General features: G+C 42.1%; 2 protein-coding genes across 2 annotated transcripts in view; both read left to right on the forward strand.

Annotated features, from left to right (window-relative positions):
- Positions 1-7,428, forward strand: part of LOC311524323 (hyaluronidase-1-like) — a gene marked incomplete at its 3' end in the record, with an annotated part of 21,897 nt that extends 14,469 nt beyond the window's left edge. The window contains exons 4-5 of the mRNA XM_084635324.1: positions 5,668-5,757; positions 7,000-7,428. Of these exons, the coding sequence (XP_084491450.1) occupies positions 5,668-5,757; positions 7,000-7,428 (519 nt within the window). The remainder of the gene's footprint in view (positions 1-5,667; positions 5,758-6,999) is intronic.
- Positions 7,429-25,540: 18,112 nt separating this feature from the next.
- Positions 25,541-36,048, forward strand: HYAL4 (hyaluronidase 4; the record flags this gene model as incomplete). Its single annotated transcript, XM_084635455.1, has 4 exons — positions 25,541-25,603; positions 27,131-28,111; positions 33,319-33,408; positions 35,638-36,048. 4 exons carry the CDS (start codon positions 25,541-25,543, stop codon positions 36,046-36,048), a joined length of 1,545 nt encoding a protein of 514 aa, XP_084491581.1.
- Between the last annotated feature and the right edge of the window lie 31,484 nt (positions 36,049-67,532).

A 67,532-nucleotide genomic window follows, 5' to 3' on the forward strand; every position in this document is an offset into this window, starting at 1 on the left:
GCTCCCTCCCGACAGAACAAATAGCCCTCTTTGGATACTGATGCCCCCCGCCCCGCCTCACAGCCCCACTCTTGGGTCATGGAGAGCTGTGGTGTTCCCCATACAAAAATGGTATCATGGTTGGTGGCTTGGAGTGTCAGGGGCTCAATATCAGGGCTGTATCCGTCTACTTTCGGTTGCCATGGGTGTATGTGCGTATTCAGTCCCACAGGTTCCAGAGTGCTCCCATCTGACTGCTCCAGTTTGGAGCTATGAGTGGGGGATTCCTGTTGGAGCTGTGCAGACCCAGGCAGTCTCTCTGGCTGCTTAGTGAGGAAATGCAAGGTATACAGCCACCTTTTCAGAAGCTTTCACTAACTTTGTGTGCCTCAGCTTGTTAGTTCTCAGCTGGAGACTCCTCCATGAGGCATCGGAGTTTCAGAGATACCAAGGATTTTTTTCCATGGGAACTACCTGTCCTCAGCACCTCTGACAAAATCAGGCACCCAGGGGTGAAATCCTGGCCCCACTGAAGCCAATGGGAGTTTTTCTATTGACTTCAGCAGAGTTAGGATTCCACCCATGGTGTCTCCATCTGAGAACTCAAAATAGAGGCACACAAAGTTAGTGAATACTTCAGCAAGCATTGGCTCTAATAGCTATGTTCATCATAAACATAGATCTCGGGATTAAAATGAAAATACCATTACCACTAGCTAAACATCCTATAATATGAAATCTAGCACAATTATATATTATGCAAACCTTCGAACATACGAGGCTGTACAAAGTTAATTGTTTACCTGGACCTAGCTTCCACATTCGATAATAGTAACTGAAAATGATATTGCCCATAAGTTACCCTTTTATCCACTGGGCTGTATTTTAGTTGCATATCACCTTTTCCAATCTGGATGTTTCAGAGATCTTTTCTAAAACATTCAGCACCTGTGTGCACAGCCCATTCACAGCAGGGGGAAGCCCCTGTGAGGAATATTCAAATATATACTTTGTAGTGAAAACAAAATATACATCTTCAAAGACTGATCATGGGTGCCAGGCTTGTAGCTTCTCCGGACTACATATTTGGCAGCATGAGCTCTATGAGTGCAGCTTGGGGACTGGCAGGCTTTTTATAGATAGAGCACCGGAAAGAGCTCCAAATGCCAATGATCAGGAAAACAATGTTCATGGTTTTATTGTTTTAAATCTATTGTTTCACAGCCCTGATGTCCTCAAATGATTTTATATCAGCTCTTGTGAAACATAGTTGGACACTGTTACCTACTGTAACCTCACACTCTGCACTGCTCCAGTAGCAGACAGGACAACCAACTGTAGCTCAGAGAGTCAGAGATTCCTTCCCAGCACCCTGAACGCTGGGGAAAGTTGCACTTCTTTTTCTGGAGCACTTTACATCTCCCTATAACCCCCATCAGCTACTCTGGGCAGCAAATATAGGAGGAACAGAAACAAATCTACTCACACTCTCCACTCCGCCTTGCTAACAATGCAGAGTAGCTCCCTGTTCTCTTCCCTGTAGTCATAATGTGAGCAAGGCTGAGCAAGGGGGGAGGGTAATAGGGACTTTACTCCCCCTTATGCCCTACCATGGCTGAGCAAGAGTGGGGCAATCTAGCCCTATGGAAATTTAGCTTTTGTTTGGTTGCTGACAGAATAAGATGTGGTGCACAAGTACAGTAACATGTACAGTGCTAAAGATACAGCAAGTGCCACAATGAAAAAAATTAAGTTGAAGCAACAGTTGTGGGAACCACCAGAAAGAGCTGCAGGTATAAGAGCCCCACGAAAGACAAAAATTCCGAGGCCAGAAATATCCCTGCAATTGGGTCCCCCCTGCCTCATTTCTCTTTGCAAATCATTTGCCAACAGATCCTAACTTCTATGAATGGCTTTCCTATCTCTAAGTATTCACCACATAATTTATGCAAATGATTCTCTATATTGATGCTCTAGGGTGTTCAGAAACTGTCCCCCTAGACTACTTGCTATTAATAATGTGTGATCAGTGATTGAAGTTACATGGCATTGTTTCTGCTCCCTGACTGGAAGAACAAATCTTTTCATAAAGCAGAATGACAAATAAATGATGAATAATGAATAACAGCGACTCTCGTTCATGTAGAAATACCTGTGTCCTCATGTCACGGTGTGTATTTGTACAAAGGCCATTCCCCATGAACAAAGCCACCTTTGCACAAATATTCTCCTATATAGAATAAGATGGGATATGACTAGATTGAAACAAAGAGCCATTCAGAATTTGAAGTAAAGATCACAAACATTTTTCAATACAAAATGAAATCACCCAGCGAATCAAACTGTGGAAGGAGCCCTGGTGAGACAGGAGTTCCCTTTTTGTTTATACTCTACCCCAGGGGGCTAGTCCAGAACACCAGCTCAGGAGCAGAATCTTGAGGGTCTTTGGTTGCTGGGAACAGCATCCAAAACTTGGAATAGTACCTTGAGCATCAGCAGAGAGAGGAGGAAACCAGGGTATTGTGGGGAAATGTTGGTATGCTAAGCAGCTGTTGAGTCACAGGTAGGGGATGAGGGAAGATAAACAAACATCTTATAAAATGGAGCCTTTAAGTATTTTAAGTCCCTCTCTTTCCTCCGTATGGCTCCTCTAGGGGTGGGGAGAGCAAGGAGAAGAGCATCTAACTACCTAAGCTATCTACTTATCTATGTACTTATGTGGCCACTGTCACCATAGGATCTGAGCACCTCACAGTCTTTTAATGTATTTGGCCTCACAGCATCCCTATGAGGAAAGGAAGTGCGATTATCTGAAGCACAGAGAGGCTAAGTGACTTGCCCAACATCACATTGGAAGTCTATGGTGATGGGAATTAAACCCTGGGGCTCCTGACATCGAGGCCAGTGACCTCACTACTGGACCATACTTCCGTAAAAGTCCATATTTTCTATTCTTCTGCGAGTGCTATCCCTCTGGGTGCTCCACTTTAGGTGTTGGTGCAGCCCTGCCGGACACTGCTGCCAAAAATCTCCGATTGATGGTGCAGGGACACACCGACACCGAAAGTGGAACACCCACAGCGACACACGTCTCGAAGAACCTCAGAAGCTGCACAAAGTGAATAACCCTCTCTGTTCAGTTTTTGGTTCATTCAAACGTGTTTGATATATCGACCCCTTATTTTGTCTGACTGAGACGCGATCACCAAGTTGTTAATGAGATCGGAACTGCGTGTTGTGCTAGTTCACTGTACCCCCATGTGGTTGATTTAAAACAGTCAGGGTCCAGGATTTGTGGTTTTATAATCTTTGTGAAGTGTTTCGCAGAAGAAAAGGGCTAGGGATCGTCCATTACCAAAAAGAAAAGGAGGACTTGTGAGACACCTTAGAGACTAACAAATTTATTTGAGCATAAGCTTTCGTACTCCTTTTCTTTTTGCGAATACAGACTAACACAGCCACTACCAAGAGTTTTAACTATATCCTAAAGTCACTCAACTTTTCAAAGTTTGATCTTTTAGCCGAACATGTATTTTACTGCTTAACTAAAGCCAATAAAAAACGCACCACCATTTTCAACATGAAAGTAACACCAGTGACATACCCTACTCTCTTCTTCTTCAGAAAGCACTGAACTATATGATTTTAGCTATAATAAAGTGCTCTCAAGAACTGCTTGGGTGATCAGCAGCACTATGAACTGCAGGTGAGCCCAATAACATGGCATAGTGTTGTGAAACCTACACGATGGACCAATAGGCAAACCCAGTTCTTTAAAATATCTCCATGATTTCCAATATTATTTCATCTGACCTTTAGTTAAAGGTCACCTTCACCACTCATGTGTCCCAGGAATCCTCCTCATATTCTTCTCCAATAATTCCGCACACTCTCCTTTTACTCAACCACTGATTTGTGTCTTCACTTTCTTGAACAATAAACATTTCAGGACAGCAAAGTCCTTACTTATAAACTGCTAGGTGCATTTAGAGAGCTATGTGTGATTTTTAAAAAAACAATAAATAACATTAATAATAATGACAGGTTTCAGAGTAACAGCCGTGTTAGTCTGTATTCGCAAAAAGAAAAGGAGTACTTGTGGCACCTTAGAGAAAAACCAATTTATTTGAGCATAAGCTTTCGTGAGCTACAGCTCACTTCATCGGATGCATACTGTAGCTTATGCTCAAATAAATTGGTTAGTCTCTAAGGTGCCACAAGTACTCCTTTTCTTATTAATAATAATGGAGACATCCAGTTTTATCTATCTGTAGTTCTAACACACCTACTGCCATCACATGATCATCCCCTGGGCCCTTGGGTGATTTCACAGTGATGGAGACAAGATAAGGAAACCGTATCAATATGCTATCAAGCACCAGCCAGTTTATAACATTTGCTGGTTCTTTATGAAATGTTTGTATTTCTCTTTGCAAAGGCTGCACAGTCAGTGTCCCTAGCCTCAGGGGATGGGAGGAAAAGCACTGACATTCCCAAATGAAAGTCACTTGCTAGGGATCTAGGGGATGGATAAGAAAGGTAGTTGCTCTGGGTTCTGTTTATTTATTTCCCCCCCTTCCCTGCTAAATGCTCCATTTCCCCGTAGCATCTTTTTACATTGGGAGGGTTCCCCAGCCTCTCTTTTTCTGGTATTATGAAGTGCTCAAACATATTGCTACACTGACACTAAGGAAGCCAGATCTGAACACAGTTTTTGTATTGGTATAATTACATTGTGATTTTTTACCAAAATAGCTACATCAGTACAACCCAAGCACAGCCTAAGTTATGCCAATACATAAGAACGGCCATATTGGACCAGACCTGTGGTCCATCTAGCCAGTATCCCATCTTCCAACAGTAGCCAATGTCAGGGGCTTCAGAGGGAATGACTAGAACAGGCAATCATTAAGTATAAAAGCGCTTATACTGATATGGTTTATTTCCCTTCCTGTACAGGAATAAGTTAACTTGGTGTACAGTTCTACCTGGTGTATGTGCTGTTATTATGGGTGTAATTGTGTCTGCCAATCTCTATACCAGTATAGTTAAAGTGGTACAACCTGTGTGTATGGACAAGGCCTCAGAACTGCAAATACTCATGGACTGACTAAATGACAAACTATCATAGTTATAATCCCTTGCAAAAGAGGTACTAGAGTATTCTATACGAATTGTCCACTACAGTTCAGAAGAGTGTCACTGCCTTTCTGCTCCTTCCATCTGTCTGGAGAAATCATTCTGAATATACTACAACACACTGAAACATCAATAGGAAGGTGCATTTATTTGTGTGGATAAGCAAAACATTTTTTAAAAATTATTTTAACTATTTCCCCCCCCCACCCCTTTGCAGTTTCTGCTGTAAGTCAATGTTCAGAATGAGTCAGTGAGTCCCTGGATCTATTGTTGTTATTCTCTATTACTTGTATTGTGATAGCACCTAGAAGTCCCAGACGTGGGCCATGACCCCATTGTGCTAGAAGCTGTAGAAGCATAGAACAAAAGACAGTCCCTGCCCCAAGGATTCGGGAGCTCATTGTGGGCCTTTTTGAATATGAAGATTCATAAATCAACATCTCCTCTGGAGAAAAGTAGTGCTTAAATGTTAGTGTGTCCTCTGCTGTATTTGATTCTATGGGTTCTGATGCTTTTACAATGTCCAGTTTTGATACTTTCCTCTTTCAGACTGACCTGGTGAACACTATTGGAGAGAGTGCTGCTTTGGGGGCAGCAGGGGTTGTCCTTTGGGGAAGCATGCAGTATGCCAGCTCAAAGGTAGGTGGGGTGGATTTACAAACATTCACGGGTTAAGTGCTATGTCCTTGATAAGAGACTCTCTCCCCACCCGTCCTCATTTCTACCATTTTACATCCTTACCATGAAGCTCTCCCTCACCCATCACTGTCACCAGCCTTTTGGCTGAAGATGACTGCTTGGGAGTCCTTTCACCTTGTTAACAACATACTTATATTAGCCATTGCTTCTTAGGAACCACATCCAGGGACCAAACATGGATGACATCCATAGCAGTGAAAAGCTCTGATACCAAGATAATAAGATACAGTTTGAAACACTGAAATGTAAATGTAAACAGTCTGTTTAACAGTGTGCTGCTTGCATAATCTGTACATTACTAAACACAAGGCTAAGTATTTGGCAGGGGATGAGATGCAGAACATTTTTCACAGACCAAATGTTGAGCGTTGTCCTAAATTTTATAACACAGTCATTGGTGGAATATAATCCCAACCTAAGAAAAGTCCTGCTCCTCCTCATAAGGCCCCAGGACTCACCTAAAGAAGTCTTATAATCCCCTCTCCTGGAATTACCAAAGGTGACAGAAGGTTGCATTGTGTATCCTTGCAAGGCACCTGATAGGCCAGCTCCCTCACTTCACTCTTGGAAAGGCTGCAGGTGGAGAAGGCAAGTTGACCTTTGATAGGGCATTAGCAATACAGGAAGACACAACCTCTTTCAATGTTTGATCCTGCTACTATCAAAGTCAATGGCAAAACTCCCATTGACTGCAGTGGCGTGGGATGAACTCCCAAACCAGTTCAGCGACCTAACATGGAGCTGAAAAAAACAAAAACTATTTTTCCACATTGCACACCAGCCAGTAAAAATTGTCTAGTAGCTACTAGGTTAAAGGATTATGGTGATCAGTGTAGAAATCCCTAGTGCTAAAGCAGTGTGTCAATAGATGTTTAAAACTTCTTTTATTTTAAATCATTCCTTTTCAACAATCACTAGAAAACCTTATTTTTAATAAAACATTCAATATGTTGCTACCAGGCACCCAAAAGAGAAAAGCAAGATTATAATAAAGGGCAATATCTTACTGGCCTTCCCATGAATGCGGATTAAGCCAGGGGGCCAATCACATGAGTAAAGCCTACAGGATTTATCTCAGTATATCACTTCAGCCAGTTCCATGTTAATGTTCTACCAAAAATATGGAAACTTGGACATAACTCTGGTTACTGATTAACATGTCACACTCTTGTTTTCCTGCAGGAGAGCTGTTCAGTTGTGAAAAAATACATAGATGGCCCCTTAGGACATTATGTCATTAATGTGACCTCAGCAGCCAAACTCTGCAGTAAAGTTCTGTGTAAGAAGAATGGGAGATGCATCCGTAAAATTAGTGACTCTTCTGCTTATCTGCACTTGCCGCCCAATAGTTTTGAGATTAGGGTCCACCATTCTGAAAAAGGCCCAAGATTCTTTGTGACTGGAAAACCTAAACCAGAAGACATAAAGGCCATGAAGCAAAGCTTCACATGTCAGTGTTACCAAGGCTGGACTGGGATATTTTGTGAACTGCCTGACCGAAGTGTATTTGAACAATGGGCTCACACTCTGTTTAATAGATCAAAAAATCAAATGCTCAACCTTCTCTTATTTGGATCCATGCAGATTTTTCTGCTTCTCACTGTACACTAATGTTTCTTACAAGGAAGCAAGAAACGTTGCAGTTGAGACTTCAGATCTCCTTGCTTAGCAAGTTTCTATTTAGATGGGAAATGGTGTTGCAGACTGTTGCTTTATTTTCATTCTGCTCTGTTTAAGTACCAATCCTACTGGTCAAGGCAGCGTTTTTGCACAGAGTGTTAAGGAGATTTCAAATGCATCTCCCTCTTACTGGCCCCACTCGTACTGTTCTAGCTCATTCCTTAATTAGTCAAAACTCTACTGATCCATTGGGAGTTTTGCTCGAGTGAGAAGCAAGTAAAGCTGGGTAAAGACTTCAGGATTTATCCTTAGACAAGCAGAAAAAAAGGATGTAAAGACCATTTATTTCAAAGGCTGGATGATTTAGAACACATTAATTCTGAGGATCTTCCCATTGACCAGGGGTCTAGTCTGTACTCCTTTGTCCTGTTGATTCACAAGCTGCTGTTTGACTAAAGACTGGGCCTGTCTGCAGTTTCTGATAACCCAGTTCAATCTTTGCTACTTATTAAAAAAATCACCTCTAAAATCCATTCAGGTCTGGGATTCTCAGTCTCCTGATTGCTGGGAGGTGGGATGCTCCACTCTCCTTCCTTCCAGATAGGGAGCGTTGTGTGCTCCTCACTGCCTCTTGGGCACTGAATTCCCTACCTTCCACCCTGCTCAACCTACATATAGATGGTAGAACACTCCTGTGACTGATGCTCCACTTGCCCTGCCCATCACCAGACTGAGTTAGTGGATTAGAGAGATCCATCAAGAGCAGGAAATGGTGAGCAGCCTCCACAGAAACCCTCTGGGAACATATCATCCTCTCTTTCAGGAAGGAGGGAGAAAATGGAGCACCCCACCTCCCACAAGCTCTGCCCTGGCTCCCATGTAGGGGACCCTGATCTAGATGATAGGGTCAGCACCTTGTAGCCTGATCCTCTTTTAAGTAGGGCTAGTGGAAAGATGGACTGAATAATTACTGGTGAATATAGTATCCAAGAAATGGCCCATCATACTAGTCCTATTTTTCAGTTGAAACTATATTTTAAAACATTAATTTAAAATAAGGCACTGGCCCATTTTCTCACAGGAATGCATCTATTTTTCAAAAAATTCTATCTTATATACAGTAGGTTTTTTAAAAAGTCATATATAAGTGACTTGATCAAATGGGTGACAAAACCAAGAAAAATTCTCTCTCTCTCTCTCTCTGAACTGAGTTGCTAGGTACAATATAAAAGTTGTTTTCTCTTGGAACTTCCAAATGATGGGTTGTGTAGAGTACTCACCTAGAGCAGTGTGCACTGAAATAATGAGAGACCTATGCTTGGATCGAAGAGAATATGGATACAATCCTTTACCCTGAGCAATCTGAGAGTTTATACTGATTATTCATGGTCAGAATTTGCCATCCTTACTCACACTGAGTAGCATCATATTCCATGAGTAGCTCCACTAAAATCAGTGAGACTACTCTCAGGGGAAAGTGCTACTCAACATGAGTAAGGGTGGCAGAATTTGGCCTCAGCTAGAGGCCATTCTTGATACTGGACTAAGTCTTGCTCAAGTAAAGCAAGTTACTTAAGACATTAATCTGCATATAGCACAATAAAATTCTTCTGTATATTTTGTATTGTTTGTACATCTTAAATTTATCCCCAACCATTACTGTAAAATAGGAGTCAGATTCCCAGCTGGTGAAAGCTCCGATGCTCAGATTTGCACCAGTTAAAAATCTAGCTCATAACAGAATTATAATGGATATTTTAAGGTTGCAACGACCAGTTTAAACCAAGACACTTAAGTGGGACTGACTTCAGTTAAATAGAGATCTAGTACAAGTCTTAGTATTCTGAGTCACCACTGTAATGATATGTTGGGCTGAAATGCAACAATAAAGGTTCACAACTCAACTTTTACTTTGTATCACGTAACTCGAATGGCTGACAGCAAATCTGAAGGTAAAAATCTTTTTTGGGGGGGGGGTTGTTATTTGTAATTAAAAAGAAAACTTTTAGTACTGTGCCTAGAAATCATTACATTTTAAAAATTTTGTGTATACTGTGCTTTAGTTCTTTTCATGTTCAATGTTCGTTGAGGTTAAAAGAAAAGTTAAGCATACATTCAATCCACCTCATTTTAACACATGCATTTGAAACAATGAGCTTAATTTTGTTAAATATGTGTCATAAGTAACAGGTTTGCTTTTTGGATTTGACATTTCTGTATTGTAGAAGAGTAGCCTAATTTGTTTTCATAAGCCACACTGTGGGGTAAAAATATAATGTTATTAGGCATATGTTAAGTGTTAGTTAAATGGTAGTGTTTATTTTTAGCTTATTTCATGTTTTATACTGTAAAGTATTTCTTCTATTTATACAGATTTTAAAGAATAAAATACTCAATATACTTAACAATATACACAAATTATTTGGTAATATAAATGAACCTAAGTGAAATTAACACAAGATCTTCCATGAAAAGAGTGCTGGTACCTTGTGTAACGTTTTATATAAAACGGTATGAACATAGGGGCCAAATCCCAAAGTTTTAATCGAGGGAAAAATTCCCATTTTAGTCAAAGGGCCATATCCTCAGTTGGTGTTAACTGCCATAATGCCACTGAAGTCCTTGGAGGTACATCAGTTAACATCTGCTGAAGATCTGGCCCAAAGGCCCTGTTTCTGCTCCGATTTACCATTTTGACAGCAGTGTAGCTCACTGATTTCATTGAAGTTACATCTGGTTTACACCAGATTTAGTGATAGCAGAGTCAGCCTCAATGGAAGGTTTGCCAGGGACTAAGTAAAAGTCTTTAGGGTTTGTCCCATATACTGCTATGAAGTATTGTGAGCCAAATTCTCCTCGCAGACTTCAGTTGCGTTCCCTGGTAGTTGCCAGAAGAATTTGGCCTGGGATTTTTAATTCTTTAATATAATCAATGGAACTCAACATATAACTGAGTATGATTTTACAGATCTGAATTTTATATTTTGATTAGTAATCTTTGAGTACTTCCTGGTGTAAGAAGAAGGATTTTATAATTATGAGTCAGTTAGAAAGTGGTTTTCTTTAAGGCTACAGTACTCAACATGGGGCCCAATTAGCACACAGCTGCAGCCCAGCTCAGCTGTGTGCTAAAGGCTGTGGGCTCTCAGCTGCTTGCCACGCGGCAGGGTCCGGGTCCAGCAGGGTCTGGGTCAGGGTCCTCGTTGCCCCCTGTCCCCTCATGGCAGGGGTCAGGTTGAGGGTCAGGGGTCCCCGCACAGCACGGTCCAGGTCTCTCCGCTCCTGCCCCCACTCTGTGGAGGGGTCTCTGGACAGAAGGCACTGAGCATAGGGGGTTTGTGGGCGGGGGCTTAGGTGGGAGGCCCAGGTAATACTTTGTGGCCCACATTGATAAATAGGTTGAGAGCCACTGCTTTAAGGGGCTCTGTTACTATTGTCACAGATCTTAGCAAGAGCTACTTTCTGGCCATGCACTAGGACTGCTGTGAAGGGAATCTAAACCTCTGTGCTCTGGATTCCATGGGTTGTGTTAAGCTTCTGAAGCCCAAATGGAGTCTAGCCACCTCCCCAGTCTCTGGCTCACGAGGCACACTCTCAGGCGCAGATCTTCTATCTGGCACCCCTCTCCAAGTACTGGAACCCGCTCTCCAGGCGCCTCGCCCCTCTGGATGCAGCGTGGGCCCCTGACTCCTCAATACTTAAACCCAGAACTCTACCCAACAGCTGTGAAGCTTTTGGTTTGCAGTTAAATTATCTCAGGGCATGCATTGACACACACTTCATTCAGTCAACTTTATGCTCCTTATGTTCAATCATGTAAAGCACAGGAAAGTACAGATCACACAAAACAACAGAACTTCATAAATGCAATGTCCCTCGCTAGCTTACCCTTCCATTGAGTCACCCGCTTCTTTTGTTCTCCTCCTGATAACTTTCCATTACTTTCAACCCTGCTCCCTTCAGACAAGAGGAGGAAGTGTCTTCTCCCGGCTACAGCAAACCCAGTATCTCAAGGTGTTTTACTTTGAATCGACAACCATTGAGTGCTGATCACTCATAGTTGTCTCTGGCCTGGCACAGACCTGATACAACCCTGCTAACTCATTGGGGCTCCACATACATATAGGCTTTCCGTGAGACAATAACTTCATGATCTAATTTCATAAAATTATCCACAATTCAGAAGTGGGACAGACAGAACCTCCAGTTCATCACAACTATGACAACCTTAATATGTCCATAAAAGGCCACAGAGCATTAGGAGTATTATTGTACTTTTTCATTGAAAGCTGTGACCATAACACCTTACAATGTGGCATTCAGTCTCTGCCATTGCCCCTTACTTGGCAGTGAGGAGCTTGGCAAGTGGTCTGGCGCACAGCAGGACTGTATAGCTCGTATCACCCTGTAGGTGCAGCCAGCCAACTCCAGTAGAAGAGGCCGGTATGGAGAGAGGTGAAGCCATCACCCCCTCTTCTTCATTCTCCCCTCTTTTGAGCTGCCAAGTGAGTGGTTCCTGACCCTCAAGTGCAGGGACCACAATTGTGACGGGCATCTGTTGAACTTTCCTGCCTGACACAGTCTGGCTGTTAAAGGGTGGGAAGGATGGGTTTTTTGGTCATAAGCATCTACACGTTCTTTTATTTCCAATTGACATTAAATTAATGTGAATCTTGACAGGGTTTGAAGCCCAGACCCTCAAAGGTATTTAGATACCTGCCTCCCATTGAAATATAGGGGCTTAAAACTAACTAACTAAAAAAGTAAACCTTCTTTGAAGTTTAAAGATGTTTGGTTAATGTTTTTGCCCTGTTATGCGTGCCTTTGTGTTTGCTGATACTGGTAGGACCAGATGCAGACATATCATGTAAATGGCCTTTCTTGCAAAAACCCAACCACCTGGAGGATACAGGGGACATATTACCTCACCATTTTTTATTAGTTCATTGATGTCCCCACAATGTGGTTGCGATCTGTGCATTATCACTCATGTATCAACCAGTATTTGTTCTGCATGGTTGCACTGCTGCTTTCTTGCCATACTTCTGATCAAGCCAGAATCCATGTACTATTGTACAAATAATAAACAGGAAATAGTGAGATCTCACAAACCAGTCAAATTACAGCTTTCATCCAAGCCCGTTTAACACACCATAATTGTTATTAGTGGGACTCACCAGATGGTGCTGTTACACATAGTCTTACAAGTTCTTTTTCTTAGCATGTGCACACTGTTCAGTCTTTGAAAAAATGCTTCATTGCTGTTAGTTTTGTGGTATGGTATTTTGGGGGGAGTTCTGGCAAGCAGCAGGGCAGTTTCCTCTTTGCTTAATTTTGCAAACTAAATTCTTTAGGCACAGTTTCTCCCTGGGAGCTGGTCACTGGTGTTTTGGCTGAGATTTCTGAAAAAGGGAATTTTCTGCTAGCCATGTGTGACCACCTCTGTTCCAGGACTGGTGTCTATAGTCTGTAATAAACAAGTTTCACAATGAATATACACAGACTACTACTAGTACTGATTTATCTTCCAACAGGAAGCTGATCTGTAAGGCCCTGACGTCTGCTACCCTACAGCAAAAAGCTAGCAATACCATCACAACTACGTGTTCAGATTACACATTTGCTCTCCTTGTAACTTGCATTTTAGCCAGTTGAAATTTCTCAAATTGTAAAATTCAGAAAAATATTTTGTTTAGTTTGTCCCCCTGTCTTTTTGACTAGCTGTAGCCGTGGGACCTAAGCAACACAAATATTTGTTATCCAGTCTTATATTCCATTGCTGGTAGGTTTTTCTTCAAGCACTGAACAGTTCTAGGCCTGGTCCTGTATTTCTTTTGCCCCCAAAACTGAAGTAAAAATAAACAAAATCATCACCCACAAACAGGAAGGGGCAGACCAGAAGTAATACAAACTTGAGACCCAGTATCTTGCATCCAAAACTTTCACTGAGGTCAAAAGAGTGACCCCAGGAATGAATTTGTCCCACTATGTTTTTTTCCAGTGCTGTAAGCTGTCTCTTTTCCATGTCTGGAGATGACTTACCCCCAAACCATGAAGTTTGAATTGTTATTAGGGTTGTTTGTGTGGTAAGCATGACAAGTAGATTCATTTTAGCCAGCTGATTTGATAATGGGGGGTTGTATGCTTTGATCAAGCTATGAATGTAAAGTAAGTGGTGAAGCTGTGAGAAGGTTTAAAAGTGGTCAGGTAAGTCCCTTTTTAAAGTCCAAGTCTAAAGGGTCAGAGATTGGAGTGGCTTGTTTGAATTTAATAGTGTGACCATTTTTACATTTTACCCACTTTTTCCTCATTGCTGAGGTATGTAGATATTAATGGGAGGAAAATAGGAATAATGTGGTTAGAGAACACAGGGAGATCTAAAAGAAAACAAAAATGAGAATAAAATAGAATGAATGCTCAGATCAGTTATGAGTCATGACACTGTACATGCAAGTAAGTGTGTCTGTGAGAAATTTGTATTTAATAATCTCTAGTAAAAAGTTATAGTGCTCATTAAATGTAAACTGTATTTCAAATAAGCATATTAAAAATGCACTGGTTTTTTTCTGAGAATTTTTACTCCATAAACTAGAATTACATCATAAAACTTTGATTAATGAGACATTTATAGAGTGTTTTGCCACCTGAACTCTGATATACTTAGCATGCAGTGGCGGCCAGAACATATTCTTGTTTACATAACAGGGAAAGTAGTTTCCTGTCAATCTGTGCCAGGCTCAGACAGTAGGAGTATTTGCAAACACAGATTATTCTAAAAATAAATTGGAAATGATAGTTCTGTGCACTTTGAAGGATGGCAAGCTGGAAGCAATAAGGTTTCTTAAAGGCAAAAATCCAGGCCTCTCAAAAAACCCAATGTCTGGATTTGTTTAATAAGATTAAAGCAAGTGCGTTGTTTTTGTGGAAATAAGTAGTACACTAAATTATAAGAAGAATGTACTTATAGTTAAACTTCACCATGTTCTCAAATTACAATAGGCCAGTTCATCTCTGGTTTAATACCACTGAATTTATCCCAATGTCTTTGTTTTCTGATTCACTAAATATACTGTTTAAGTGGCAATAGAAGAACAATGGATTTTTTTTTTCAATTTGATGTAAAAGAAGCAAGACAGTTGACACAGGAGTGATGCTTTTGGTTTTTTTACTCCCTCAGGAGTACAGCTCCAGGCAGCTACATAATCTTATATGGCATTTACGATTTGTGCTCAGACTCAGATTGTATGCAATATGTAACTTCATTTGCATAGGAGGCTAAAAACACCTAACAATCAAAAATAAACAGAAATGGATGGTATTCCAAATGACAATATGTCAGTGGTCTCTACTCTGGTTTACTCCTTCTGTTTTAACAAACTTGATTAAATGTGATCACTTGAGAAAATTAATATTTTTTCTCTACGGCAATGTGTCTCCATATTGGCAGTCTGTTACATTATAGAGATCATAGATATCTGAGCAATTTTTTCCCTTATAAAATGGACTTCTGTTCTTAATCTGAGGTTAAGTGAAACAACAGATTTACCTTGCAGTACTCTAACATTTGTTTAGAGGAACACACCAAGCTATCTCTTCCTGTCCCCCCCTTGATAGCCAAATAGTTTAATCGGTGTGAGCAACTTTTAGAATGGAATAAAATAAGATTCCATGCTAACAACAATCCTCTCAGTCAAACAGATGACAGATTATTAACAGAAATTTTTTTAGGGGCCTCTTTCAGAGGTTGGCTTTTTTAGGCCTGAACATTAAAATATCTTATTTTCTCTCTCTCTGTGCTTGCTGCTTACCTTTGTTCTTTATTTGCCAGTCAATAATTGAGAAAATCATCCCAGATTTCCCTCATATAGAGCCAGGTTCTGCCATGCTTACTCGTATTGGGGAGTATCTTACTGTGACGTTCCCCTCTGGTATTGTCTGGACCGGTGATCTGCTAGGTCACTCCAATCTGGCTGATTCCCCAATTTACAGCATGTTTTAGTGACCACCATACAACACAATCCTGATAACTTCTTATGTATTCATGAAACACATATATGGCTAGAGAAATGACTTTCAGCAGATCATAACCTTTCCCCTGATACCTTACAAGGCATGCTTTATGTGTAAGATCATACTTATATGAAAATGAGGAATATGGGGGTTACAGTACGCTCCCCCAAGGTATAGATTGTCACACTTACCTCTTGAGTAATCCCACTGAAATGGGACATGACCTAACTAAGGAATCTGGCACACAATGCATAGTTAGATTTTTGAAGGCCTGTCTGTGGATCAGCATGTGTCTTCACTAACCTGAGGTGGTATTGAGTCTGGGAACTGCCAGTTGTTCTCTGGATTCTTCTCTCCCACTGGAGAAGCTTTAGCAGCCAAAGTGAGTCTGGGGAGACTAAACTCATTGCCATTTCTGGGGATGAAGCCCTTGGATTCCCACTGGAGGGAATGGTTTGGTGGATATGCCAGAACTTCCTCTTCCCCATAAGCCTGGGGCCCTGTGGTGGCTTTCTGCACAGAGGTGAATTGGAGCTTCTGTGAGCTTTCAGATTACTCTAATGGGCAAAATGAATACAATTTTCTTGAGTCTCATGAGCTCAAACTTCATGTGTTGCACACTATAAACAAGTCTACAGTGTTCGAAGTGAAGGTTATACAGAATAACAGGCATTGGGAGTTTGCCTGTGTGAGAACTCAGTCTGATGCACGTAGATCTGGAAAGAGCAGATCTAGTTCTTAGCATAATACTGTCTAGAAACTGTCATCCTTATATTATTATTATGACAACAGCATACATAAGGGGTCCCTGGGTCACATAGCCCAACTGTAAATGTCCTAGGTAATAAACTAAACTGAAAGGGCAAGATTCACAAAGGAACTTAGGCAGTGTGATGCTGAGTGTCGCAATGCCTAACTTTTAGGCAACTAGAAAAATCACAGGATGACACTGATTCAAAAACTCTGAGTTAGGTGCCTAAATGCCCTATACAGTGCATGGGAAGTAAGAGGTACCTTACAAAAGCCAGCTTACTAGGCAGGGACCTGCCTTAAATTAGCCAAGGGGGGAGGTGTGTCCTAAGCCACACCCCTCTCACAGAGTTTGGCACATAAATCCAGGTTACAGGCAGGCACATATCTGTTAGCAATCTACAACCAGGAATCCTCCTGAAGCCAGGCTTAGGAGCCTCAGGTATTTCTTGCGAGAATGAGCTAGGCAGGTACCTAAGTCCACACAAAACCACTAAAGGAGGTGCTGGCGGCAGACCCACCCTAACAACTTTTAGCCTACTGGTTAAAGCACTCACGTGACATGTGGGAGATGCAGGTTTGAACAAAGGTCTCCTATCTCTCTGGTGAATGCTTTAACCACGGAGCTATGCCTATGGGACACTCTGGTGTGGGAGGGGTTCCTCAGAATCTCTGTTGAAGCTGCTGCACTGTGGATTAAAGAATTAAATAGTCATTGGGCCAGCAAGAGACAGAATTAGAACGACTTTGTAGCCTGGTGGTTAAGGCACTGACCTAGAAGATGGGAAACCCAGGGTCAAGTCCACCTGCTTAGTGACTCTTTAGTTATTTACACACAGTGGAACAGTTTCAACAGGAAAAACATAGACAGTCCCATACCACAATATTCCATAGCTCAGTGGTTCGAGCCTTCTCCTAACAAATAGGATTTGACCAGGGGTCTCTTTTCTTCCATTCTGGCACAGAGGAAAGAACTGATTGTGGGTTTCCCACATCCAAGGTAAGTGTTCTAACTACTGAGCTAAAAGTTATAAGGTGGGACCTGATCTGGTCAGCTGCCTCTGAGGATGCCTACTGGACTGAGTCATGCATGCGAGATAGGCTGGTGAATGCCTGTCTCCACTGCTGCCTCTCTCTCTAGTCATTTGGATGCCTGTCTCCTGCTGAAGCACCTAAAGAATTTACCCTGAAAATTTAGGCAGCACGTGAGTTTAGGTGCCTAAAGGGCTCAGTGGGAGGTCTGTGGATCGCAGCGGAACCTGAAACTGGGACTAAACTGAGATTTAGGGTTTAGGTGCCTAAGTACCTTTGTGAATCTATCCCAAAGGTATTAAAAACCTCATTTGAATTTTTTCCTAATCATATTTAATAGAAAACACTCTCAAGTCGCAATTATCAGAATATGAGCTCCTCCTGCAGTTCTGTAATGATTTCTCTGCTCTTCAAGGGGCAAAGCCTCAGGGATTGAAATTCGTGCAGCATTCCTGACTTCAGTGGAGCTACACATATTTACACCAGGTGGGGATCTGGCTTCAAATGTTCACATATGCTTTGTCTATTCACCCTCAGATCATTCCCTTCCTCTTTCACTTTTTTATTCTTAGCCTGGAACTATACGGTTCCTTTCTTTCAGTCACCAAGCCCTCAGAGGCTGGCCAGCAACAGTCCCCAATTCCTTATGTTTAGACTCAAGTACTTTGAAGAGACATGGACAGAAAGAATGCACAGCAGATGTGCACAACAACTGGGATAGCTTGATAGATTTGCTCAAAAAACCCACGGTAAGAATAAATTCTGTACACTAGGCTTACAGAGGTTTACATGATTTCAGGTTCAAAATAATTACCATAATCCCCTCATCTGACAAAGGGGAATTGTTACATTTCTCTCAACAATAATATTTAGTGCTAATCCAACATGCAGCAAGTGGGAGAAAACCTGCAAGTTACATTTTTTCAGTCTGTTGGAGTAGGAAGAAAGGAATGACATCCAAGGCTGCTGTGTTTAGATGCAAGCTATAATCACTCATGTGGGAGTGCATTCTGAATTACTCAAAGCTTTCAGACCTCATTCTGTTCTGATGCTTGTGCAAATCAGGAATAAGTCTGCTGGAGTCGATGATTTACACCAGTTTTCTACAGGGGCTAAGTGAGAGGAGAATCAGCCCGTTACTATTAAACAGTGATAAACTTCTGTTTAATTTCTGCTAATGACCATATGAGGAACAACAAGAGTTGCTTACATGATTTTCATTTGAGATTCACCATATAACTAGGAACAGGAACACAAACAAGAAGAGAAACATTTTTTAGAGCAGTCAATTCAACAAAGTTCAAAATGCTGTAAGTAATAATGGTGGGAGAGCAAAATACACAGAAATCCATTGGTATTTGCTCTTGCCTTCTGGCAGTTGCAGCGCTGTAAGGAAAGGAGGACATGGAGGATATGTCTACGCTACAATCAGAGGTGTGGCTGCAGCACATGTAGACACACCCAGGCTAGCTTTGATCTAGGTAGCTCAGCTAACAAGAGCAGTGAAATTGTGGCAGCCTGAGCTAGCTGCTGGAGTACATAGCCAAGATGGGTTTGTATAGCCTGTCCTGCCACCCGTGGTGTTGCAGCTTCACTGATATGGTTATTCAAGCTAGCAACATCAAAACTAGTCTGTTACACAGGCTGCGATCACACCTCTCATTTGCAGTGTAGACGCCAACATACCCCGAGAGCCTGATTCGCCATTGCGTTGCACCCTATGTATTCAGTTAAATCTGTGTCCACGCTACAAATCAGAACAATGGGCCCTGATTCTGGACTGTATTTAACCCAGTTATGCTGCTTCTGTAGCAGAAGGGGCCAGAATGGAACTGGATCTACCCACTGGGAATTTCCCCAGCACAAAGAGCATAATGTAATAGGGTTAATGTAATAGCAATGCACGGTCATAAGAACATAGAATGGCTATCCTGGGTCAGACCTAGTATCCTGACCTCTGACAGTGGACTTCTGACTCCCTGCCTCCCTGGGTCCCCTATGCCACTGGGCTCTGTACCATACAATGGGTGTTCAGCCCCTAAGCAACTGCCCCTCAGATCCTGCTTTAAATCCTGTGCAGGAGGCAAGATTCACCCTCGCTGCATGACTTAAACTCAACAAAACCTGCATCAGCCCCTCATATTTCTGAGCATGTCATTTTTAATTTGCAGATAAAAGTTTGATGAAAGAATTATTTTTAATTATAATTTAAATTCCGGGGGGTTATTTTATTTTTACACATATGGTATGTGATTTTTTAAAATGTGTACCTTTATGAATAAAATGATGTTGATTGGCTGAAGTATGGAGTCAGCCTATTTTTCAGCCAATTAGCATTCACTTTTTCAAGAACCATGCAATGAGCCAACATCACCCCACTACACCTACACCCATCATGAAAAACCTGCTGTTATTGATTCATCAGCTGCAGTTTTCCTAATCCCTTGATGTGGATAAAGTAAAATCACTGGAACAGAATTTTGTTACAGGATAAATGGTGAGGTTTGAAAATAAATCCCTCAACTATAGATTAATTTGGGGGCTTTTATAATCTAATCCATGCCTAGACTTTTTTGCCATCATTTATTTAACAGCAGGACACTCAGATCTTGTGACACTAATGTCCTCTTTATCACAAAAGCTTTTTTTTCAGGCCAGTTCTTGCTTAGTTCTAGCTATTGCAGTTTTAGGGGGTATAGGAGACACACCTATTCTCTCTTCTCTTTTGGAAATTGCTGCTCTTTGTGCCTGCTGATAGACACTGGACAGAGTGGACTGCTTCTGTAGTCACTTTGTTCACAGACCTGCCATGGACTGGTTGAGGATTCAGATCCTAATTGGTAAATTCATTCTAGTGTCCAGCAGTAATAAGACGACACACACAATGGGCAGAAATACCCAGTGGAGAAGAAGAAACAAAGGTTCTTGTGTGCTCAGTAACTCTGCAACAGTTTATTACTAATTATTGACTCCAAAAGTATACGTAAGAGATAAGAATGGCAGCAGAATAGGACTTTGGCACCTCACTTTAGTAGGCAGTTTGCAAATGAACAGCTTCAGACTCTCAGCCCACCTGGAGGTTGGATGTTTTTGTGTAAGTGTGATGGGGGGGTGGGGGTGGGGGGAATCGAAAATGAGTAAACTTATTTATGCATTCATGCAGTAACACAAAATATGAACTAAGTGTATATTACATCCTGCCTCCAGATGGTCCAATCAGCAGGCACAAAGAGCAGCAATTTCCAAAAGAGAAGACAGGATAAAAGTATTCTTCTGTTTATGACCCTTTATGATAAGTTTCAGCCCAAGGGTGATGTTTACAGCTGATCCGCTCACACTGTTATAGTGCAATGCTAGCCCTCTTTCCCCAACATTCAGTAAGAGATACTGACTTCCCTAAGCAGCAATCTAAGGTATTCTGATGAAGAAAAATACCAAACACAGGAGACCATATACTTAATTACACCGACTTCACCCTGTCCCAGAACGCAAGTGCTAATCAGTGACAAGTTGCAACCTTGAAAATTGCCCCTTCAGATTGATGGCAAAACTCAAGTATGTTGAAAAGCAAACAAACCATGTTTCAATTTAATGTGTAAGTGGGATGGCTTAGGTTGGCTATTCACCTATGTAAGTCAAGATATATGTAAGCTGTTCTTGCAAGAAACTGATGCTCCTTCGTTTGTATTATATTAGAAAGCATATACCATGGAGTTTTGTGTATGATGACATCTAGTGGCAAAAAATCTATGGTTAGGATGAATTACATGGAGTATGCACCCAAATCATCTTCAGTGACACATTTTCAAGTTAGAGTTTCAAAAGGCCTGGAAGGAGAAGAATAGTGAAGTGATATGGCTCTGCCAATGGGGGCTAAACACTAAACTACACCAGACACCTGAAAATTGACAGTAGGGAACAATCCTGTATGTGCAAGGAGATGGACTGGCTGCCTCTAATAAGACATCCCCATTGCTAACTTCTGTGATTCTCTCTGAATTGTCAGAATATTGTGTGAAAACAGCACAGCTGTCTCGCACGCAGGATGGCCTGTGCTTCCAGAAGGAAGGATGGTTGAGTAGTTAGGGTGCTAGCCAGTGGTACACGAGACGTGTGTTCAATAGCCTGTTCTACACAGGCTTCCTGTGACACCTTGGACAAGTCACTTAGGCCAGTCCATGGGAATTAGGTGCTTAATACCTTTTGGGCTCTGGGCCATAGTCTCTCTGTGGGAGATCTCAGAAGCACAAATGGAACTTGTGTGTCCAATTGCCACTGATTTTCAATAGGAGTCGAACGCCTAAATGCCTACTCTGCTCTTGAAAATCTGTGCCTCTGTGAAATGGGTATAATAGCATTTCCCTACTCACAGGTGTGTAGTGAGAATAAATACATTAAAGATTATGGAATGCTCAAATACAACAGTGATAGGGATCAGATTGTAGCCTGATCTAGGGTGTGTTAGTAATATTGATTTAATTTGCCAATTTATTTTAATTAATTTCAATTAATTAATAATATTATTAATTAATTATTAATATTAATTAGTATGGGTTTTAGGCTCACCAACCTGTTTGATCACAAGATCAAAGTTCTTGTCCTGAATCAGGCTTCACAGAATTTACAAAGGACCCTTGGGGTTATGAATTAGTGGGGAAGAATTAGTAGGGGAAGCTAAAGTGGATGGGAACCTGGGAGGCAGTGACCATGAGATGGTTGAGTTCAGGATCCTGACACAGGGAAGAAAGGAGAGCAGCAGAATATGGACCCTGGACTTCAGAAAAGCAGACTTCGACTCCCTCAGGGAACTGATGGGTAGGATCCCCTGGGGGAATAACATGAAGGGGAAAGGAGTCCAGGAGAGCTGGCTGTATTTCAAGGAATCCCTATTGAGGTTACAGAGACAAACCATCCCGATGTGTAGAAAGAATAGTAAATATGGCAGGCGACCAGCTTGGCTTAACAGTGAAATCCTTGCTGATCTTAAACACAAAAAAGAAGCTTACAAGAACTGGAAGATTGGACAAATGACCAGGGAACAGTATAAAAACATTGCTCGGGGATGCAGGAGTGAAGTCAGGAAGGCCAAATCACACCTGGAGTTGCAGCTAGCAAGAGGTGTTAAGAGTAACAAGAAGGGTTTCTTCAGGTATGTTAGCAACAAGAAGAAAGTCAAGGAAAGTGTGGGCCCCTTACTGAATGAGGGAGGCAACCTAGTGACGGAGGATGTGGAATAAGCTAATGTACTCAATGCTTTTTTTGCCTCTGTCTTCATGAACAAGGTCAGCTCCCAGACTACTGCACTGGGCAGCACAGCATTGGGAGGAGATGACCAGCCCTCTGTGGAGAAAGAAGTGGTTCAGGACTTAGAAAAGCTGGACAAGCACAAGTCCATGGGGCCGGATGCGCTGCATCCGAGAGTGCTAAAGGAGTTGGGCGGATGTGATTGCAGAGCCATTGGCCATTATCTTTGAAAACTCATGGCGATCCAGGGAAGTCCCGGACGACTGGAAAAAGGCTAATGTAGTGCCCATCTTTAAAAAAGGGAAGGAGGAGGATCCGGGGAACTACAGGCCAGTCAGCCTCACCTCAATCCCTGGAAAAATCATGGATCAGGTCCTCAAGGAATCAATTCTGAAGCACTTAGAGGAGAGGAAAGTGATCAGGAACAGTCAGCATGGATTCACCAAGGGCAAGTCATGCCTGACTAATCTAATTGCCTTCTATGATGAGATAACTGGCTCTGTGGATGAGGGGAAAGCGGTGGACGTGTTGTTCCTTGACTTTAGCAAAGCTTTTGACATGGTCTTCCACAGTATTCTTGCCAGCAAGTTAAAGAAGTATGGGCTGGATGAATGGACTATAAGGTGGATAGAAAGTTGGCTAGATTGTTGGGCTCAACGGGTAGTGATCAATGGCTCCATGTCTAGTTGGCAGCCGGTATCAAGTGGAGTGCCCCAAGGGTTGGTCCTCGGGACAGTTTTGTTCAATATCTTCATTAATGATCTGGAGGATGGTGTGGATTGCACCCTCAGCAAGTTTGCAGATGACACTAATCTGGGAGGAGAGGTAGATACACTGGAGGGTAGGGATAGGATACGGAGGGACCTAGACAAATTGGAGGATTGGGCCAAAAGAAATCTGATGAGGTTCAACAAGGACAAGTGCAGAGTCCTGCACTTAGGACGGAAGAACCCCATGCACTGCTACAGACTAGGGACCGAATGGCTCGGCTGCAGTCTGCAGAAATGGACCTAGGGGTTACAGTGGACGAGAAGCTGGATATGAGTCAACAGTGTGCCCTTGTTGCTAAGAAGGCCAATGGCATTTTGGGATGTATAAGTAGGGGCATTGCCAGCAGATCAAGGGACGTGATCATTCCCCTCTCTTCGGCGTTGGTGAGGCCTCATCTGGAGTACTGTGTCCAGTTTTGGGCCCCACACTACAAGAAGGATGTGGAAAAACTGGAAAGAGTCCAGCGGAGGGCAACAAAAATGATTAGGGGAGTGGAACACATGACTTATGAGGAGAGGCTGAGGGAACTAGGATTGTTTAGTCTGCGGAAGAGAAGAATGAGGGGAGATTTGATAGCTGCTTTCAACTACCTGAAAGGGGGTTCCAAAGAGGATGAATCTAGACTGTTCTCAGTGGTACCAGATGACCGAACAAGGTCTAATGGTCTCAAGTTGCAGTGGGGGAGGTTTAGGTTGGATATTAGGGAAAACTTTTTCACTAGGAGGGTGGTGAAACACTGGAATGCGTTACCTGGGGAGGTGGTGGAATCTCCTTCCTTAGATATTTTAAAGGTCAGGCTCGACAAAGCCCTGGCTGGGATGATTTAGTTGGGCATTGGTCCTGCTTTGAGCAGGGGGTTGGACTAGATGACCTCCTGAGTTCCCTTCCAACCCTGATATTCTATGATTCTATGACAGTAAGCTCACACTGAGACATATATAGTTATAAAGACTTTTTATTAAAATCCATGAAATAGTAAGTAAATGGTAAAATAGTTAGAGTTACAAAGCTACAATTGTATTACTGTTATTTAAGAGATACATATGGTAATACAATATTATGTGCTGCAAAACTTTGGTTAATACTCACACCCTGTTTTGATAACCTGGTGTTGAAAGACACAGGACCTCGCCTCTGGCGGTTCCGGTTTCTCACCTCTTGCAGAGGAAACTAATGTGAAGAGCTGTCAAGGCTGCCTTAGAATTAACTTATTTAACTTAACTTAAAATTAAAAACCTAACAAACAAAACTGAGAATAAAAGTTTAGGGGAACCAAGCTTAGCCTAGTCCCCTTGGAACTTAAAGTTTGAAAAGAAAATAAGTATAGCCTATTAATAATTACTAGCCGTTGTAGATGGATAGCATTGATAGTGAGTTGAAGATGAAGATAGCGAGGTGCTATAGGGAACAAATTCTAGAAATCCTTCCTCTTATGCCCAAATTTCATTCCTCCCCCACAGAAATGTTAAGGTACACTTACCCCATAGGCTAGTATGTATATGCGTATCAATGACAGGCACATATGCACATCCGTTTTTTGTAGGGTACTTGTTAAATCTGTGGGTACAACTTTGAAAAAACCCCTATGCCATTCTTCCTTGTCTATTGGTCTAGGTAAAGGTGTGGGTACTTTATCTATTTGGGTAACAAGATGAAGGTCAACTTTACTTTCGGGTTAAAAGGTCCCAATATAGATATGCTAACTTTGCCTTAGCTTAACATATAGGTTTTTGGCCTGTAGGTCTCTTGCATTACAGACAAACTTATTTTCAATATGAATCTATAAATCTATTACAGTACATCAAATACTTAAACTTATAAGAAAAGATATCTATGCAAGCAAGCAGATTAATCCTTTGGGCTACAATATAAAAAGGCAAACACATAGGCAAACTAAGCAAATACCTGACCTAAGTGGCACTATGGCCCTGAATGGTGATGCCACTCACTCAGATTTGGCCTGGCCCTCCCTTCCTCATGATAAAAGTGTGGCCAGACTGAATATGAAGGAGTGGCATTGTGACCTGGTGCACAGTCGCAGTGTTGCTTAGCTTTGTCCTGGCTGCCCCATATAGGTTGAAATGCCATTTACTCTCCTTTTGGGTGGCTGGGCCAAACCTGAGTGGGTAGCAGAGTGGGCAGCGCATCTCCTTCTCGCCATTGCCATGAGGCCAGCTTCTGCACCCTGGATCCCCCACAGAGGCCTGCCTGGCCTCATCCTGCTTCCAGCAGCCCATGTACCCTCTGCTCTGCCCACAGGAGTCACTCAGTGACAGCCTCTAGACCTGCTACAAGTATGGGGAACTACAGACTGCCCACACAGGAGCCAGTGGAAGAGGGGTGGCAGAGATCCCTGGAGGTGCGGACATTAGGGGTTTAACAGGGCAGTGTCCATGCAGCCAGTTACTATAGGACAGGGTTAACTAAGGTTTATAGATCACTATTGTAGCTGTGTTGGCCAGGACAAGGTTAATATAAATGCATCCATACTGTGGGAGTATCTAGTTTAGCTGGCCAGTAGAGGAGCTCAGAATTGTATGTTTGCCTAGGGCCTAGTTATGGGTTAATCTGGACGTGTAGAGTTTAGCATGCTTGAGTTTCTATTCTGAGGTCAAGAAATGACAACCTGAATGCTTGTTGAGCAATAAACCAATTATAATTACTAGTTTATGCTAGCACCCACGATGTGTTAGGCACTTTCCAAACAGTCAAGAAGAAATGATGGTTCCTGCTTGAAGCAGATCCCAGTCTAAGGAGAGATAGATAGCTAAGCAGAGATTAGGGGAAGGGGAACAAGAGATAGGGACTTTTTAATACAAGTCAACTAGATTCACTGTAGGCAGCATTGCAAAAGGGGGTCTTTAAGAGGGACTTATATGGGGATGGGACCACGTGGTACAAGACACGGAGGCAATTAAGCAAGAAGCTGACAATCAGGTGGATGAGTATGGGAACATCTGCAGAGCAGAGGAGGTGGAAACAACACAACTTAATTAGGGAGGGGCAGAGCTATAGAGCTTTGAAGGAAGCAACAAGAAGCTGAACTTTAATATGATAGTGCACGGACAGCCAGCTTAAGGATGTCTCATGTTATGCAAAGGCACCAAGTATGGGCAGAAGAAAATGAGAGAGGACATACTGTAGTGAGAGTACTTGAATGGACCCCAGGATAAGCAGTGGCTAGGGTTATTGTCTTCCAAACTGAAAATAACTTCATTACTCATTCTTTCCTACTGTTAAAAATAATTACAAACATCCTCGCTTTGCCCACAGTTCTTCATAGTAACCATGTAAGAATGCAAAATATTTACGACAAGATTACTGTGTCAGGCACAGGAGAAATTAAGTTAACATTAAAATGCACGGGCCAAATTCTGTTCTCAACTGTACTCCTACATTCCCATTAAAGTTAAATCAACCCAAGCTAAAGTTAAGAGGATTGCATAGAGTAGCTGAGAACAGAATTTGCCCTAAATCCACTTTCTGGGGATTGCCCGTCTCCAAAGGAAAAAAAATGTTTGAAAGGGAGATGAATGTGGGTAATTTGGATTGTAAATATTTAAGGGCAGGGACAGGAAGACAACTCTTGGTTCCAGTGAAGTAATGGCAAAACTATTAATTTCAATTAGATCAGGATATGGCTTATTGGGGTAGATTTACAGCTGCTATAAATTGCCACAGTTCCATTGACTTCCACAATGCTGCACTGATTTACAGCAGCTGAGAATCTGGCCCATTGTTTTTAGTTTGTCTGTAAAGTAGCATGTACATTTTGGCTCTCGGGTACTACAGCTGCAAATGCCTTAGAAATACCTCAGATTTCTAATACTGTGTAAAGAACAAATAATGCCCCCTTTCTTATGTTTTGCAGACAATATTGAACTAGGAGATCTCTACAGTAGCCTCTTACATCATGAGAATACTATTTGAAAGTGGGATACTATTACATATTATCCAGTTGGCTCAGCTCATGGTGTGGCGACAGATTACATTTATTTGGAGTTCCACATTTGCAATGAAACCAGCCCAACCACTAGTTTTCCAAAGAAAACCTTTTATTGCTGCCTGGAATGCACCCACAGATCAATGCTCACTGAAATATAACATAACTCTGAACCTGAAAATGTTCCCTGTGATTGGAAGCCCACTGGCCAGAGCAAGAGGGCAGAATGTGACTCTATTCTATGTGAATAGACTGGGATACTACCCATGGTACACACCGCAGGAAATCCCTGTAAATGGTGGCCTACCTCAAAACTTCAGCTTGCAAACTCATCTGGAAAAAGCTGGCCAAGACATTCAATATTACATTCCTGCTGAGGACTTTAAAGGATTAGCCGTCATAGACTGGGAATACTGGAGGCCTCAGTGGGCACGAAACTGGAACACAAAAGACATTTACAGGCGAAAGTCACGGAAGCTCATTTCTGAAACGCAAGGCAATATTTCAGCAAATGACATTGAACATTTGGCCAAACTCTCCTTTGAAGAAAGTGCAAAGGCTTTCATGAAGGAGACAATTGAGCTAGGGATTAAAAGCAGACCTCTGGGCCTCTGGGGATACTATTTATACCCCGATTGCCACAATTATAATTTCCATGACCAGGACTACACTGGTTCCTGCCCAGAGAGTGAAGTTTTGAGGAACAATGAACTTTCCTGGCTCTGGGATAGCAGTGCAGCTCTGTATCCTTCCATTGGCATCAAGAAAACCCTTGGAAACAGTGAAAACATATTACGTTTCTCACAATTTAGGGTGACTGAGTCCATGAGGATCTCCTCCATGACATCGCATGATTATGCTCTGCCTGTGTTTGTCTATACTAGACTAAGTTACCGAGATGATCCTTTATTATTTCTTTCTAAGGTAAGCCAATTTTAGGAGTTATAGAGGCTGCTTTAAGTGATCTAACCATCATTATTGCAGAGATGCTTTGTATGTTTGTAAAGGCTTGTATATGGGTCTACTCTGCTGATTATTGTTTAAATGACTACACAAGGCTGGCCTTACCATGAGACGGCTGCCTCAGGCACCAGACTGTGTGTGTATTGGGTGGAGGGGGTGGCCACTAGGACCCAGAGTGTAGAAAATTGTGTCTGCTGCTGGTACGTATGTATTCTCTCTGCTCTAGATGCACAGAGATGGTGAAGTGCTGTGCTGGAGGAAAGAGGGCACATAACAAGCCAGCAGGAGAAGAGGTGAGAGGGAATAACAGAAAGCAGCAGGAGCTGCAGGGAGAGAGAGGATGAGGAGCCTCTTATGTACCTCTCTAGCACCGCGTGGAGCCTGGACTCATTAACACCAGCTTCTCAGGGAGCTTCCTCTTTCCTGCTGCTTCCCTGAACCCATTTGAGGAGAACAGGCAGTCAACTGAAGTAGTAGGAGCCAGTTAGGCCCTTAAGACGCTGATATCTTCCCTCACTCAGGCCCTGCTACCAGCCTGCTTATTTGTCCCCTTCAACTGAGTGTTGAGAGCCAGTGTTGAGAGGCACAGAACAGCAGTCATGAGTGAAAGTAGAAAACGCCCCTCTTGGGCAGCATTCAGAAAAAGAAAGAAAGCAAAGGAAGCATTTCTATCTAAGCAGGAAGGAGCTCTCTTGAGATACATAGACACAAATGTTCACGGTGAGCCTTCCGGCCCCAGTGAGGATGTGAGTGGTGAGGAGATGCCTGATTTTCCAGTTAGTCAGAGTGCAGGTGACTTGGCAGCTACTGCAGCCTCCATATTTCCATCTCAAATGGATGTAACCATGCACATTCCTGAAGAAAAGTGTAGATTAGAGAAGAGTGTGGTGGAGGTGCAAGAAACAGCTGCTGCTGAGTTAAGTTCCTTTAGTCTAGATGATCCAGGACTGTGGACCCACTTGAGCAATAGCCTGAGGGACTTCCTTGTACAGCAAGGAAGGGCCATAGCAAGTGTAAAACTTCATGTTCCCCAAAGACAATGAAAATAGAAGTTTCCATCCAACACATTACTGGCGTGAAATACCCAATGGTGACAAAGTGGAGAAGCAGTTCAAATCTTTGCAACCAAGAAGGCAAGGAAAGCACCACTTTGATTATTCAAACAGATAAAAATGCCATTGTTTACTATGCAGACAAAAAAAGTTACATTTGATGTTCAGGCATTTGAAAGTTAAGTGTTACATAAAATTTTTGAACAAGGCATTTTAAGTTGTTAGTTCTCCTTTATTGGGGTAGGTAGCAGAGCAGTACCATGAGAAGAGTAGAACAGGAAAAAGGCAGAATTGAGACCTTTCACAGTTTTGGCCCAAGCGAGGGGACATGGGGGCATCATTTGAGCTCCCGGCCTCAGGTGCCAAAATGTTGTGGGCTGGCCCTGTGACTACATGTTTTAAAACAGCCAAAGTTCATCAGTAAACATTCAATCTGAAAGACACTTAAAAAAAAATCTGCAATGTTGTTGTAGCCATATTGGTCCCAGGATATTAGAGAAACAAGGTGAGTGAGGTTGTATATTTTACTGGACCAACTTCTGTTTGGTTCTGAAAGCTTTGTGTAAGCTGAAAGCTTGTCTCTCTCCCCATCAGAACTTTGTCCAATAAAATATATTACCTCATCCACCTTGTCTCTCTAACATTTTTGTAATGTATATATTTTTCTCCAGTTCAGCACTGTGCTATATTCCTGTCTGGCAATGACAAAACTAGAGAATTTTTACAGATTTTATTTAGCTGGAATGCAAATGGTTAAATTAACACAAAATGCTTTTCTTCTGCAAAGCACTATACAGCTATTAACTAATTCTCACAGCTGTTAGGTAGGTATTATTCGCGTTTTACAGGAGAGAAACTGAGGAGGAGATGTTAAGCAACTTGCCCAGTACCACATAGGTAGTCTATATGGGAGCCGGGTTTCAAACGTGGGAGTTGTTGCCCCAGGCCCCAACCCTGCAAAGACTTTGTCAAGTGCCTAACTTTAAGCATGTGAGCAGTCCCATTGAAGCCAGTAGGACGACATCCTTAAAGTGAAACATGTGTATGTGTTTGCAGGATCAGGGCCTTAGACGAGACCATTCTTCTCTTTTGGGTACAGAGATCCTCTCAGAAAAAGATAATATTCTTCTTTTAAATAACAAATATAACCTTCTTGTAACTCCACATTAGCGACAGCCACCAGGTTGCTGTATTAGACCCAAACCTTGGCTCCCACAGGTTTTTAAGTTTACAGAGTCTGAGCAGTATAAAGACAAGCTGTTCCAGTGCATGTCACTCACCACAATGGGCTGGCACTTCCTGCTGGCCATCTCGGGGATTAGCTTGAGGTTGACACCCCCCATCAGCAGTCTACACAGTGTCATCCAATCTCTGCCATCAGCCTGCAACCCCTCTCACAGCCTCAGGAATCACAGCATCCTCTTCGTGGTTCAGCCCTCCAGCTGTGTCACTGTCCATGATCCCCCCTTCTGGGGGAATTTAACTTCTAGTGCAGCCACTTCCCCAGTGGCTGGGGTAGGGGACCTGGACCCACCCACTACTCTGGGTCCTGACCCAAGGACCCTGTATTTGGCAGCCACATGTTGCCTCCCCTCCAACTCCTCAATATATTTCCCTGGGCCACTTCCCCGCAGCCCCAGCACCTTCAACGCCCTAACCTCAGGGCCTCCGCATGCCAGTCCTAGCAGCCAGCCAGAAGCTCCCTCTCGCTCCCCTTTTCCTGTCCAGCACTGCTCTGTCCAGGGTGCTAGCTTCCTTCTACCTGCAAGGCATCCAGTCCTTCCTCCTTGAGCTCCCAGGAGTAATTGACCCCACTCTTCCCTGTAACTCTTTTTATATGGGCCTGCTGGGTCTTGATTAGCTGCTCCTCATAGCCCCTCCTCTATTGGCTGTTTTTAGCACAGCCTCCCTAGGGTTCTACCAACCCCCTACAGGCCAGTGTGAAGCCAACACCCCATCACACAAGCCTTTTAGAAAGACAAGGTGGGTGCGATAACATCTTTCATTTGACCATCTTCTGTTGGTGAGAGAGACGAGATCTTCTACAGGTCTGGGAAATGTACTAAGCGTGTCACAGCTAAATAGTTTAGCATATCTGTTTTATCTTGTTTTTAGCTGAGACACTCTGAGTACCTCTCCCAGACCTGAAGAAGAGCTCTGTGTAGCTTGAAAGCTTGTCACTACCACTACACTTCATACGAGCCTTTCAGGCACATTCCCAAGGAACACAGTCCAAGGCTTGTATACCTTCTTGGGATGTGGGACCTCACAGCCTAACTGTGTTAGACCACCAAGACCAATATGGCCCTTCCAAGTCTCCCCAGTAGCTCACATGCCGTCTCCAGAGCTTTACCCTCCTGGGTACGGAACTTCTGAAACATACACATATACCTTACTGATAGATAAGCACAAGAGATATATAGGTCTGTAGAAAAATAACAAACTCCTGCACATAAGACCCTCCCTCAGTTTCCTTACCCTTCCTTTGTAAAGTGCTTTGAGATCTATTGATGAAAAGTGCTATAAGAGAACTAGGTATTATTATTAGTCAGCATCTTTCAGGGAACCCAGGATCTGCCTGTACCCCCATTCCTTCTGCCCAGTCTTGCCTTCTGGTTCTGGTCTCCTCTTGTAGTGAGTCTCCCTCTAAGAAGAAGCTCCTAACATCTTAACTCTTCATGTACTTCCCCTGCAGTTTTTCATTCTCCATCCAATCCTCAATGTATTGTGACCTTCAACATCCCCAATGTTTATTACAGCCTACTGGAGTCATTAGCAAGTCAATAGTCTTTGGCTGGTTGTCTCCATTGTTCTACTAGGGCCAGGCTATTGTTGATGGACCTTAATGTCTGTTCCATTTAGGGACAGATCCCCAGGTGCAACATTCCCTTCCTTTGACACCAGAGGGATGATGTAAGGATACAGTAGAAGACATTGATGAGGATATAAACATAAAATCAGAATGGAATTTATAAATTCACATAGACAGATTCCCAAATTGTCATACTTTCTCTTTCATTTAAGTTATACAATGCCAGTCTTCTCCATCCTTGAATTTGCTGTCCATTCATGATAACTGCTAATCTTATATGAAGGCCTGAAGGAGTTCACACTGAAAAAAAGTGAGGCCAATGCATGACCTTGGACTTGGAATTACATCTTTCTAAATCTGACAAAGATTGGAATTGATTGGTGTACAGAAGTGGCTGCTTCTCCCTAGTTTTCAGCAGAGATTTATTAGCTGAACTGTTTAAGGAGTTTTCATGTAAAAAAAAACCAACCCATCAGGACTTTTAGTAAATGTACTACACTATATAGTAAATAATTAATACTATACTATTGCCAACGTAAATGAAAATAAAATTATTTTTCCTGGTTTGATTGTTCACTTGAAAAATTCAGTAATTGCCCATCACCATGCCAACAATTAGTGTAAATTTTGCAAGGATCTATTTAATGATATTCATTAATTATCTTTGTATCCAGAAAATTAAGGCTTCTGGGAAAACAATTTCTTAAAATGAATCTTCTTTAAAATTTGTTTAATATATATCTACATAGACAAGTGAGGAAAGAAGATACACTTTGCACCACTCTCATGCCATCAGAAACAGAAAGTATTTCTCTTGACATTCCACCCAAGAAATATTCCCTAGATGAGCCTGATCCTAATGGGTTGAAACAAAACCTTGGATCCAAACATCCCAAGTCTTTGGAATGTTCCAGATCTGAGATACAATTTTGCATCATGAGCCCACCCCTATTTCAGTAGCAATTTAGATCTTTTCAGAAGTTATGGACTAGATCCATTGAAGTCCATAAAGCTATGTCTATTAACACCCGCTGAAGAGCTGGCCCTTTGTGAGCTATCACTATGACACATACTATAAAATGAGAGATGAATGCAATAAGAAGTATGCACAGTGTTTTCAATAAAATATCAAGAAGATTCTATTTTTGTCTGGACTAGAAATCCTTATAGCCCTGTGAGTTTTGTATAACACTTACCTTGCTTTACATTTTGTTTAACACTAACACTTGCCTGGCTTTAATAACCACAAACTGTGAAAGCAATAAATTAGACTGACAGTGATGTCGTTATTGTTTTCACTGTAGCAAGATCTTATTAGCACTATTGGAGAGAGTGCCGCCTTGGGAGCTTCAGGAATTGTTATTTGGGGAGATATGAATTTAACGTCATCAGAGGTAAGTCAATGCCATAATGCTAATTCAAATGTATTAGCACAGCATATATCTTAATTCCGTTGTATGAACAACATTTTCCAAATACATCAGTTCCTTTGAGTTCTGAATTCCAGCGGGTGTGATAGCTCATATAGTCGCCTTAGCCACCCAATCAAGATCATGAGGGAATGTGCACATTTTTCATGATTGAACAGGTTATTCTCCTAATTATAGGCCACCATGGGTGGGAAGGGAAGTCAGTGGCTGGCAGCAGGGATTCTGGAGAAGTGTTCTGAATACCCATAATCTGGGTCAGGTTTTACAGAGCTGCAGGAAGTCAGCCAAAGCCTTATTAGCAAACCAGTCAGGCAGGGCAGGTGGCCTTGGGTATTCCTAAAATATCCATTAATTGGAATTTTCAGAAGGAGTTGGCTGGTTATGGGATGTGTTCATTTAGGCATGTGGACTCATAAATCTAGACTAGTACATGGACCCATGATGTAGGGGTTTTGCTTTATATTATGTTAAGCCTGCACATGTAAAGGACAAAAGGGCTGGCGTTTTAACTCTGTAACATGGAAATTTAGCTTCCAGAAGGCTGGGCATAAATTTTTACCATGTGAAAGGTGTGTGAGGCACGTCTTTTTAGTTACTACGACTCTGGTAGATGTAACAGGAACAAAAGGTTGTTAGGTGCAAGTAGTACTCCTGAGGGCATGCTATGCCAAAAAACTAAAAATTCTGCACACAGTATTTTAAAATTCTGCAAAATTCTGCAATTTTTTTTGTCAAATAAATGTGGAACCTCCAGAATGGAACTGGGGATCACAGGCCACTGGCTGCACAGAGGTGGGAGATCAATGTGTAGCTCCCCGCCCCCTCCCGGTACATGGACTCAGTGGTGAGGTTGCATCCAACCCTTACATAGTGCAAGAACCAGGGCTGTCCCAGAAACACCCCAGGGCCCTGCCCTTCCATGCCAGGTGCACCAGGTGTGGGCAGGCAGGCTCAGCAAGGCAGGATCCAAGCGTGGAGGGGCTTAGTATGGGGGGTCCAGGATATGGATTGAGAGGGTTCTGTGTGGGGCAATCTGGGTGCAGGGGGCTCAGTGGGGGTCTGCGTGCAGGGGAATCTGGATGCATGGGGGCTTGTTGGGGGGTTCTGGGTGAAACTGTAATGGGACTCTGCAGTGGGGTGAAAGTGCTTGGGGTTCAGCAGGAGAGGTCTGGGAGGGATAGAGCTTGGCACGGGGGTCCGGATATGGGGAGTTCAGTGCGGGGAGGGTCCAGATGCTGGAGGAGTGGGGCTCAATGGGGTTCGGGTCCAGGTGCAGCTGGTTGGGGCTTGATATGGTGGGGATCTAGGTGCGGATGGCTCATTGGGGTGGTCCAGGAGAGAGAGTGAGACTCATTGTGGGGGGTGGTTCTGAGTGCGGGGGGAGGGTAAGGATCGGTAAAAGGGTCTGGGTATGAGGGGGTCTGGATCCACAGGGGTTGGGTGGATGCAGGAGCAGCTCCCTGTACAGTGATCCCTCCCCCTGCAAGATGGGTGCAGGAAGCATGGGGGGAGGGGAGTTTGCAGAGCTTCCTACAGCCAAGGGAATAAATCTGGGGGTGAGTCTGACACGGTTCTGGATGCCATGCAGGGGAAGAGGAAGTCCCGTCCTCCCCAGCCCAGCCAGGACTAGCAGCTGAGCCCCGGGCAGGATAGGAGCCACCAGCTGGGTCTTCCCCAGTCCCACCCGCTGCCCCATAGTGATTTACTTCTCTGCTGACTGCCCTGGGCACCTGAAACATACTGCTGGGGAGGGTCGCATGACAGCTCTTGTGGCTTCCCTTTGCTTCCCCATCAAAAAGCCATTTTTTCTGCGGGGAAGCAAAGAAATCTGTGGGGGACATAAATTCTGCACATGTGCATTGGCGCTGAATTCCCTCAGGAGTAAAGTAGATATGCTCAGTTGTCAGTAATGAGATCAATTGCTGAAGCCAATCATTTGAACACAGAGCTGTGGCTCCAATCAAATTCAAAGATCTTAATGAGACACTATCAGGTTATTTTTTAAAATGAACAATCTCTTAGTGTATGTATCTAGTACTATTTTAGACAGTCAACATAATTTCAATTTTAATAATCTAATTCTAGCTCCAATTGTAAAGCTTTTTATTTACATTTTGCATATTTCTCAGTTTGAACAAAGAATACAGACTAGTGAGTTTCACGTCAGCTAAGTTTTTTTCTCTGCTTTTGAAGGGCAACTGCACAAAGGTGAAACAATTTGTTGCTACTGAATTAGGGGTCTACATCATCAATGTGACCAAAGCAGCAGAGGTGTGCAGCAACCATCTTTGTCAGAATAACGGGAGATGTATACGAAGAAAATGGAAAGCTCTGGATTACCTTCATTTAAATCCTAAAAACTTCAAAATAGAGGCTTCAGAGGACCAAGAATTTACAGTCAGAGGAGAAGCATCAAGTACTGACCTGGAAGTAATGTCACAGAAATTCACCTGTCACTGTTATCAGGGCTATGAAGGAGCTGATTGCCGGAAAGTTCAGACTTCAGATAAGCAACCTGGAAATTCTGCAGATTTCCTCTTACCCAAAACATTAGTAATAAGTCTGCTTTCTTTGCCTTTCTATTTTCTGAGTGTTAACTTGTGAATAGTTACACTGAATAGGGTCTCTCTAGACTCCATAGGTTCAGAGGAACCACTTTCATAAAAGAGAGAGATTGTGACAATTCTCTATTGTCTTTTAAAAATCAAGTGAGATATTGTAGCAATGAAAACACTACTAAAGTGATATCCTAAATCAATCAACACAGAATTGGGCAACTTTTTTTGGCTCAGAAGAGACTTTATGTGTTTTCTACCCAGCATAGTAGGACCAGGGGTTAAATGTTATTTTAAATTCTGTATCTACATTTTGCTGACAAATTAAATTAATGCATCACTGGAATCAAAACAATGGCAAAATATTTCCAGATGTTGTAGCCCTCCATTTCTAAGCAACAAATCAGACAGAGACAGATTAATTAGAACAGTCTGATTGCTTTGCACTACTCAGGTGATGCCCAACAGTCATAAACTCCTCTAAACGGGGCGGCTAAATTCAGATTGAGACCATTTTGCATCACAGGAGCAGGTTAGTGACTCTGGCTCCCAGTCTTCTCTCTCTTAGTTCCTGTGTCCTAAGCCACACAAGTTCCTCCCCACCACCTTGTAAGGAGACCATTTACTGCAGTGCAAGACCTCTTTACACACCCACACCCCAGTGAAATAGATGAGAGTTCTGTGCATACAAGGGTTATTGGCTTGGGCTCAATATATGGCCATGCAGCTCAAGGGATTAAAAAGAGTCATCCCCAACCCTCATGTAGGTATTCCAATTAATACAGCAAAATACTTAATTAAAATAATCTCAGAAAAGATGAGTTGTAAAAAACATTCCAGAGAGAGTCACTTGAAATGTTATTATAATTCTGGTCTCAGCAAGTTCTGAATGGAGATAAATATTTTTTAAAACCATATTTCCAAAAACTCCAAGTTTGTTGGTATTTAAAAGAGTAGCTGTATCAAGGAAGATGGGGATAATATGGGCCAATCATTTTTCTACTTCAAAATGTACCACTCTAAAAAGGTAAAAAAAATCATTTACTGAATTTGTCATGCACAGTGACATGGTGACTGCCATAGCAACCAGGTTGAAAAGAGACACCGCAATGGTCACGAATAGACACAGCTGGCTGAACATTTTGACACAGTTTTTCATAGAAATTTCTAATGTTGAGGAAAATAATCTATTGAAATGTTGTATGAATTTTGTTGTGAAAATTATATCATTTTTTACCAGTTCTGCTAATAGATGGACAAAGAAAGATCTAACAGACCCCAATAAATTGAAACAGTCATTACAGTCTGTCATGTCAAGCATCAATTTTTTAACCCTTCACAATGAGATTACTGCTTTTAAGTGGCCTTTACTGAAACCCTAATTCATCTTCTTGCTCACTAGCAGGAACCAGCTACTCCCTTCCTGCTTCTGCTTCTTAACTCACATCATGCCCAAATAGACTTCTCCCCATTGTCCTGGCCCATCCTAGAATATTCCCCTTCTCCTTGTATAATACACTCTTCCCTCCAGCCATGCCATTTCCCCCGGCTGTGTTTTGCCTCCCAGTGCAAAAGAAAGGTCAGGATGGGCTCTGTCAAGGGACAGACTGGGAGGGAAAATTGAGGGATGTTTTCAACAAAGAAGGTATGTTGTGGAATTCACTTTTCTGAAGCGTTTTAACCTGCCCTGCCTCCCAGAGGCTCTCTGTCCTGGCACTCTCCTTCTGTCCTGGAACAAACATCTCTTGTGCCTATTCAAAAACTTTTGGAAAATGGTCTGTCTTCAAAGTATTGTTTTTGTGGCTATTCATAGATTCATAGATATTTAGGTCAGAAGGGACCATTATGATCGTGTAATCTGACCTCCTGTACAATGCAGGCCAGAGAATTTCACCCACCACTCCTGCAAAAAACCTCACACCTATATCTGTGCTATTGAAGTCCTCAAATCGTAGTTTAAAGACTTCAAGGAGCAGAGAATCCTCCAGCAAGTAACCCGTGCCCCATGCTACAGAGGAAGGCGAAAAACCTCCAGGGCCTCTTCCAATCTGCCCTGGAGGAAAATTCCTTCCCGACACCAGATATGGCGATCAGCTAAACCCTGAGCATATGGGCAAGATTCATCAGCCAGATACTACAGAAAATTCTTTCCTGGGTAACTCGGATCCCAACCCATCTAATATCCCATCACAGGCCATTGGGCCTATTTACCATGAATATTTAATTACCAAAACCATGTTATCCCATCATACCATCTTCTCCATAAACTTATCGAGTTTAATCTTAAAGCCAGATAGATCTTTTGCCCCCACTGCTTCCCTTGGAAGGCTATTCCAAAACTTCACTCCTCTGATGGTTAGAAACCTTCGTCTAATTTCTAATCTAAATTTCCTGGTGGCCAGTTTATATCCATTTGTTCTTGTGTCCACATTGGTACTGAGCTTAAATAATTCATCTCCCTCTCCAGTATTTATCCCTCTGATATATTTATAGGGAGAAATCATATCTCCCCTTAACCTTCTTTTAGTTAGGCTAAACAAGCCAAGCTCCTTGAGTCTCCTTTCATAAGACAAGTTTTCCATTCCTCGGATCATCCTAGTAGCCCTTCTCTGTACCTGTTCCAGTTTGAATTCATCATTCTTAAACATGAGAGACCAGAACTGCACACAGTATTCCAGGTGAGGTCTCACCAGTGCCTTGTATAACAGTACTAAAACCTCCTCATCGCTACTGGAAATACCTCTCCTGATGCATCCCAAGACCGTATTAGCTTTTTTCATGGCCATATCACATTGGCAGCTCACAGTCATCCTATGATCAACCAATACTCCAAGGTCCTTTTCCTCCTCCGTTACTTCTAATTGATGCGTCCCTAGCTTATAACTAAAATTCTTGTTATTAATCCCTAAATGCATGACCTTACACTTCTCACTATTAAATTTCATCCTATTACTATTACTCCAGTTTACAAGGTCATCCAGATCCTCCTGTAGGATATCCCTGTCCTTCTCTAAATTGGCAATACCTCCCAGCTTGCTATCATCCGCAAACTTTATTAGCACACTTCCACTTTTTGTGCCAAGGTCAGTAATAAAAAGATTAAATAAACTATTAGCAGTTTTCCTAGGGTTAAGTGTAGAAATGTGGATTTATTTGAATGGAGCAATTACAATCTATTTGGTGAATAATGACGTATTCTTAAAAATATACATACACAATAAATTACGTCATTACACGTCAGGCAAGGTACCTGGAAGAAGGATGGTCCAGTGGATAGGGGCTAGCTAGCAAAGCAGGAGATGTAGGTTCAACTGCTTACTTTGCCACAAATGCCTTGTGTGACCTAGGGTAAAATCAGTTAGATGCAGAGCCCCAAAGGTATTTAGGCTCCTAACTTCCATTGAAATAGAGGAATCTGTGCCTTTGTTCCCCATCTGTAGAATATTTTAATGCTGCCCTATCTCACATGGGTGTCACCAGGATAAACTTTTTAAAGAAAGGATTGTGAGGCACTCAGCTCCTGTGGTAACGGAGGCCATGTAAGTGCCATAGATAAAATCTGTGACAGAACTGTTGTACTCCTTTGTTGAATGAAATACATCAAAATCCATTTAAGTTTGAGGGAGGCCAAAAAACAGGCAAGCAACAAGAAATAAATTGAGTTTAGAACTATATTTTACAAACATCGATGAAATGAAGACTATTTCTTTTAATAAATGAGTGCTGTAGAACTGCCAAGAACTTTTTAAAGCAAAAATGTTTTTTGCTAGCAACTAGAAATGATAGGAAAAAAAATTGGAATAGTTTTACATCAGCAAATGCAATTGTGTCAAAATCAAAATGTTTTGTGGGAATTTATCAATTTCAACAAAATTTTCCACAGTAAAGTGTTGAAACTAATCATTTTGACATTCTTTTTTCATTTCGATAATGTTGACATGTTTCATTTCAATAAGGTAAACATTTTTAATTTTGACAATTTTCTTTTTAACTATTATATGTTATGTACTATATTTAATGTTTTATATTATATTGTAATGTTTCAGCATTGTCTAAATGAAATACTTTGGTATTAGTGAAAAAATGATTTGCTGTTTCCAAATAATTTTTTTCCAGAAGTTTCATTCTGTGGTACATTTTGAAATTTCAACTTTTTGTTCTGATTAGGAATGAAAATAATTTTTGACATATTGAGATGGAAATTCCATTTTCTGACCACCTCCAGAGTAAAGGTCTTTAAAAAAGAATTGTGCAGACTCCATTAGTGTTTGTTAAAAATTTGTGAGCAAGGCTGGTTTTACTCAATAATCTAAAGTGACTCCATTAGTGAGTAAGCTCTTGTGCACATTCACATCACTTTGTTCTTCAGTGCAGGGACTGTCTTATCGGGTGTATCTATACTGAATTGTAAACCCAAGTCTGTGGGACCTGAGGTTGTGGACTCTATTTCCACACTTGTATTTGAATGTCCACACTGTATTGTAAACCTGGGTTTACAATTGTTGGACCCAGACCTCACAGCCATGTTAATGCGTCCGTACTGCTCTAAGCAGATCGTCCGACTTGGGTCTGCGGCTTGACCAGTATCCACACTGCAAAATGGCAGGGCTTGGACCCAAGTCACAGTGGAACTTGGGCTCTGACCCTCCTTTCTAGCCGGTCCTCAGACCTGGGTCCTGAGTGCCTGCTGACCCAAGTCAGACTGATTTATGTGTGGACAGAAGAAGGGTTTGGGCTTAGTGTGCAGTGTAGACATACAATTACAGTTTGTACAGCGCCCAGAACAATGGAGCCCTCACCTTAATCTGGGCTTCTGGACATTACGATCATATACAAATTATTTTTAACTAAAAAAATCATCTAATATTTCTATTGTAAAACAATGTGACAAAAGCAAGGAAATTCATGATTAAATCTGCTTCTCTACCTTTAACTAACTTTGTTATGTCTAGGGATTGCAATACATACTATACATCATAGAATGTCTCCTAATAACTCCTGAGTAGCATTTAGTTAAATCTTAGCTTTGACTTTTCTTGCTTTCTGGTTTGTATTACACCCTTAATGCTACTAATAGTAAATAAGAATTATACCGTTATTATATTATTTCAGTCAGGTCTTGACTCTTTTACAAATCTATTTAAACCTAGCTCCTACCTGTGATATGTTGCGATGTACCTAAGTATTGCAGCACATACTGCACGGTACGCTAGGGAATGTCACCTAATGATGTTTGAAAGGCATATACAGTTAAAGACAGAGATGAATTTCCTGTTTCCTTGATTTGTCACACCTGTTTTACTACTATTAATATTTCATGTCTATGTTAAGAAAACTTACAAAAATATGGCATTTAATTATGCCATAGCTATCGTTTGTGATGAAGAAATATTTACATGTTCTAACGTTACAATAGGGCACAGTGATGGTTTCCACCATTAGCCAGTTCATAAACAAATAATATACTACCTCAATGTTCTCAGTTTAGAAGTTTGTTAGCTTTTTTTAAGCATGCATTGACCCATGAGTGGCAAACCAGACTACCTACATTCTCTTCTATACCATCTGTCATTCTGAATGTATTTCTTTCAAAATATCGTGTAGCCTTGAAGCTGAAGACTGGAAAAAAGCTGTAATCTGTGGCATTAATGCTGAATGTCTTAAGAATGTGGAGCCACACCTTTTAGCATGTCTGAACAAAACTACAGACACCAGGAGGACTTGGAACAAAGTTTCTCTTTGCTGGCACAGGTGCAATAATTTTTCCTTTTTTTCAAAAGCAAACCATATCTGCATTGTGCTGCTCTCTTCCCTTGACAGAAGAATTTGTTTAGATCACTCCAAAGATTCTCAAATGCCCCCCCGCCCCCTAATTCCAGAGAAAGATACACATGTCCAAGCAAAGGAAGAGCTTTCTTCTTCTTATGTGACATCACCATTACTGGAGGTTTCCAACCATTGTAGCCCATTCTATATGATCCTCTGCTAATCTCCGTGTGGATGAATAGGCCTGTTGATCCACCCAGGATACTACATCATCCATTGAAGATCTTCTTTTTCTGCCTTGTGTTCTTTTGCCATCAACTTTCTCTTCCAGTGCCCATAAACATGAATCTCCCACTGAACCCCTTAAAATATGCCTAGCAAATCAAATGTTTTGTTTAATAAAATTTGACTAGTGTTTGCTGCGGTCCAGTCATCTCCAGTACTTTTTCATTGGTTACGTGGTCTATTCATGATATTTTCAGAATTATTCTATACAATCCTTCGAATTATGGTGTTACTTTATTATCTGTTGTTTGAATGTCCAAGTTTCAAAGCTGTAATTTAACATAGAAGAGCTTTAGCCAAACTTCAAGGAAAACCAGCATGCTGACTTATAATACCTTAGATAGCTAAAGAATTAAGTGCAGGATTGTATAACATGCTGCAAAAACTGAATTTTAAAAAGATACTGGAGAAAAATCTGTCACTGCTTCAGCATCTCCATGATTGTGAACAGTGTTAATGGGCCAGATCTTTAACTGGTGTAAATCAGCGTGGAGCCATTGACATCAGTGTGCCACTGAGGCTTTGTGTAAGGATGGGATTATGGAATCCATTCTAAAACACTAACCGTGGCAGGAGGTTACCCAGCTATATTCACAATTTCCATTCTTCTGGCTGGAGCAGAGCTCTAGGTGCTTCTGAGAAGGTCAGGATGAGGCAGTCCCTCTCTCCTCTGATCTCCCCTCTCTTGAGGGCAAATCCTCAGTTTGTGTACATTTACACAAGGTGATGCTCTGCTCCTCAGTCTCTAGCCTGATGATTTCCCGTTAGGCAGTACTCAAAGATCTTAGGCACAGATCCACAAAGGAACTTGGACATTGCAATCTCGACCTTGGGTGCCTGAGGCCGAGATCCATAAAGATCCCTGATATTTAAGTACGTAAAGGTATGTCTACACTGCAAGAAAAGACTCATGGTGCCCAGTGTCAGAGCTTAGGTCAGTTGACTTGGGCTCACAGAACTCAGACTGCAGGGCTAAAATTAGCAGTGTAGATGTTCTGGCCTGGGCTGGAGCCCAGGCTCTGGAAACCTGGTGAGGGAGATAGGGTCTCAGAGCCTGAGCCAGAACATCCACACTGCTACGTTTTGCCCTGCAACCCGAGTCTTGTGAGCCCAAGTCAATTGACCTGGGCTCTGAGATCTGGAGCTGTGGATTTTCTTTGCAATGTAGCCATACCCAGTTTTCCAGTGTCCCAGTTTTAGGCTCTGCTGCAAAAAACAATACCTGTGGTCAGTTTCTGCCTAACCACATAGGCTGCTAAACTTACTCAGCTCTCATATTTCTAGGGTAAGAGTCCCCTTGGCGCCCAAGTTTCTGCCCCTAAGCACGTGTACTGCTACCTCATTCTAGATATCTGGCCGCCTATCTCCCACCCAAGCCCCAGAGCCATCCACAAACTGAAGGAAGATAGGTGGAGGAGTGCCTACCTCATCTGGAGGGCCCGAGCTGGTAGGCATGCTCAAAGCATACCTACCGGATTGGGTCCCTTCAAAATTTGACCAGAGAGGGTGGTTCTGGTGATGCCTTATAACTTTTAAGCCACTGATTAGAGCACTCACCAGGATGTGGATTCCTTCATTCCATTTCCCCCTCTGCCTGAGGATTTGAACAGATGTCAAACTCAAACCACTGAGCTATGGGATAGTCTGAGACAGGGTTCTCTCAGACTTTCCTGTTGAAGCTGTTCCACTGTGCATAAATAATTTAAAAGAGTCTTCAGAACAGGGGGAGCAGACCCTCGATCTGCTCCCTCCCTGGTGGACGCTCTAACCACTGGGCTACAGAATCATTCTATCTTTTGCTCTGTCTCTGTGGCCCAGTTACTCTTTAATTATTAATTCACTGAGGAAAAGCTTCAACGGGAGAGATTGAGGGAACCCTACATCAGAACATCCCAGAGTTCAGTGGTTACAGCACCCTCCTGAGAAGAAGACCCCTGTTCACACCTTGAATCTTGTGTGAGTGCTCTCACAACCAGACTAAAAGCTATAAGGTGAGCTCCTCCTCTAGGTGTTTTATGTAGAGTGAGGCAGGTGCCTGAATGCATTCACACAAGAAATAACTTAGTGGCCTAAGCCACCTGATTGCAGGAGACACGTTTCTGGCTGTGGATTGCTAGCCTATATAGGCATCTCCCTGCAGCCTGGACATAGGCAACTAACTCAGTGAGGGGGGCAGGGCTTAGGACACACCCGTCTCATTGGCATCTCCCATTGTCTTCTCTAGGTGGTTCTCCCACCTCGCATGCTGGCTTTTGTAGATTCCATTCTAAGATGCCTATCTCTCCCCATTTATTGTGTAGGGAAACTTCGCACCTAACTCAGGCTTTGTGGATCCCATTGTTGTTCCAGTGGTTTTCTAGAAGCCTAAAATGTTAGGCCTAAATCCCTTGATGGAGCTGGGCCTTAGCTTCCTTTTATCAGGGAGCTAGGAGAGGATAGGTAGAAAGCTCCGGCAAAGCCCTCTATTCTCCATGAAGGACTCTCCCTAATTTGAATGCTGCCTCTTCTCAGACTTTTACTCCCCCTGGTTTTTGTATATAAAATCCCTGGCTTCTTACTAATTCAAAAAGTGTCTGGTGGTCATTCAGACTCTCTCAGAGTTACTTTCTGAAGAGCTGAGCTCTCATTATTTGTCTCATTTGAAGACAAAACCAGTGCTCTGATCAGAAAGTTTAGAGGATCATTTATGTGCTGGAGTTACTGTTGCATGAGCACACATTCCCACAAGAGCACACTGGCTCTGTAGAGGAAGAGTGGCAGGGTTTACTGAGAAGTGGTATACACCACAGAGTTATACCAAAAATACCATTCCCCATCAGAACTGGATCTTAATGTACTGGTTTAAAGTTTGCCATAAGAATATAGTGACTTTATATTAAGCTAACTACACAGCTGGTCAACTTGGGCCATGTCTACACATACAGCCCTGCAGCTGTTCTGATACAGCTGTGTCACTGCAGCACGTCTGGTGAAGAAGTTCTATGCCGACAGGAGAGAACTCTCCTGTTGGCATAAAGAAACCACCCCTGTGAGTGGCATAAGCTATGTCAGCGGGAGAAACTCTCCCACTAACATAACACTGCACACGAGCACTTTAGTCAGCGCATGTTGCTCGGTGCGGGGAGGGGGTTGAAAATTCACATACCCGTGAATGACATAAATTTTGCCAACAGAGGCAGTAGTGTAGACATAGCCTAATAGTATGTATTATGGCGTGTAATAATAAAAGAGAGAGTGGAACAAATTATTTTAACTGTAGTTTTTTCTTTTTAATGAGAATTAAAATTCAATGTGGATCATTACACTCACTAAGTGGTAGCTACAAAACCCACTAATCTTACTTTATACATTTAAAATAATACATCCTCCTATCTCAAGGATAAAACATGTAAACATACTTTCTCCTATTACAATAGACATTTGTGAGTTCCCACTTTATTCTTTGTGCAGCTGGTTGTTGCTCAGTTATGACATATAAAAAATAATGTAATTAAAAATAAAGTACTCTGGTTAATACGAGCTGATCCAAAGCCCACTGAAGTCAGTGGGATTCTTTCCCTTGGTCTCAATATGCACTGAATCAAATCTTATGTGCATGCCTGAAAACTATCCAAACATGTGCCACCAAGTGTCCTTGTTATTTTCATGAATTCCTCTCTTATTTTCTTGCTTGAACTCTTTTGTAATAGATCAGCTGCAGAATCACATAAAATTGGGGGAAAAATAGGATTTAGAAAGTCTTACTGATTTCTTAAGGACATTTATTACAAAAATATACAAAAATACTTTTTTCCTAGTTATCAAAGTTGTCAGAAGCCTTGACAAGATGCTTAAAACGATTATAATAGCTAAAAATTATGTATTAGAGCTGGTATTTGAGAATATTTATTGATTTGTGCCAGACAACAAAATAACCATAATTATTGTTTCATTTATCTAGGAAGTGAACAACTATTGAACAATCGGCATAAAAACAGCATTTAACTCCTTAATTATTGAAACAGTCTGGCAGAGATCTTCTGTATGCTCAGCCTGCTAGCAAAGGTAACCAAGGTTATTAAAAAATGGTTTTGGGAAACAGAATGCTGAGGTTTAGATCAGAAGAGACGGGAAAAATCTGGGCAGAGTGTTGTGATGTTGTTATCAGAAAGAGATATTCTCAGTGTCTTTTATTCTACATTCTAGTCCTTGTAGCGAGAGATACTCTGATATTAGCTCTGTCTTTAATTTGATTTAAAATTTCTATTTGTGGTATCAGTTATCCCTTAATTCAGACATGCAGTCCAGCCTTGCCCACTTGTCCAAGCTGAATAAAATGCCATTAGTTTTTTCAATTTCCATCATTGTGGTAAAAGGCAGGGGAGCAGATGTTTGAGCCTGGAAAATTGTTCTAATCATGTTGCAAGGTGGGGTTAATAAATGTGGGTCTTGATCCTTCAACTGGATTTGCTCAGGCAGAGTCGTGCACACACATAGACCTAGTTACCGGATCAGGGCCTAATAATAATGGGGTAGGCAGTCACTCAAATACATAGTGGTCAAATACTGTGAAAGATGTAACTAAAGATGCAGACATGTCAGCATGTCAGAAGACAGAGTCATTCATTCTATTTCAAAAGACTATTTAAGTATTCAAAATGGAAGTGCTTCAACAGGAGACCCTGAGGGAGTTTTCTTCCCCCACCCCATCGCCAAGTGGTTATGGTACTCTTCTGTGAAACAGGAGACCACTGTTCAAATCCTTCTCCTCCTGAGAAGGGAATTGAATACAGGTTTCCCACATGCTGTGTGAGTGCTCTTATGCTAGGTGAGTGATCTGACTACTGGTCTAATAGCTACAAGGGAGAGTGCTCCTCCTTCTGGATCAGACCTCACGGGGGTGATAGGATGCCTATCCTCAACTGGTTTGAAGATAGCACTGGGGCTTAGGGGTGAGATAGGCACCCAAATGCCTAAAGTGAGGCAGCAGTGTTTGTGCACAGAAGCAGAAATGCAGGTGCCTAGGGAATTTTTACAGCAAAAGTGTAAGTGCTGAGTGAGTTTAGGCACCAGCTGAACTGGGATTTTGTGGATCATAGTAGCAACTACATCTGGGGTTTAGACACCTAAAGCCCTTTGTGGATCTGGGCCTATTTTCCTCCCAACTACTACATCAGGGTGCTACTATATCTTCTTGATTTAAACAGTTAAACTGGCTAAATAATCAATTGAGAGTTACAGGTTTTTCTTCACTACTCATCCCTTTTGGCTTGTTTGGATGTGGGCAGCAGAAAAGTTTAGCAGGAAATTAATCCCAAATTATGGGTGCTCTGGCAAGGCTTTTGACGCATATCAGTTTAATAGTCAGATACACAATATAGTTGCTCTGTCTTAATTTTTCTGGTTGTGGTGTGGCATGGGTTAAAACATTTTTATTTATACTGTTTACACTGAGATTTACTACCCTGATTTATAGTACAATATGTTATAGTCACATGCAATAATTTAATCTCAGCTGCTACAGAATACTGGGTTGAGGGGGTGCAGGAAATTATATATCCCATTTTTTAGATTCCCTTGCCTGTACTTCAGCCTAACTCTTTACTGGAGCACAAGCCAGAGCTCTGTCCTTTCTGAAAAAATTACAGTCCAACAAACCTATTATATTTAAACCCTAAACTCATGATTTATTAATAACTTTGAATCTACACAGGGCTCACCTAGGGCACTATCTGTAACTGACATGCCCAGCTAAAATCAGATAGAAGACATCAGAGGTGACATAAGCTGGTATGGTATGGTACAGTGTACGGGACTGGCTCTCCCAGGCTGGTGATTTAAAGGGCCCAGGGCTCCCTGCAGGGCTCCCTGGGCCCTTTAAAGTGCCACCTGAGCCCTGCTGCTGGAGCCTCGGTGCAGTGGCTGGAGCCCCGGTCCCTTTAAAGCGCCACCTGAGCCCCGCTGCCAGAACCCTGGGGTAGCAGCGGCAGGGCTTGGGGGATGACTTAAAGGGCCAGGGGTTCCTGGCCACTGCTACCGCAGTGGAGCTCGAGGCCCTTTAAATCTCCGCCTGAGTTCTGGGGTAGCGGCGGCAGCTGAGAGCCCCTGGGACTCTGTTGGCGATTTAAAGGGTCAGGAGCTCTGCTCTGGTAGTGGCGGCGGGAGCCCCAGGCCCTTTAAATTGCCCCTGAGCTCCCAGCTGCCTCTGCAGCTGGTAGCTCTGGGTGTGATTTAAAGGGTAAGGGTATTAAAGGCCCCACCTCTTCCGGTTGAGGCCACGCCCCCTGCTCAGGACTCCGGCTTACTGGTAAGTCCTTTAAGTTACTTTCACCCCTGGAGGACATACAAACCTTTACCTAATTGAGCTTTGGCTCTTCTCTACCATATCAAGACCCTGAGCCTGCAAGACAATGGGTCACGCAAACTAATCTGTGAACACAGTTGGTACTCTAGACAGATTTCTTATTTAAATCAACTAATTAAAATCTAAACGCAATCTTCATAATATTTAAAATTGTATATATAACAAAGGATTATAGGTGTGGGACCCAGCCTTGTTCTCTTGGAGCCTCAATTTTCCTTCCATTCTTCTGGCTGGGTAGTCCTTATATATAACCTTTGTCCTTTATCCTCTCATTGGTAAATATAAAGAGAGAGAGGCCAAACCATACCCAACCCCAGACTCATGTAATTAGGGCAGTCATGTGGGAGACATAGGTTCAAGTCCCTGTTCTACCTGATTTGGAGCAGAGATTTGACCCTGGTTTTCCCACAGCCAAGCTGAGAGCCCTGTTTATTCCGGTATTTAACTAGCTCTTCTTTTGCTCTTATACAACAAGAACAATATGAAGAAACCAGACAGGCAAAGTTGGAACGGAAACAACTATGTTTACTAAACATACACAAAGGTGAGGCCTAGCTACATGTATACTGCTACTGCTCTGATGGGATTCTGGGGGCTTCTGAAACATAGAACACTGTGAAAACTTGTCAAGGTTCCTCCCCCACTCTGAACTCTAGGGTACAGATGTGGGGACCTGCATGAAAAACCTCCTAAGCTTATCTTTACCAGCTTAGGTCAGAACTTCCCCAAGGTACAAAATATTCCACCCTTTGTCCTTGGATTGGCCGCTACCACCACCAAACTAATACTGGTTACTGGGGAAGAGCTGTTTGGATGCGTCTTTCCCCCCAAAATACTTCCCAAAACCTTGCACCCCACTTCCTGGACAAGGTTTGGTAAAAAGCCTCACCAATTTGCCTAGGTGACTACAGACCCAGACCCTTGGATCTTAAGAACAATGAACAATCCTCCCAACACTTGCACCCCCCCTTTCCTGGGAAATGTTGGATAAAAAACCTCACCAATTTGCATAGATGACCACAGACCCAAACCCTTGGATCTGAGAACAATGAAAAAGCATTCAGTTTTCTTACAAGAAGACTTTTAATAAAAATAGAAGTAAATAGAAATAAAGAAATCCCCCCTGTAAAATCAGGATGGTAGATATCTTACAGGGTAATTAGATTCAAAAACATAGAGAACCCCTCTAGGCAAAACCTTAAGTTACAAAAAAGATACACAGACAGAAATAGTTATTCTATTCAGCACAATTCTTTTCTCAGCCATTTAAAGAAATCATAATCTAACACATACCTAGCTAGATTACTTACTAAAAGTTCTAAGACTCCATTCCTGGTCTATCCCCGGCAGAAACCAGCATAAGACAGACACAGACCCTTTGTTTCTCTCCCTCCTCCCAGCTTTTGAAAGTATCCTGTCTCCTCATTGGTCATTTTGGTCAGGTGCCAGCGAGGTTACCTTTAGCTTCTTAACCCTTTACAGGTGAGAGGAGATTTCCTCTGGCCAGGAGGGATTTTAAAGGGGTTTACCCTTCCCTTTATATTTATGACAATACTGCTAGAGGGTTCACAAACCAATTAAAGGGACACTACCCTATTCATATATGCTACAGCTGCCAATACACAGTTAGATTTTCTTTCTGAGTACTGGTACAGTAGATGTGTTTCCTGCTCTACTCCATGCACTAGTACACAAACACAAATGATTACAGCAGATCCTTTGCTTCTCCCAACTAGTGCTCTAGACCTTTCTGTAGGCGTTAAAAAGTAATAAAAGCTATATCAGGAAAGGGACGGATAGGAAAAACAGGCAGCAGTATTACCCTCTTTCGTTCCCCCCAAAGCCTTGCTCAAAACTGTGGTTGTTAGTAGAAGCTGGGTGTCCACGTCCCAAAGTTTGTGGAGCCCAGTTCTGTGCTGTGCTCATACTATCTAGACTATGCCTCCCTCTGTTATCAAAAAGGACATGATGATTCTGGAACATCATAGAACTTTCCCCTACATTCTAGAACCTTTTGTTATACTTCTGCCAGGGCCACATAGCTTCTAGACTTTGAATTTTTATTACAATAATTCAGTCTTAAATATTAAGAAGTTGAACACTGAAAAGCAAAAGTGAAAAGTGGAAACCAACAAAAATTCAACAAATGTACTATGCTGCTTCCAAATAGATGACATGCAATCTTGATGGGGCTTTTGAACGCCACAAAGGGACCAAACCAGCTCCCATTGAAATTAATGTGAATCTTTTAATTGGTTTTGATGGGAGCTGGATGGAGGCGTCACTTCCATGGAAATTATTAAAGACTGTACTTACCCTTCCCCCCCCACCGAAAACAAAACAAAACACACTGGAACCCCAGAGAAGGGCCCAAAATGCTAAATTTGATTCTACGTTTCAACCCCCATTCCCAGAACTCAGGGTTGGTAAGTCCTGTTTTTGAAAAAAACTTCAGCAGTGTCTTCAAAGATATTTCTATTTATTTTATCTGTATTGCAAGAAATGTTTTATGTCAGAGAATATTGTGAAGAATGTTCTTTATTTCAGACACTTCCCATTTTGTCCAGCTGTTTGATATAATATAATATATCAAACACCAGTGCTCAAAACTCCTACTGAGTTTTTAAGCTCTTTGAAAACTATGGATCAGATTCCCAGCTGGCGTACATCAGAATAGCACCACTAAATTCACAGGAGCATTTCTGATGTACAACAGCTAGAGATCTGACCCTGAATGTAAAAAAAAACAGGCTAATGACCAATCAATAGTTAAAACTTAAGGCTGGTTGGTGTTTACAAAATAGAATTCAAGTGCCAATTCAGTCCTTGGCCTCTCTACTGAGCTCTTCAGCAAGTAATGAAATAGTAATGGTGGTGTGATGGGTTCCCTCCCCTCCCCCCTTCAGGGTGCCACCTGGGACTGGTGTACCATTGAGCCTGTCTGACCCACCAGCTTGGGCTCCCTTTACACTGTATTGCTGAGGCAAGCCAGCCAAGCCCTCCTTCAGGCTTCAGACTGCACTTTACCAGCACACATACAGCTAGGGACACCAGCTTCAGCTATACACACAGATGCTGAGATCAGTTCTGTATGGGAAGGCTCAGCTAAGGAATTGCCTAGTTACTCAAGTGTACACCCCCCTCTGGAGTGTAAACGCAAAATTACACTGCCTTGCACTGTACAGAGAACTGTACAGCATAAGATCATGAAGTTTACCCTCTCCCTCAATATGGAGAGAGCTATGCAACAGCTTTCTGCCCCAAGTTGTAATTTCTACACACTGGTTTTAGACAAAACAAAAACAAGTTTATTAACTACAAATGATAGATTTTAAGTGATTATAAGAGATAGCAAACAGTTCAAAGCAGATTATTTTAGTAAATAAATAAAACCACAAACTGATCTTAACACACTAGATAGGTAGGATATGAATTAGCAAATTCTCACCCTGAGTGACAAACAGGCTGGCAGATTCTTAAGGCACAAGTTGCTTTGGCTTTCCCAGCTTTTCATACACAGGCTAAAAGTCCCTCTAGCCTGGGACCATCACTTCCCAGAGTTCAGTACTTGCCCCTCAGGTGTTTCCAGGTGTGTTGTTGTAGGGAGAGTGAGATACCATCATGATGTCATTTCCCCCTTTTATATCTTCTTCCCACTTGCTGAAAAGCTCTTTTGCTGTGACCTGGGTCAAACAGTTCCCATTGTATAATGCTATCTCTGAGAGGTTTCTATTGTACACAGTTCTTGGGGTAATCCTTGTGCTTGTGTGCATTTCCTCAATAAGCCATTAATATTGTTTGGCCTTTTTATTGTTGTACCTGAAAGGCTGCTTGTGGGTGTTTTCAACCTCATAACATGTTTCAGTAACACACACATATGATGGTAGCACATACAATCCAATGAGATATTAATGTTGAGAAGATCATAACTTTTAGAATCATAGAATCATAGGAAGACACCTCCAGAGATCATCTAGTCCAATCCCCTGCTCAAAGTGGGACCAACACCAACTAAATCATCCCAGCCAAGGCTTTGTCAAGCCAGGCCTTAAAAACCTCCAAGGATGGAGATTCCACCACCTCCCTAGGTAACCCATTCCAAGGCTTCACCACCCTCCTAGTGAAATAGTGTTTCCTAATATCCAACCTAAACTTCCCCCACTGCAACTTGAGACTATTGCTTCTTGTTCTGTCATCTGCCTCCATTGAGAACAGCCTAGCTCCATCCTCTTTGGAACCCCCCCCCTTCAGTAGTTGAAGGCTGTTATCAAATCCCCCCTCATTCTTCTCTTCTGCAGACTAAATAACCCCAGTTCCCTCAGCCTCCCGTCATAAGTCATGTGCCCCAGCCCTCTAATCATTTTCGTTGCCCTCCGCTGGACTCTCTCGAATTTGTCCACATCCCTTCTGTACTGGGGGGACCAAAACTGGACACAGTATTCCAGGTGTGGCCTCACTAGTGCTGAATAGAGGGGAATAATCACTTTCCTCAATCTGCTGGCAATGCTCCTACTAATACAGCCCAATATAGCATTGGCCTTCTTGGCAACAAGGGCATACTGCTGACTCATATCCAGCTTCTCATCTACTGTAATCCCCAGGTCCTTTTCTGCAGAACTTCTGCTTAGTCAGTCAGTCCTCAGCCTGTAGTGGTGAATGGGATTCTTCCTTCCTAAATGCAGGACTCTGCACTTGTCCTTGTTGAACCTCATCAGATTTCTTTTGGCCAAATCCTCCAATTTGTCTAGGTCACTCTGGATCCTAACCCTACCCTCCAGTGTATCTACCTCTCCCCCCAGCTTAGTGTCGTCTGCGAACTTGCTGAGGGTGCAATTCATCCCATCATCCAGATAATTTATAAAGATGTTGAACAAAACTGGCCCCAGGACTGATCTCTGGGATACTCTGCTTGATACCGACTGCCAACTGGACATTGAGCCATTGATCACTACCAGTTGAGCCTGACAATCTAGCCAACTTTCTATCCACCTTATAGTCCGTTCATTCAATTCATACTTCTTTAACTTGCTGGCAGAATACTGTGGGAATTATACCTTACAAGGCATACTTTGTACAAAACATATCCTAATTACATGAGAGCGGTGAATATTGGGGTGCCAGGGTGTCACAGGTAGTTTCTGTGCACAGTAAAGTGTGCATCTCATCCTCCCTCTAGTGGCTGGTCCACACCAAGGATATCAGCCTACTCCTGTTACCAGTTCTTCCATTAGTTCAGGTGTTAGAGGTCTGTGGGTCAGTGCATGCTCTACCCCTCCCACCTGAAAAATCTCACAATTACTTCCATGAGGAGTCCCAGTGGGTTTTGAGGAGGAGGTAATGCCATTGAGGTGGCACTCCTCCTTTTCATGAGCGAAGGGAAGATCCCCCTATACTTGGTCCCTTCTCTCTGTACAAATTGAAGGAATGCCATGGCTCATTATTACATCTATTTCTGAGGTGCTGACCTCTGTCGTATCTGGGGGTACTACAGAACTTTATAAGAACATCACTTTTCTCCAAGGAAAACAAAGCTCTCCTTCCTTTCCCCACAGATTAAAGCCATTGAAGTAGAGGAATGAAATCCAAATGGGCCAATTTCCTAGAACATGCAGTCATTAGTTACTGTTGGCACAGCACATTGAAGATGGAAAGTGCGATACAAAGAAGCAGTACTATTACTAATAAGTCCTATTACAAGGGCTATGAAAATACAAAGCTGTATTCAGTGACATTTGTTTCATTAAATAAATAGCAGGACTAATGAACCCAGCAAGGTAGTTCCTTTGCAATACTGGAGGACACAGGAGCTTTAAATGAATATCTTTGCTTTTGAATTTTGTAATGATTAAATTGCAATATAGCAATTGTTACAGGAGAGATTCGAAAGAAAAGCACTAGAGGGCAACAGTGAGATGAAATACAAAGCTCTTTTAGCTTGAAGTTGGAGCTGGGAGCTGAAAACTGAACATAAAGCTTTTGCTTCACTTACATATCTCTGCATGACTGCCTTCCACATTCGCAAACCCCTTTGAGCAAGTAAGAGCAATGCAGTGCTAGGCTCTGGAGATCTGTAGTTGCATTCAGACAAAACATTTGGAGGCAGGAAGAAGGAATATAAAGAGGGGAAAGGAAAGACATACCATATGATTCTAGCTTGTAGCTTGTTATGATATGGAGGTGAAACATTGACAACTGAGCTTTCAGATTGGTTGATGACAATTCCAGGCCAGATCCTCAGCTGGTGTATATCAGCACACAGTGATATCAACCCTTCTGATTTTATGATCAATTTTGTTACATTTGGGGGGTTCCTTAAAGCATCAGCTGATGGAGATATGTGCTTGCATGAGAATCCCAGCTTTCATTTATATATAAAAAAGTAAGCATCTGGCCCGCATGCTTGTAGAGAAAAGCTTGAAAATGTGAACCCTAAGGGCTCAAAACCCAGAATGCTAATAAAAACCCAGTCCCATAATTCTTTTGAGGTCTAGTTCATGAGTTTTGAATGCTTGGGGTTGGCAACATGTTTTAAACAACAGTCATATAGGGGTCAAGACTTCTGTGGAATTTATTGCCACTTGAAGTGGAGAATTCTGAACCTCCCACTGCTTTTAAGACTTCTTTCTCCAGCCTAGTATGTGGTAGATATTTATTTTGATTGTGTACTTATTGGAACAGCACTATTGTATATGCAGTGAACACTGTGCCCTACCTATCTCCTGAATATTTTATTGCTTACAGTGAAACATGAACAAGAAAAAACCTCCTGTCTGGAGAGACATCCCTAAAATATCACCAGAGGTACTGAATACAATTCTGCTCTATCTTTAATAGAAGACAGTCTCCATTAAACAACCAGGGTTTGCCTGTCCTTTGCGTCATCACACGTTTTTATTGTGTCACAATATATCTGTATTTTTCATTAACATTGTTCAATTTCAATTCATGTTTCATAGAGGTTGTCAGATAACTCATAACCTAATATAGTCAATGGATTTGTGCCTCTTTCTGTGATTGGACTCCCAAGTAATGTGGTGCCTCTCTCTTTCCTGACTGGATGAATGTAACTCTTAAAATCAAGTTTCCAGTGCAAATGCTAAGGGGAAAAGAATTTAAGATTCACTTTTTGAAAATAATTCTCCAGTTTTTACTTAACATTTCCTGTTTCCTCAAAGATTGCTGTCAATAAACAGAATATTCATGGGAAGCCAACACAAAAGTGGCATGAACAGTCACAAGTATCTTGAAAAAAATATAGGTGGAAAATTTCAATGGTGCAAAACTACTAGAAAGAGAGATAGAAGCGGCTGGGATTTTCCATGATGGCAGATAAAACAGCAGGATTAGCTAGTATAATTATGGGATACCATGGGATACATGGGATATATAATGGGATACCATGCTATACAAGGATACTGTGTGTGCGGCACATATGGTGGCTCCTTCCAGAGGGGAAGGACCCCAGACACAGGAAGTAACCCTGACAGAAAGGTCAGAAGGGGTGCTCCCAGCCAGGGTGAGGCAAAGTCAGGAGGGAATTTGCCTAAATACCTTCTTCCAGTAATAAACACATGGTCTTTTGTTCCTGAGTTCATGCCTATGTCATCATTCCAGGGATTCTGCCTGGTGTGCTAACCCAGGGGGAGGAGGCTGTGAGGCCACACAATACAATTAGCCAGGATAATCATCTTACACATATTATAGGAAGGGCGTCCTCTTTCCACCAAACTGGTTGACACCCATTAATTTCCCTACTGAACTCACCAGCGTTGATGTTTAAATCTGAAAACAACCAGGCAAGATTTACATATCTGCTCATCACCAGTTTTGCCATGCTCCCCTCATGTCCTAGACTGCTGACAGGACTTTTGAACAACTGGAACACTGTCCCAAACAAGTAATCTCAGCTTTTACAGGAGACCTCACATGCTGGAACAGGGCTTTAGCAGTTTTGGCTAATGATATTTGGATGAGTTTGCAGTGAAGACAGTCAATAAAGCTGGTAGTTGCTTTAGTGCATTAATTAAAGAAACGTCCAGTAAATGAAGATACTCCACTTCTCCCCTAAAGGAGCCACCTCAAAGGACCAGTCTCCATGCTTGTCCCCACAATCCTCAATTCCATGCCTACGCTTAACCTTGTGTAACTCCTGTTTCTTTTTCATATTTCCTAGTGTCAACCAACAACATTATTGCTGTAATTACAGCTGCTATTTTTACTTGCTCTTAGTTAAAGGAAAACATTCCCAGACAAGGTGGCAGTATGGGATGAGTGACTGCAAACAAGCAATTGCTATTACAGCACACTAGAGAGAGTGCAGGAAGCTGTTAAACATGCTCAGTAGCTGTTCTAAAGCTGGTGTGGAGGGCTTCATTAATGGCAGACATTCCTGCATGTACACACATGCCTCCCTTCGTTAGAAGCTGGAAGCTCCTGAGCAATCAGTAGTAAGTTTTATCAGGAGTAGAAAACTGGAAGCCATGTTGAGCACTGGTCAGTTCCATCCCAGCCCTTCTGAACGAATTGATAGAGCTGAAGACTGAATTTGTGGGTTGGGATCTCAATGCAGTTTCCTGTAGGTCAGAAGAGACCCCACCTCCCTTAACAGATTTCTTGGTGTGTTTGGGGTGGTTACTGGATCTGTGATCTCCAGCTAGGAACTCAGATACCACACTATATGGTCTGAGGAGAAAATCCTCCTGGACTTAGAATACACCTTAACACACTTAAAGCTGCCTTCATCAAACAAGGTCAGTCCACTAGAGAAATAGATCGCATGTGGAATGGGTCACACCCAGAGAGAATCTGCTTCAGTAGGAAATAAAATCCCCTCTGATTGCACATCCTACCCTGGGACCAATACAGAGTATCATTAAACAATTACAACCCATATCACCCCACACTGGAACCAATATGGGGTATCATTAAACAGTAACAACCCATACTCTGTGGAGACCACATCCTGAAAGAAATCTTTCCTGAACTCTTTATTCTGGTCTTCAAAGAACCCCACAATTTCTCCAAGCCATCATCAGAAGTAAGCTCCCCACAGACCATGTACCACCAACTCAAAGTGGCACCAGACACGACCAGAACAACACATCCAAAACCTGTAAACATCTTCTCCAGCTATGTTGATCAAGATCCCTCACAACACAACTTACTAGATCCATGGCTTCTCCACATACCTCTCAGAACACATGGTGTGGTCCATCTAGTGCACTAAATGCCCCAACAACAACTACATGGGTGAAACCAGACAATCACTACACTCTCGAATGAACTCACACCGAAAAATAACTTAAGATAAAAAGACCATATCATCTCTGGGTGAACACTTTTCACAAAGTGATCACTCTATATCTGATCTCTCAGTTCTCAGAGGAAACCAGCATAACACCTTCAAAAGACAAGTGTTGAAGCTTAAATTCATAACTTTGCTAGACAGTAAAAATCATGGACTGAATAGAGACACTGGATGTATGGTTTATTGCAACAATCTTTTACCCACTAAATTTCCCTGTCCCCTGCCTTTTTTTCTCCTTTCCCCCCGATGACTGGAGAGGTGTTTACTGGCCATTTCACCTTGAATGGTCCCTTGAAATATGTTAGCTAGTTATGCCAAACAATCTGTTCTATCTTGTATTTAGCTGTGACTGTTGGGGAATATTTCCCAGGCCTGAAGAAGAGCTTTGTGTAAGCCCAAATATTTGTCTCTTCCACCAACAGAAGTTGGTCCAACAAAAGATATTACCTCATCCACCTACAGTAATTGTCAATTTCTCCTTTCTGAAGTTGTGTGGATGATGAAACAATTGGTTATGTAGCACAACTAAATGTTTTATTTAATTGTCAATATAATACCGAAAGTGAGAAGCAGAAGCTCTCTAATTGTCAGAAGCCCCAATCCTTGTATTTATTTTGTGAGGTATAAATATCTATATTTTAGGGCTCGTGTTATATTCTTCATTTTAAAGGAAAACAACAAATCTGTAGTAAGTTATGTTAGTCTAGCTAAGGTGCATTGAAACGGCTGTGCTGTAACGGTTTATCTTTGGAGTGCCAGTTAAAAAAATGAAATTTGATGCTGCTAATTGTGTGTGGGTAACTTTCTTATGGTGAAGACTGTTACCGGATTCCTAAGAAGAGAAAGAAAGTCAATCCCCTTATAATTCCCACTTTTAGTATTTATAGCGTTCCTGTAGAAAACCCAGTTGTAGTCTCTTGCAAGGATAGGAATTCATGATCAGTGCAAATACTTTAAGTCAGATAGCGGAGTTCTGTGGTAGGTAAGCTGACTTACTCCCCTTTATGTAAGTTACACTTGCACAGCTCTTTATCTGGGAACTTTCCCTCCTAACTTTGCATCACTCTTCATTCCCTTTGTTTCACAGACTAGGGACCCAGTCTTGCAGAGCACTGGGATCCCCTGACAACGTACCCTCAACTCCCACTGAAGTTGAGCCCTCAACTCCCACTTAAGTCAGAGAGTGTTTAGCACCTTGCATGAGTCAAAAGGCCTTAGGTTAGCACCACTCTGTTGATTTTGCTTGCTTGAGCAGTGTTTAGTAGACCCGAGGAGACACACTTATGTGGAGTACCATGAACACATAGTAAATGACTGGAAAAAGTTGGATTTCTGCCAGTATAGAGGAAATACCTGTCGGGAACACACAATATTATTGTTTATCTAATTGAGCAACATAGCAGCAGCAGATTGCATCATAACATCTTGAGCATTCCAATCATTGCACTGCATCCTGTACATGATATTTCATCCTCTTAGCCCTGATTTACACTTGGACTTTAGGTCGAATTTAGCAGCTTTAAATCGATGTAAACCTGCACCTGTCCACACGATGAAGCCCTTTATTTCGACTTAAAGGGCTCTTAAAATCGATTTCCTTACTCCACCCCTGACAAGTGGATTAGCGCTTAAATTGGCCTTGCCATGTCAAATTTGGGGTACTGTGGACACAATTCGACGGTATTGGCCTTCGGGAGCTATCTCAGAGTGCTCCATTGTGACTACTCTGGACAGCACTCTCAACTCAGATGCACGATTGTTTGCCGTTGCTCTGACGCAGGGAGGGGCGACTGACAACACGGCTTACAGGGTTGGCTTACAGGGAGTTAAAATCAACAAAGGGGGTGGCTTTACATCAAGGAGTATTTCAGGCAGGACTTCACGGAGGGTTCCAATAAGAAATGGTGCACCTAAGTTATTGTTCTTATTGAAACAAGGAGGTTAGTCTGGCCTCTGATACATGGCTAGATTTACCTCGCTGCACCTTCTCTGTGAGTGACTGCAGTGTGACCTAGAGGAATGAGTCCCCTAGACGGGGGGCGGGGTGGGGTTTGCAAATGAGTACAAAACAAATCTGGTCTATTTCTTGTTTTGATACACTCCATCTATCTTTTACATCTTTGGCTGGCAGCAGACGGTGCAGAAGGACTGCATGCCATCCACATCTCATGGCTGCTCGGCAGAAGATGGTTCAATAGGACTGACTGCAGGACTAAAGAGAATGACCTGATCAAGTCACTCCAAATTTAGTCCCTGCACCCGTCTGCCCAAGCGCTCCTGATCGACCTCACAGAGGCGACCAGGAGCACCTCGGACATGACGATGACGGCTACCAGTCCTATTGCACCGTCTGCTGCCACAAGGCAATGGGTTGCTGCTGCTGTGTAGCAATGCAGTACTGCGTCTGCCAGCACCCAGGAGACATACAGTGACAGTGAGCTGAGCGGGCTCCATGCTTGCTGTGGTATGGCGTCTGCACAGGTAACTCAGGAAAAAAGGCGCGAAACGATTGTCTGCCCTCGCTTTCACGGAGGGAGGGAGGGAGGGAACGGGGCCTGACGATATGTACCCAGAACCACCCGTGACAATGTTTTAGCTCCATCAGGCATTGGGATCTCAACCCAGAATTCCAATGGGCAGCGGAGACTGCGGGAACTGTGGGATAGCTACCCACAGTGCAACACTCCGGAAGTCGACTGTAGCCTCGGGTACTGTGGAAGCACTCCGCCGAGTTAATGCACTTAATGCACTTAGAGCATTTTCTGTGGGGACACACACACTCGAATATATAAAACCGATTTCTAAAAAAACGACTTCTATAAATTCGACCTAATTTCGTAGTGTAGACATACCCTTAACTTATTTTGATTTAAACCAGGCTTAAATCTGTTCCTAACTGACTTAACCTAAACCAAATCAAGCCACTCTTAAACCAAAATAAGAGTGTCCACACACAGGTTTGCATTAAGCCAGTGCAACTGTGTCTGTAGACAAGGATAAGCTGTCTCCTGATGAGTTGGAACACTATACATAGGTGCTTAGTTTTGCTAGAACCTATTAATATCTGGGTTAATCACACAGTCATGAGACTGATAAAAGTTATAACTTCCTGCCTCTTGTGCCAGTCTCATTGCTTTCCATGCCCTTCTGCTACAGACATCACCCACAGAATATTATACAAGGTGCCTGATGAAATGTTGTGAATCCTTAGTAACGATGTGATAAAATAAAAGAGTTACTATTTCTGAAATATCACAATGATATGGTAACAACATGACTTACTTTGTACTTACAAAATGCTATTCATCTGATGAGCTCAGAGCCTGTGACTAAAGTGGGCAGGTCTATGAACCTCATTTTAAAAATGGAGAAACCAAGACACAGAGAATAAGGGATATATTTTCAAAAGCAAACAAACACGAGATTCTTTGAAAATGATGACATAGGGAGCTTGCCCAAAACCTCACTGTGGCAGGAATAAAACCCAAGCCCTTAACTCCCAATAACCTGCTCTTTTTTTCTGGAGGAAAGAGGGGTTTCGGGGCTTTTTGGACCACAAAATAATAATGCTTAAAGGAGACCTTGCAGAGAAGACGGTGTTGTCTAGTGGCTAGAGAACTGGCTTAGGAATCAGGAAACCTAGGTTCTATTCCTGGCTATCTCCCTGATCTGCTGTGTGACTTCAGGCTAGCCTCTGTTTCTCCATCTTTAAAAAGATGCTTTTTTTCCTTTGTAAAGTCCTTTGAGATCTGTGGATGAAAATACAAGCATTGTATATTGATAATATAATTTACTATTCTTCAGGTAACTATATTTTACACACTTATTGAAATATCCTCTTCCTTGTTTAATTTTAAATGTGGAAAGAGAAGGTTTAGAAAAGTAGAAAAACAGAAATGCAAGGAAAATTAAACAGTGATTTGGGGTAACATCATATACTTAAAGCATTAAGCAAAAAGACAATTCCACCATAGAGGTGTCAAAACACTCATACTGTCTCTGGTCTTATAGTCTACATGATCATCAACACCATCCACCATATCAGAGCCTTGTGATATGTTTTTTCCTCCTATTCTATTTGTATATAGACAATGATGTTCTGCACAGTCCTTTGTTCATAAACGTTGTTGGAAGTAGTTTTTAAAATATTCTAATTGGTTTAAAAAAAATCAACAACTACACACTCAGAAATAGCAAATAATTTTAAAATATATTTTAATTCCTTTATTGAGAGTACTTAACTCTGAAAGGATCACCCACTAAATGCTATTCTGGAACAGATCAAATAGCCATTCACAGTTATATTGCTGTACCTGCCACATTTATTTACATATGCCCAAACAGCTGTCACAATCATTAAAGTGTTGGTAACTGCTTTTAACAGTGTTATTATTGATAAAAAGATGACAGGTATGAATTTTATTGTCAAGGCATTGCACGTAGTAAAATATTGATTTAACAAACATGATGGGTGATGGAGTATTGAAAGCAATTAAGAAATGCTGCCACTTACGCTCAAGGTGATGTCTTTCTACTGAAATTAGTGGAGAAATTAAATGATAGCAAGATTTCAAAAATCATGTTCACTTCACGGAGCAATGAAAACAGGAGACAAAGTGATAAGGAAAGAATTTGATGCAAATCTCAGATGCTGAGAAGTAGATAAACTAGATCAGAGAAGAGCCAATGCAAACAACAGGGCCTGCACTTCCTTTTCATCTCATCCAAGCTATGTATGTAATGACAATAATGGAGAAAAAGGTGCCATTGGTGTGTGTGTGTGTGTGTACTAAGCTAGAACATTGCTTTTTGTGTAGTTGAACAGAAATATATAAAGCAAAAAAAACCACCCCAAAAACCATTACCTGCTCTTATTATAATAAATGTTTATTGCATACAGCAACAGTTTACTCTTATTAGAGCAAGACCTTTTATGTGCAGATTCATCACCACACCAGGAGTATTGACCTAAATTCAGCTGTGTCCATTTTTACCATCAGTGTGACCAGGACACCACAGAAAATAACTATAAACTAACTATAACTATAAAATAACTATAAAATAACTATAATACCACAGAAATAAATCCAAGAAGTCTGAGATTTTACAAGAAAGAGAGAGAGGAGCATCTTTTGTCTAAAGCAGAAACATCTTCTCTGGGAGGATATTCTATCTCCTCAGACGTAAGAAAGGTTTCCCCCCTCCTTTCCCCTTAATAGAAATTAAGAGTGCTTACCAGCTGGAGGGGAATAGCTAAACCTAGTACCACCTGGATGCAAAATGGTCACTTTAGGGATACAGTTCCTTACCCCGCCAGATAAAAAGAAAAAGCTACTAGAAGAGCATGTTGGGAAAGGCTCCTAGAACAAGGTGAACCCAAATTAGCATTTTCAGCAATGCCAAAGAAAGTAGGTCTGAGGGAGAGGTCTGAGTTCCACCTCCATTCCAAGAGTGGGATTTTCTAAAACACTGAGTATTGACTGAACTCACAGAGTTAGGCCAATGCTGAGTGATTTTGACAATCCTACATCTAATCTTCTGAAGTTAGTATGCTGAGGTGTTGAGAGAGATCCTCATGTGCTTTCAAGTAGTTACATCTTTTTGTTTTCTGATACATTTACATAATGAAAAACAGATGCTTTTGCGGCCATCACTTGCTTCTGGTTAGAGCTGTGTGGAAAATGGAAGTTCTGTATAGGGGAAACTTTAAAGATCTCTTTCAGATTCAGAATAAAACCTGAAAATCTGGAAGTTCTTTGCAACAGAGAATTTAAAAAAATTCAGTTCAGATTGATCAGTGTTTCACTTTGATAAAATCATTTTGATTTTAACTTTAATTTTAACCTAATATTAGTACAGGAAAATTAAAAATGAGCAGTTGTTTTGAAAACAAAAGTTAAAACACTTCATTCCAAGAATGTGAGAAGTCCCATTTCAACAACATTAGAACTCCCTCCCCCTGACTTTTTCTCTGAAATTAAATTTCAGTGAAATCAACACAGTTTCATGAAGCATTTCATATTTTAATAGAACTGCATATTCCGCTGGAAAACTGTGCTGTCAATGTTTTTCTGATCAGTTCTACCGCCAGTGTTTGAAGTAGACCACCAGCTCAACCCATTCTCCAACATATTTCTAATAAGCTACAGTCCTGCAAGGTGCTGAGTGCCATCACTTGTAAATTTCAATTGGTACTGAGGGTGCGCAGCAACTCACAGGAGGTGCTGTAAACCTTTAAGACCTAGGCTGCTAGTAAGTATGCAGGGATGAAAAGGAGAGTATTTTTCTAATACCTATGGGGCAGATTCTACCACCCATGCATTTAATACTTTACACCATGAATAGTCTTGTACCTTACACCATACATAGCCCCACTGAAATCAACACTACTAGAAATTCATAGAATAAGGTATTGATTAATGGTGGCAGCATCTGGCCTGTAAGATAGGGTCAAAATTATAACAATCATACCTAGCTCTTATCTAGTGCTTTAAATCATTACATCTCAAAGCCCTAATCCACAAAGGTACTTGGGCACCTAACTCCCAGATTTAAGTGCCTAAATCCTGTTTTTGGGCTCTACTGTGATCCACTAAGCCACTGCATAGCTGCTGCCTAGCCCTGTAAGCACCTAACTCACTTGTACCTAAGTTTTTGCAATAAAAGTATGCTAGATACCTATGTTTCTGCTTCTAGGTATCCAGGTACCTCTCCTGACTAAGGTCCAGAGCAATCCATGAACTGTGGGAGGATAGACACGCAAATGTCTATCTTGCCAATTAGGCCAAATCTGGAAGTCGTGCTCAGAAGTTGCCTATCTGCATACAAAATAGCTGGGAGTGGCACAGAAGGAAAGGAGGTTTAACCTTTAGCCCAGTGCCTAGAGCACTCATCTGGGATGTGGAAGAGCACCAGTTTCAGTCTGTCCCCCCTTTGCCTGGTAAGAAGCAAGGATTTGAACGGGAATCTGCCACCTCTCCTGTGAGTGCTCTAACCACTGGACTGTAGAGTGAGTCTCACCCTCTTTGGCCCAATTAATATTTAATTATTCAATTAAATAGTTAAAGTGGAATAACTTCAATAAAAGAGACGGAGACGCACATCAGAATATCCCTCCAGTCCAGTGTTTAGAGCACTCACCTGAGAGGTGGCAGATCCCTGTTCAAGTCCCTTTGCCTCACCAGGCAGAGGGGAGACTTGAACTGGGGGTGGCCCACATCCTGGATGAGTTCCCTACCCAGTGAGCTAAAAGTTATCAGAGATATCTTCCTCACTTCCCTACCACTCCAGAAGTTACATATGGCATTAAACTGCCCCTGAGCCCACCTACTGTATGAGGCCCCACCAGGCATTCACCTGCCTATCTTTCCCCTGTTTGTGGATTGCAAGTGGAGATAGACACCAAACTCTGAGAGGGGCGGGCTTTACAATACACCCCTCTTGTTAGAATCTCCTATTGGTTAGTTAAGGCATCTCCCCACCAAGCTAGCTGGCTTTGTAGATTGCCTTCTAAACTGCTTGTCTCTTCCCATTAATTGAACAGGGAGCCTAGGCACCTAACTCACTCTCTGTGGATTGCTGTGTTGAGCCAGTGATTTTCTAGGTGACTAAAAGTTAGCTGTGGCAGTGCTCAGTATTACAATGCCTAAAGTCCCCATGTGGATCCAGGCCAAAGTATTTTACAAATGTCAGGATCATCATCAATTAAGGCTATACAGACTGGCTAATTTAAAGCATGAACCACCCTGAATCTTTGCTCACAGCGTGATTAAAACTAAATGCACACTGTTCAAAAATCTGGAAAAGATTAATTTTTTATACAAAAATAAAAATTTGTGCAGCTTTTGACACTTTTTGATTTAAACCAGGAACAGAAGTGAAAATGCCAAAATACCATGAGAAACACTGTTCTGATAATATTGCCAAACTCACTGAAACAAACAAAAAAACACCAGAAATCTCATTAGAAAGCCTGACCTCAGAAAGCTTCTTGGCCCAAGGGGCTTGAGTAAGTTCAGCTAAACTTCTAACCTTGTTCAGACTGAACACAAACCTCTGAATCTTTGAAGCTTCTTATGAGAATATTGAAATCTTTTACATACTTTGGAATTTGAATATTATCCAGTTTCAACAGTTTAGGCAATCTGGAAACTTATTTAATAATGTAAAAGAGCCTTAAAGACAAAGTTTACACAGGGCTTGGTCAGAACAAAAGTCTCTCTCCCCCCAGGGGCTTAAATGTATCCAGTTTTCCACAGAACAAGGACATTCCTTTCCAAGGGTCGCAGATCAGGTGTTCCTTTCACCATATGTATATCGGAATTCAACAAAACGTTGCTATCACCTCCTGCTTGGGGAAGAGGCTTTCCTGCAAGTTCTCTGTGAGGCTTCTTATTATTCCTATCAGGAAGTAATATCCATCTGAGTTAAATGGTAGGCAGTGGCAGATACTCATCAGCAAACAAAACTGTTTCTTAACCACGATAGGATTTAAATATAACCTACATTGTGGGCAAGTATAATAAAGTTTTCTTCCATTTACAAGATGGGAGAAGTGCGGGAGGTGTTTTGTGGTCCCCCTGAAGAACTAATCTAGCCCATGGCAGTATTGATAACAGGAGTAATAAACAATAGGACATTGTGTGTATGTAGTGATTTACATAATGAAAGACCTGTTCAAATGTTAACTAGTTAATCCAGGAAAAAAGAGTCTGAAATGGAACATACCCATGCCCTCACATGAAACCATAAAATAACATGTTGAAAAAGTTTGTGTAATTATTTTGTAGTAAAAAAAGATTAAGAAACAGGTTAAGGGCAGAAAAAGATAGAATTGCTGTTACTGTGGTTGTAAAATCTAGCATTCAAAGCGAACTATCCAAGCCAAATTATAAAGTGACCTTCACTAACAATCCCACAATTTTCAGGCACCTTCAGTTGAAAATTCAGATGTGTGTGTACAAAGCTTCAATTATATATCTAACGACTCTGTCTGTTCTTGAAAACCGATTTGTGGATATATTAGTTGGAGACCAGTGACCCAAAAATTGAAAATGTGACCCAAAGAGGAACTCAAATATAAAATTGCAGAACTGCTAATGGTGGTATGTAACCTATCACTTAAATCAGATTCTGCCAGATGATTGGAGGTTAGCTAATGTAACACTGATTTTTTAAAAAAGGCTCCAGAGGCAATCCTGGCAATTATAGACCAGTAACTTAAGTACCAGCCTAACTTCAGCAGCAGGCAAATTGGTTGAAACTATAATAAAGAAGAGAATGATGAGATACATAGATGAATGCGATATATTGAGGTAGAGTCAACATGACTTTTGCATGGGCAGTGGGTGAAACTTTCCCTAGGGAGGCTAGCTCCCTGTCCCACCTCTTCCCCGAGTGACTCCACTCCCACTCTGCCCCTGGCCTGCCCCCTCCCCGCTCACCGCATCCCACCATGAAACTGCCACATCCTGCCACAAGACCCGCCCCACCACTTGCTGCTTGCCTCCTCTCCGGCCCGCCTGCCATGAGAGCCCCCACACCTGCTGTTCGCCTCCTCACCTGCCCTTCGTGAGACTCCCCCCCCACCTGCTGCTCACCTCCTCACCCATCAGCTGTGAGACACTTCCCCGCTTGACTCCTCACCCCCCTACCCCCGCAGGCAGCAGGGACCACAGCAACAGGCAGTGAGGGCCTTGGGGAATGCGTGAAGCAGGAAGGGAAAGGGGCAGGGCCATCATGGCCAGGATTAGCTCAGGGGCTTTAGGGCTGCAGCCCAGGGCCTCAGGCTAAGGGGAGCCCCGCACACCGAATGCAGCCCACTGCTTCTTTT

Source organism: Lepidochelys olivacea (assembly GCF_965140295.1).
Source record: "Lepidochelys olivacea isolate rLepOli2 genome assembly, chromosome: 1".
Lineage (NCBI taxonomy): Eukaryota > Metazoa > Chordata > Testudines > Cheloniidae > Lepidochelys > Lepidochelys olivacea.